Source organism: Zingiber officinale, chromosome 6A (assembly GCF_018446385.1).
Source record: "Zingiber officinale cultivar Zhangliang chromosome 6A, Zo_v1.1, whole genome shotgun sequence".
NCBI lineage: Eukaryota > Viridiplantae > Streptophyta > Magnoliopsida > Zingiberales > Zingiberaceae > Zingiber > Zingiber officinale.
Window position 1 is genome coordinate 37,708,993 of NC_055997.1, and position 72,089 is coordinate 37,781,081.

The 72,089-nt window shown below is 36.5% G+C and overlaps 3 protein-coding genes across 8 annotated transcripts; 1 reads left to right on the plus strand and 2 right to left on the minus strand.

Annotated features, from left to right (window-relative positions):
* Positions 1–23,959: 23,959 nt before the first annotated feature.
* Positions 23,960–33,352, plus strand: LOC121996291. Of its 6 annotated transcripts, none has more exons than XM_042550203.1 (9): positions 23,960–24,494; positions 26,427–26,609; positions 28,933–29,025; positions 29,239–29,421; positions 29,547–29,649; positions 29,741–29,926; positions 30,012–31,156; positions 31,482–31,900; positions 32,972–33,352. In XM_042550203.1, exons 1-9 carry the CDS (start codon positions 24,246–24,248, stop codon positions 33,027–33,029), a joined length of 2,619 nt encoding a protein of 872 aa, XP_042406137.1. In that variant the 5' UTR covers positions 23,960–24,245; the 3' UTR covers positions 33,030–33,352. The 6 variants fall into 6 exon arrangements, with proteins under 6 accessions (XP_042406137.1, XP_042406138.1, XP_042406139.1 ...); XM_042550204.1 differs by having other exon boundaries at positions 29,744–29,926; XM_042550205.1 differs by having other exon boundaries at positions 26,427–26,564.
* Positions 33,353–41,054: 7,702 nt separating this feature from the next.
* LOC121993889 lies at positions 41,055–41,944 on the minus strand. The gene is made up of 2 exons (XM_042548154.1): positions 41,484–41,944; positions 41,055–41,387 (listed from the first exon to the last, which is right to left on the minus strand). Exons 1-2 carry the CDS (start codon positions 41,628–41,630, stop codon positions 41,277–41,279), a joined length of 258 nt encoding a protein of 85 aa, XP_042404088.1. The 5' UTR covers positions 41,631–41,944; the 3' UTR covers positions 41,055–41,276.
* Positions 41,945–43,150: 1,206 nt separating this feature from the next.
* Positions 43,151–48,814, minus strand: LOC121996293. Its single transcript, XM_042550209.1, has 12 exons — positions 48,628–48,814; positions 47,367–48,237; positions 46,931–47,025; positions 46,737–46,856; positions 46,476–46,563; positions 45,882–45,973; positions 45,701–45,805; positions 44,664–44,773; positions 43,993–44,080; positions 43,881–43,916; positions 43,663–43,754; positions 43,151–43,555 (listed from the first exon to the last, which is right to left on the minus strand). The coding sequence occupies exons 2-11, from the start codon at positions 48,223–48,225 to the stop codon at positions 43,671–43,673; spliced, it is 1,677 nt and encodes a 558-aa protein (XP_042406143.1). The 5' UTR covers positions 48,226–48,237; positions 48,628–48,814; the 3' UTR covers positions 43,151–43,555; positions 43,663–43,670.
* Between the last annotated feature and the right edge of the window lie 23,275 nt (positions 48,815–72,089).

Sequence of the window (72,089 nt, forward strand, 5' to 3'; positions counted from 1 at the left end):
CGAAATCAACACTAGGGGCGAATAACATTAAAATTTAAAAATGAGTAAATAGTAATTAAAAGCAATTGAATTAATCAGAGTAAGTAAAGTGAGAATAAATTAAACTTAGATTAATTCAATCAAGTAAGACAAAAATACTAATAACACGCAATGAATTTAACTAATAGTTGATGCATGCAATTTGATCAATCAAACCAAAAGTATAGACACATAGTAGTTACAAAATATGATTCTTATTACCAATTTCTCATAGGTGGAGAAACCTTACAGAAATAGAATCTACAAAGTTTAAGCGCAATAAAACAAAAAAGACAACACTAAAACAAATGTAAATGTTACTCTAGGTGTGAGCAAGAGTGAATTGTTTGTAGATGGGGTGCTTTCAAGCTCTATCTCGAAACTCCTTATATAGCCCCCCCCCCCCCCCCCCCCCTTAAATTGCTTGGAGCATTTCTAGTTGGCTGGAGCCTTCCCAATCACATGTGTAGGTGCAGACATGGTTGCAACTTCTATTCGTAAGATAACATTAATGAAGCTCTCCGATCACCCGTACACCCTCCGGTCGCCTGGGCAAGGATCAAACTCCATCTTGATCGTCTTGCTCAAATTACCAATAATGTTGTCTCACGGCCACTTGAAAGCTGTTCTCATTGCCCGTACGCTTTGGTCACCTGGGCCTTCTACAGTCACTTAGACCCTCTGAAATACCTTCGTCAAGAGTTAACACCAACCAGTCGGCCCCGAACGTCACCCGATTGTCTGGAATCATTGAACATGATTCCCTGCAGTTGTGTTACACATAATGAGTATGATATAGGTGTAAAATTACACACACTTACTTGACTAGATTTGACTTGTCTAGTTTGGTTTTTATCAAGTAATCAATCTCCAGCTGATTGTCTGATTGCACACACTTAGACTTGTGGCAAGCAATCAGCCTCCAGCTGATTCTAGACACTTGGAATTAAATCATCTAGCACCTAGCTATAAATTTGTTTAACAAGCCTTAATCACTTGGATTTGATTCACCTAGCCTCTATCTAGGAATTTGTCTATCAAGCTTTAACCACTTCGATTTGATTCATCTATCCTCCAGCTAAGATTTTACTATCAGGCCTTAATTACTTAGACTTTATTCACCTAGCCTCCAGCTAGAAATTTGTGTGTGAAGCCTTAATCACTTAGACTTGATTTACCTAGCCTCCAATTAGGAATTTATTATTTGATTTCAGCCAAGACTTAGTTCATGGCTAATTCACAATCAGGACTTTAGATGCATAGATTCATTAGAACTTAGTCACTACTTAGTTTGTAAAATACCGAAAATAGGCGAATATTAATAAGAGAATTTTTCGGAATTTTTGGAAATTTTCCGGGAATTTTTCGGAGCTCGTACGGATGAGTTAACGGGGATATAAAATGGGGTCCGGGAAAGCCTGTTTAGGCGATCCTGTTTTAATGAGGAAAAGTTTTAATTTATGTTTCCTTTTCCCATTTTCTTTTCTTTTTCCCATTTTCTTTTCCTTCCGCGAGCCGACCCTTGCCCCAAAATCTTGCGGTTCCTTCTCCCATTCATACAAAACCTTCGGCCGAAGTCCATCTGTTCTCCAACGTCGCACACCGCATCCGCCCGACTCCCTCTACCTCTGCGTGCCTGTCGATCCACCGCCGTCAGCCGAGAGCCACATGGGAGTCGCCGTTCAGAACGCCGACGTGGCGTTGTCTTCCTTGTGCCCTAGCGCCGGCCCTTTTGTTCTCCTCTTCGGAGCACCGTCACGCGAGTTTCATTCCAGCGGTGCCCTAGCACCTGATCCGCCTCCATTCTTCATATTCGAGTTGTGAATTCGGCTACGAGGCCGAACGCCGGTGCCTAGGTGTTGCTTTCTCTCGACCCGAGCAGTGCTATCATCTTGGTGCCATAGTGCCGGTTCACCAGCCATCCAGTGGGAGTCCTTCCATCACACTACTGCCTCCGCACCACCTTCTTCATTGTGGTCATGCCTCCCTTGCTCTAATCTCTGCTCTGTATTCTATGTGCCAGAGATCTGAGCCAGTGAGTATCTTATGCTTGTTTACCTTTCTATCCGATTTGTAGAAGGGGCAGATGTATTCGGAAACACTGTGAACTTACTGAATTTCAACCAACAAATGCTGATTTTGGGTATTTGATTTGGGTAGACAGCAGTTCCATCTTATTCCTAATCTCTGTATTGTATTGATTACTGATTAGGCATTTGATCCATGCTAGATACTTGATTTGGGGGCATTCGTTGGGTGGTCAGCAGGTATGGATGTTTTTCTATGAAGCAGGAATCGTGAGCAGTGTTAGCAAGAAACTGTTATATTGAGGTAAGGTGTAAGGGGATTTGATACTATTGGTTAAGTATGAATTGGGTTTATGTTTATATGTTGCGATTAGGGTTTTCCCTAATTTGATTGGGGAGTTTATTTAGTTATTTACTGTATAAGTAATTAACTAAATACAGTATGTGATTTCAGGACTTTGTTTCGAGGCGAGCGTCTCGACACGGGATAGCTTATCACGATCGACAGATTTTAAGGCGGGTACCTCTTGACTTATCTTTTATGATATTGTCATTGGATATGCATAGTATTTTATAACTACATGCAATGAACATGTTTGCCGTTGGTATGTCACTGTTTGATATCCTTAGCATGTTAGGTTTGTCACCTGTGATGTATCCGTGCTTATATCTCGTGATTTGTTGCCATGATTATCTTGTTACCATGAGTATCTTTGCTTCTAGAGTGACATACCATGCTTACTGAGGTTAAGACTAGGATTTGGATTGTTGTTTCTGGCCTATATATCTAGATTATCTGATACTTAGGTTTTTGTGCCATATCAGATTTGTGTACCTCTATTTGTATATCATATATGATTCGGGTGTTTAGACCCTGATTCTTTGATCTGTGTATATTGTTGGTACATATGCTATGGAAGAGGGATATGATTTGGGTCTAGGTTGTTATACCTTAGAGGATTTGTATACCCTAGATCCGTGGATTTGGCTTACTGATACTGTGGTACCCATATTATGTATATATGGATTTTTCTATACTGATCAGGATATTCCATACTTATTATGTTCAGGACATAGGTTTTTGATATTCTATCTGACCTGTGTACTTTAGATTTTGGTATGTGACCATCACTTTTACAGTACCCATTTTGTATATATGGATATGGTTATGTTGATCAGTTTTTGCTATGCATAGTGACATGCATCATGATTGCATGTTGTGTGATTGTCGGCTCCACTATGGTTGAGCCCATCGCCAGTTACATGTACTGCACACACCCCCACTCATGGTTTAGTGGTATATCAGGCAGGTGTGTGGCGGTTCTGCTGTTTGGCTCCGTTGGTCTGAGGACTCAGCGTGGTAGCCGGCAGTCAGTTCCGCTCTGTTTGGCTCCGCTGGCATTTAGTGTAGCAGCGTAGTAGCCGGCAGACGGTGGACTCTGTTTGGCTCCGTTGGTCAGGTGACTCAGCGTGGTAGCCGGCAGAGATACCTCCCCGTCATCGTGTACCGGGAGTTGAGAGCATTGAGCTCCCCATTTATGATTTGGGGTCACAGGACAGGAGTACTCCGACAGCATCCCGTACACTCGGTCACTCATCAGGAGCAGTGACGACAGTGCACGGTTGTCACAACCCTACCCACTCGGTCTCACCATTTGTGTGAGATGATCGACTGGCGTCAGGGGTGACCAGGACGCATCATTAGCATCATATGCATTGATGCATTTATATTCTTATGATTGTGTTTGCTGCATTTAGTTGCTGCATTTTGGTTGGATGCATACTTTTGACCTGCATACAGGATTATTGACACTTTCGGTTTGACGACCCTTTTGTCTGGATAGGAGTTCCTGGTGAGTACCTTTCAGTTTTGCGTATTCCCTATATATGATTCGGAAGCTGTATTCCATGTTTGTTGCTGTTAGATATATCTTACTACTCATGTCCATTGGTATTCGCTGAGTTGTTGAACTCACCCCCGTTGATACTATTTTTTTCAGGTACCAGGTTGGTTTTGGTGTCGCTTGGAGTATCCTGTCTGCTGGTCCCCACGTCACATCAGAGGACTTATCGGTTTCACGTATGTTTTGTTTGTTTTATGTATCAGTTTGTTTAGCTCTGTACTCTGGTTTTATTTTTGGAGGGTTGATGTTGTTATGTGGTGTTTTGTATTTGTTATTGGTTGTGTAAGCCTAGCCGGCTAGCAGTTTTGTGTTTTGGTTTTGGTACAGCCAAGTAGGCTGAATTTGATATTAACTGCGTGGTGTTTGTTTTCTTTTATTGTTATTATTCCAGCCGCATGTGGCTGAGGTATATAGTGCTTGTAGGAAAGTTTCAGATTGTCCGCCGTACAGGGGAGATGCTGCCGAAATTTCTTCGGACAGAGACTCCTCTGGGGCGTGACATTTACAACCAGGACTTTAACTCCTATCAAGTATCTTGTACCTACAAACTTGACACAACTAGTTAGATCACAACTAATCTAACTTTAACCTTAATCATATATCAAAATCCTAGGTTACATGTTGCATATCCAACACCAATAATTTTTTCCTTTTTGATAATATGAAAACTATATTAAAGTTAGTAATCAATAATGAAAAATAATTTGGAATATTGAATGTATGAAAAAAAAGATAGAGTTAGTGTAATCATACATGTATAAAATAATTAAATAATTAACTCCCCTTAATTATTGGCCCCTCTTAATCAAAAAAAAGGATTAAATTGGAAGTTAATAACAAACACTTGATTTTTATTTTTTATTTCTCTCCCCCTTTTTCATATATCCAAATGGGTACAAAATAATAATAACATAGGATGACATATTAGATTAGACAAAAATAATTTCCAAGGAAAGTTAAGTCAAGAACAAGAAGTAAGATGCAAACCAATAATCAAATGATATTCATCTACTAGTCTAGAGCAAAATATAAGAATAGTGAAAGTCAAATAGCAAGGCAAAGTAGCCACCAAGTAATTAATGCAAATCAAAATAAATAGTAAAATAAAGTCAAGTCAAGCACAAGTCAACTCCCCCTTAAATCAAACTTAAATTAATCTATCATGCACAAGCCTAGTTTTCCTCTAAGTGTACTAAATTCTACTATGTTAGACTTGGATTCAACATATTTGAGTTCAATATCACCATTTAATATGTGTTCTCTAACAAAATAATGTCTGACTTCTATGTATTTGATTCTAGAATGATGTGTAGAGTTTTTAGTTAGATTATTTGAGTTGATATTATCAATTAAAACTTAAACCTTTTTATAATCAAGTTCATAATCTTTAGGTGTGTTCATTATCCATAACAATTGAGCGACACATCCACCCATAAGAACATATTCTTTAGTGGTAAATAAGGCTACACAATGTTATTTTCTACTACTTCAACTAATTAGAGATTGTCTAATTCCATAATCTTTAAGGTGTATTTGGTTCAAGTTATCATAAATAATCTTGGTTATATAATTACTAGATAATTACATAACTAAGATTATGGAGAATAAAATATTATCTAATATTGTTTGATTCAAATTTAGTAGTGTAACATCCTAATTTTATATTTTATTGATTTACCCTTGCCTCCTCTTCTTCTCCTTTTTCTATGTTATGGTGGGTTTGGGGAAGAAGGGAGGGACAACGTCATAGAGGGTGAGCTTGATCTGCTGCTATTAGGTGAGGTCGGTGATCCCGTCCTCGGCATAATCGAAGATGATGCCCTTCTGTCCTTATTACTGCCGATAAAGTAGGAAACCAAGGTGATATCTCCTACCATCCTCTCTTCACAATTGACTACCTCAAGCATGTAGTAGATGACATTCTCCATTTTCTGGTGAGAGCTGTTAAAGAGAAAGAATAGGAAGAGAGAAAGAAATAATATAAGAGCAATAATAAATTTTATTGGCCATTGATATTTGTCCTAAGGATAATACAATATATAATGCTTAAGAAGTACTTGGTCAATTGACCAATTAATAAATAATAAAATTATTCTGAGAATTATTAATACTAATTTGATTTGATTTGATCTGATCAATTCTGGTGATTCTCTTTATCTCTTTCCCCCCCCCCCTCGACAAACTTAACAGGAGATCTTTGACATTGAGGTTGATTGTTAAGTTGTTGAAATATTGTCTGAATAATGGCTTAGTAAAGATATCAGCAATTTGATTTTCATTTGAAATATAAGAGACAGATAACTGTTAAGTTATCACATGTTCACGAACAAAATGAAAATCAATTTTCACATATTTTCTATGAACATGAAAGATTGGATTTGCTGTGAGATATGTTGCTCTAATATTGTCACACCAAATTTTTAGTGCAATATTTAATGCAAGATAAAGTTCAAAGAGAAGTGATTAAGGCAAAATAATTTCAGATGTTGTATTTGCTATAGCTTTATATTCTGCCTCAGTGCTTGAACGAGATACTATAGGTTGATTTTTTTTAATTCCATGAGATAAGATTTCATCCAAGAAATATTACATATCCACAAGTAGAGCATCTATCTTTAGGAGAACTTACCAAATCTGCATCACTATATATATGTAAATCTCAAGACGATTGATAATATAAAAGAAGACCATGTAGAATAGTACCTTTGAGATAATGAAATATTCTTTTTACATGATCCCAATTTTTTCAGTTGGAGCATGCATAATTGACAAGCATGATTTACTGTAAAAGTAATATCAAGTTGTGTGATAGTGACATATTATAAGGCTCCAACAATATTTCGATAAATCTGTGGATCAAACCGGACGTGCTCCATCCATTTTGTAACGACCCGGCCCTTTTGGCCTCTTGGGCGGCCCTTGTGGCGGCCCAACTGGCGGCCCTTATGTCGTCGGCCCATTTGGCGACCTCTCATGTCGTCGACACTCACTAGGACTTTCCACCCCTGGCAGTGGATTTTTGCCTCCCCCAAGATTCGAACTCTAAACCTCCAGGCTTAAGTATTAGAGTTTATGAATCCTGGTAACCAAGTGAGATCATCTCACTTGGTTACCAGGATTCATAAACTCTAATACTTAAGCCTGGAGGTTTAGAGTTCAACTGGGAGGCAAAAATCCACGCCGTGGTGGAAAGTCCGAGTAACGACGGCCAAAGGATCGAAAAAGCGCCTTTTGTGCGACCGGCCCTTTTGGCCTCTTGGGCGGCCCTTGCGTTGTCGGCCCATTTGGCGACCTCTCGTGTCGTCGACAGGCGACCCTTGCGTTACTCACTAGGACTTTCCACCACTGGCGGTGGTTTTGCCTCCCCAGGATTCGAACTCTAAACCTCCGGGCTTAAGTATTAGGGTTTATGAATCCCGGTGACCAAATGAGATGATCTAGTGTGAAGACCAGGGCTGCCTAAGAGGCCGAAGGGCCGGGTCGAATCCTAGGGGAAGCGCGGTGAAAGTCCTAGTGAGTAATGACACGGACGACCCGACCCTTTGGCCTCTTGGGCGGCCCTTGTGGCGGCCCAACTGGCGGCCCTTATGTCGTCGGCCCATTTGGCGACCTCTCATGTCGTCGACCGACGACCTTTGGCCGTGTCGTTACTCACTAGGACTTTCCACCCCTGGCAGTGGATTTTTGCCTCCCCCAGGATTCGAACTCTAAACCTCCAGGCTTAAGTATTAGAGTTTATGAATCCTGGTAACCAAGTGAGATCCACTGCCAGGGGTGGAAAGTCCTAGTGAGTAACGGCACGGCCAAAGGGTCGTCGGTCGACGACATGAGAGGTCGCCAAATGGGCCGACAGCTATCCTCATGTGGAATAAACTCAATACTAAGAAAAAAATGAGCAATACCCAAATCTCGAGTAGGAAATTCTTAATTGAGAAGATTTAATAAAGTTATGATACCCTTGTGATCATTGTCGGTTATCAGAATGTCTCCATATAAATAAGAACAAATATCATAGATCCATCATTATATTTATGAAATAGAGATGAGTCAATCTTTGATCAAGAAAATCCTTGAACTTGTAACCAATTAGATAGTTGATGAAACCATACATGAGGAGTTTGTCGAAGACCATATAAGGATTTCTTAAGTTGGAAAACATGAGATGAAAATTGTAGATGAATGAACCCAAGTGATTGCTCCATAAATATAGTTTCCTTAAGATGATCATGGAGAAATACATTTGAAATGTCCAATTATCATACAGGCCAATTAGAACTAACAGTTATCGATAATAATAATTTGATAGTTGTCATTCAGGCTTAGGTGGTTGCTCCATAAATATAGTTTCCTTAAGATAACCATGGAGAAATGCATTTGAAATGTCCAATTGTCATACAGGCTAATTAGAACTAACAACTATCTATAATAATAGTTTGATAGTTGTAATTTTGATGACTGAGCTAAAAGTGTCATTGAAGTCAATACTTGGTTATTGACTAAATCTTTTAGATATAAGTCGAGCTTTGTGCCATTCAAGAGAACCATCAGCTCAATGCTTAAAACAGAATACCCATTTAGAGCCCACAACATTCATTGTGGGAGTGTGTAGAACTAGACTTCATGTTCCATTGTGAAGAAGTGCATCAAATTCTGTAGCCATTGCACTACGCTAATTTGGATCCTTGCTTGCTTGTTTATGTAAACCAAGTTGGTTCAATAGATTTTGAGGAGACCACTAGAGCTCGCGGAAGGGGATATAGAGTTATATTTGGTAGGCAATGTTCATAAATATCACTAACGGGAAGCATGCGACGAGGAACATTATCATCTGAATCACTTGTTGATGGCGATGAGGAAGTAGGCTGACATGGTGATGTAGATTATGGACTTTCATTATCCAAGGATCTAGAACTAGAGAGCATATTATCTTCGACTGGTGAGGCTTCCAAGATTGGAGCAGCAACATGAGGTGATTCTGATGGTATAGGGGAGTTATTAGAGAGCTCAGGAGCAGGACCTAGGATGTCATCCCTTCTGACAATATTAGGTGGCATTAAGAAGGTATCACTTGTATTTGGAGGAAAGATCGAAGAAGCTACTAAAAAAGAGAATAGAGACTCATCAAAAGTAACATATCATGAAATATAAATTCATCCCATTGGTATATGCAAGCAACGATAACCAATGACGAATTGCTATAACCAAGGAAAATACATTGTAGTGAATGAGAGTCAAGATTAATAAGAATAGTGAAAAGAGAAAGTGGAGAGAGAGAAACCAGATTAATAAAAAATGAAGGGAAAGTGGAGATAGAAAATGAAAAAATCATATTAATAAACGAAAACTTTGTCTTGAGAAAGGGAAAAGGATATAATAAGAGGAAATTGTTGGTGCAATCGACCTCTAGGGTTTCGATGTTTGACAATATGGCCAAAGGTTGACCCTAACAGGACTCGATATTTGGGAGAGAGAAGTCTTGTCAGGACTAAATGACTATCAAAAGTAAATTCTAACCAAAGGTTAGGCAAAGTGGAAGTCCCGGTGAGTGAAGTCAGACCCTAGTGAGTGAAGTTAGGTGGTGGAAGTCCCGGTGAGTGAAGTTGGGCCCTAGTGAGCAAAGTTAGGTGTTGGAAGTCCTGATGAGTAAAGTCGAGTCCTAGTGAGTGAAGCTAGGTGGAGAAAGTTCTGGTAAGTGAAGTCGGGCAATGGAAGTCCTAGTGAGTGAAGCTAGGCAACCCTAGGTTTACTGTAGTATTTTTATCTATTGTGCTAACTCAGTGTTGCTAGGATCGACGGGTTGACCGGGTAGCTGACACGAAGTCTAGACGGGTCTACAGGCTGACCAGATGTCTGGCAGATAAGTTAAGGTAAGTCACTGGAGAAGAGTGATTGTGAGGGCGTGTTCCCGTGTAGGGAACTTAGGCGTCGATCCAACTTAGATCCATTTCGAAAATCTAAGTTGAGATCATGACTAGATTCTGGTCTTAGGGAGACAGAATCTAATTACTACTCTATTTTACTATAATTGTGCTAACTTTTGTTTTGCAATGTAGTTTAGCTATTATTTTGCCTCGAACTAACTCTTTCTTGCAGGAGAAGGACTTTCTGGAGAAAGGTGGTCCGGGTGCCCGGAAGGGATCCGAGCGCCCGAAACTGGTCCGGGCGCCCGGAAGGCAAATTTTATCCCCGCAAGTCGTCGCAACGTGGAGCTTACTAGTTGGTTGGGTTACGTCACAGTCCAGGCGTCCGGAAGGGATCAGGGCACCCAGAGCCTCCTATATAAGGAGGGTGGGCCCTGAAGCAAAGAAAAACAATGGCATTTGTTCTACTGCGCTGTGCTCCTGTGACGTTGCGAAACTCCTCCAACAACGTGCTACCAAGAGTTTTTTCTTTCCTTTATTTTGTTGTCGGTATTTCCTTCTAAAGTTCATGTACTTATATTTGTAACTTTTTGTGAACTGCTAGTGAATTGCCCAACGAAAGCACTCAACGAGTGCGGACCTTGGAGTAGGAGTTGACGAAGGCTCTGAACCAAGTAAATTGGTTTGTGTTAGCATTGTTTCTCTTTTATTTTTCCGTTGCTTATTCTAACTCGCTATGAATAATTTTAAATTGATATTCACCCCCCCCCCCCCTCCTCTATCGACTTTCACAATCTAACAGAAATAAGAGATGGTTGGTGGTGGCGTAATGAAAAGAAGAATAAAGACTTTGATGCCATGTTAAAGAGAAAGAATAAGAAGAGAAAAAGAAATAATATGAGAGTAATAATAAATTTTATTATTCATTAATAGTTGTCCTAAGGACAGTACAATATATAATGCTTAAGAATTACTTGGTCAATTTATCAATTAGTAAATAATAAAATTATTCTGAAAATTATTCTAATAATTATAATAGAATTATTAGAATAATCTGAATATTAATTTGATTTGATTTGGTGATTCAATCTAGTCAATTCTGGTGATTCTCTTTATCTCCTTTAAGAGCAACCCCCGGCTACAAGCACCCCTAGCGCCTCCCTACAAACGGCCACCCAGGACCATCCTGCTTCCTTCCTCAAACTCTTCTCCCTCATCCGTTTCCTCTTTGTCATTACTTCTGGCCCTCCCTTCCCCTGCTTGACAGCTCTAACTCCTTCATCTTTGTTGCCACCCTCCTCACATCCTCCACATCCCCCTTTGTCAACTTCCTCATCAATGACCCCAAGCAACTCCTGTCCGCTCGCCTTCTCTACGCATGGATATGTTGTGCCGTGTCCCTGTCCAAGTGCATACACTGAGCAGGCTAGAGAAGGCAAACTCGTTGGGAGGTGGCCACCCATCGCATCGCATTTCGTCAAACAGAGTAAATGCCTTCTCGATCTCACACTCCAGGGAGAAACCAGAGATAATAGTTGTCCATGAGATGATATCTTTTGTCCTTGTTTCCGAGAACATTGTGTAGGTGGAGGCAAGGAGGTCGGCGCGAGCATATAAAATTACGAGGGAGTTGGAGACCTAACTGGGGACGGTGAAGCCCGTCGAATGACGTTTGTGTGCAACTGCTCCCCCGACTCGAGGTAGGCGGGCCAACGCATGTTGTTGGGGTTTATTGCCTCTAGGGAGTTTGATTGCATCTAGAAGGAAGCACAAACTGCTTCCTTATAGCAGCACACCTACACGTAGGCAGCGATGATGGTCGTGTATGCAATCCAAGAGGGTGATAGTGATAAATATAGAGCCAAGAACCCTACCCGATTTGAGTGTGTAAGCATGGAGGCAGCGTCCATGAGATTGGAGGTCAGGGTCGTAAGCACAAGCTTTGATGGCGATGTTGAGGACAAAGGGGTCTGGACCAAGGTAGGGATCGATAGAGTGGACGAGGGAGGAGAAGAGGCAAAGGGCCTCATGGGAGGCAGAGGAGGAGACGTAGTTGTAGGTGCAATCGACCTAGGTTTGATTGGGTATGATCATGGTTTTGATGTGTGTGTCAAAAGTTTAAGTTAGGTCTTATATATGTTTGATATGTATATTTTGAGTTATGCAGGACTTGGTAAAACATACATAAGGAGTTTGGTGCGGTCAAGCTTGGGAAGCTCATTCTAGGGCTCGAGTCCTTAAGACAGTGAAGGATGATGTGGAAGCTATTCGACGGACCGCTGGACGAGGAGCAATGGAGTGGAGCTGAGAGAGGATTTCAAGGAAACACGAAGGATGGCATGGAGAGGAGTCGTAAGCTTAAGTGCATCTGAGGGACGAAGGCCAAGGAAGAGGGCTTTAAAGGGGTGATTCCAAAGAGGATGGGTGTGAATGTGTAATTGGGACCAGACGATTGATAGAAATTGTAGTTGACTGGTCTAGTCGATTGAGCAGTCGACTATGAGCGAATAGAAGCATTCTGTGTTAGAGTGTATACTGAAAGCCTAAGCTTTTGTAAACATTTATTTTGAATAAAGAATCACATTTGGTCAAATCGTCTACATTTGTTGTAGTTGTTCAATTAATTTATATTGTAGATAACATAGTATGTGGTGTCACATACAGAAGATGATGTTATCAGTACCTTATAAATTATAAACGGGAGCTCACGACCAAAATGGAAAGGAACAAACCATTGGAAGGTCGTAGTGTAATTAGGAATTAGTTTATCTTAACTATATAATTACACTAGTACACTTAGAGTGTATTGAGTAGGACCATTCGAGGTCGTTTCTTTTATACTGACTTTATAAAGGAACAAAGACCTCAGTTATTATGGAAGTGTGTGCTCTTAATCCTAATATAATAACAAGCACATATATTTGATATTTATTTCTTTAATTTATCAATGGGTGAGATTTAGTTCGATAAATCAATAAGCCCGATAAGTTGGGAAATGATATCACTTATAGTGTGTGTTGTTGATTATAGAAGGAAACTGTATCCTAGTAATCTAGGTTGATAATGTCCCTAAGATGAGCTCATAAAGATTGTCATGTTAAACCCTGCAGGTGGACTTAGTCCGACATGACGATAAGGTTGAGTGGTACTATTCTTGGATGAAGATATTAATTAAATGAGTTGTTAGTAACTCACTTAATTAGTGGACATTTGACATCTTAAACATAGGGAGACTAACACACTCATAATAAGAAGGGGCCCAAAAATGTAATTTGGGATTGGTGCGGTAGTTCAATAATAGTTCTCTAGTGGAATGAATTATTATTGATAAAATTAAGTTGTGTGTTCGGGGCGAACACGGGATGCTTAATTTTATCGGGAGACCAAAACCAATTCCTCCTCTCGGTCCCTATCGTAGCCTCTTATTTATAGAGTACTATACCCACCTATACCCACCTTCATACCCATGAGAAGGGGGCCGGCCAAGCTAGCTTGTGGATCAAGCTAGGGCCGGCCAAGCCTTGATTCATGGGTGGCCGGCCCTAGCTTGAACCCAAGTTTAGGTGGTCGGCCCCCATTAAATTTAAAAGAATTTTAATTTTAAATTATTCTTATGTGGAAGATATAATTTATTGGAGAGAATTAAAATTAAAATATCTCTTCTACAAAAGATTAAGAAAAGAGATTAGGTCTCTTTCCTTATTTGTAGATAGGAAAGATGTTTTATTTTTTTCTCTTTAAAAATTATTTACATGTTGAAAAATTAAAATTATAGAAATTTCTTTTTATCAACCATGAAGGGATTATAAAGGGAAATTTTATTTTTTAAAATTTCCAAAGATAAATAAGGAATTTTTAATTGTTGATTAAAAATTATCTTGTTTGCTCTCCATGAGGTGGTCGGCCATGATGAATTAATTAGGAAATTTTATTTAATTTTTCTTAATTAATTGTTGTCAAGGAAAGTTAAGGAAATTTTATTGTAATTAAATTTCCTTATTTACCAAAGCTAAGGAATATAAAAGAGGGGTTGGGGTGCCTTCATGTAACACAACCTCTATTATTCTTCTCCCTCTTTTCTTCCTTGGTGTGGTCGGCCCCTTAAAGCTTTCTCTTCTCCTTGTTGTGGCCGAACCTCTTCTTCCTTTTGGAGATCTAGTTGTGGCCGGATACAAGCTTGGAGAAGAAGGAGAGAAAGCTTATATCCCTTGGAGCATTGGTGGTGTTTTCTCTTCATCCTTGGAGGTGCACTTGAGTTGGCCGAATCTTACAAGGAGGAGAAGAAGGTGTTTTGGAGGTTTCTCATCTCGGAAGATCGTTGCTCACACAACGTTCGAGGTTAGAAGAGGAATACGGTAGAAGATCAAGAGGTCTTTCTAAAAGGTATAACTAGTATTTTTCCTTTCCGCATCATACTAGTTATTTTTGGAAATAAATACCAAATACAAGAGGCATACGATTCTAGTATTTCGAATTTATTTTCGATATTGTGTTCTTTGTTTTTTTTCTTTTCTTTGTGATTTGATTGTTCTTTTTGGTTAACCTAAAGTTATTTTAGGAAATTAAATATTAGTTTCCCTTAAAAGGTTTTGTCAAGTCGGTGGTGGTTGCTCCCATATCCAAGAAGGTCATGTGCCTCGCCATGTCAGTACTAGAAGCCAATTTTGGAAATTAATGTTTAATGGAATTAATAACCTAGGTGATTTGGATCGAACGTGTTAAGTTCCGCAGGAGATCCAAGTCAAAACCTAAAAAAACAAATAGATTAAACTTTGGATCAAACGTGTTAAGTTCCGCAGACGATCCAAGTTTAATTTAAAAGAACACATGGTAGCTAGAAAAAGGTTCAGACCTTTGTACAAAATTTTTGTACAGTGGAACCATTAGGTTTTCCGAGTAGCAATCAACATTCTGTTCACTTAGCTAGCAGTGATCAGTCGACTGGTAAGTGGCCATTGGTGACCGTTGGCATTTTGTGAAGTAGTCGTTGGCCATATCCAACAGTAGCACCAATTGACTGGTGTGCAGGAAATGAGTTGTCATTTGATCAACTCTTTCTACTCTATTTAAGGATGCATTGAGTGATGGAGGAGGTTACTGAAAGTCATTCCCTCAAGAGCTTCCAAGGAAATTCTCTTCCTCCTAATCTAAGTTCTCGTCTTGTAAAGAGGAAGACACTTTGTGAGATGTTTGCTCTACCGAGAAGGAGAAAGCATTAGCTGGAAATTGTTAGGGACTAATCCACCGACGAATTGAGGAATCGTCTACCTCAATGACAAGTCGTAGAGTAGGAGAAAGCAATCTCCAAACCACATTACATAATCTTGTTAGCGTTTTGCTTTCTTTCTTACATAGTTTTTATTGATATCATTCCGCTACGCACTGACATTGTAGGAAGGCAAATGATTTGGGGTGACCAAGCTATTCAACCCCCCTTCTAACCGGCCATTGATCTTCAACAAGTGGTATCAGAGCAAGGATGCCCTTCAACAAACTAATCGCCGAGAAGAGCACTTTCAACAATATGGTCGGCTCACACATCTAACCACCCAAATTCAAAGGAGACTTCTCTTGGTGGAAGAAGATAATGGAGGTATTCTTTGATACCGAGTTTGATATTATGGTAATAATAGAAAATGGTTTCGAGATACCTAGGAATGAAAACAACATGATAATCAACAAAGCAAGATGGAGCAAGAAGCAAAAGGAAGAGCATTTAGCAAACTCAAAAGTCTTGCATCATCTACTAAATGTTCTTTCCCAACAAGAAGTAATAAGGATTGGAAACTACACGAGTGTCAAGTGGGGAAAGCAAGTAGAGCTTCATGAAAACACATTAGAATCAAATTACCAAGAAGGGACCTCCTCCGAACACAACTCAATAACATCAAACTCAAAAAAGGAGAAAAGGTATCTTTACTTCATGCTAGAATTAAAGAAATTTTAAATGGACTAACAATTGTAGGTGAGAAACTTTCCAACTGAGATGTCATGATGAAAGCCATCAACACTTTCCCAAGAACCACAACATGGATCTCCATTGTAGATTCATTCTACATTTCAAAGGATCTAGAGAATAACACTCTACTATGGATCTTTATGAGACTCGAATTGAAGGGTTAGATGAAGAAGTTCATAGATCAAGAGGAGTGACCCTTATGGCAAACAAGGGAAAGGGTAAGAAGAAGAAGTCTTCATCCCCACCATCCTCTAACTTTGAAGAATCAAGCGCCTTAATGGATAGAGATCAAGAGGCATACATGGTAAGGAAGATGAGAAAAGCATTTAAGAATTTTAATTCTAACAAATCACATGCTAGGAGAAGTTCAAGGGGCAAGAGTAGAAGAAAGAAGGTCAAATGCTACAATTGCCAAGGAAAAGGACACATAAGGGATGAATGCCCTCTCTTGAAGAAAAAGGAAGAAAAGAAGATGAAGAAAAGAAAAAGACAAAGGAAAAAAAAAGGGAAGAAGGCTCACAATCTAAAGGCAACATAGGATGATCCATCGTTATCGGAAGAAGAACGTCATGTATCTCATTTTTCTCTAATGGGAATTGATGGCATAGCCTCCACTTCATCTGAAAGAGAAGAGGAAAGGAGCTCAAGTGAAGAAGAAGGGAGCTCAAGTGAAGGGGGAGGTCAAATTTCATATTCGGACTTCTCGCTAAGTAAGGTATACAATTTACCCACTCATACTTTAGTCAAAATTATTTCAAGTACAAATGAAGATTTGTTAAGGCTAAAAAGAAAAACAAATCCTTGAAAAATGAGATTAGTATTTTAGAGGAAAAATTAGAATCCATGTCTTCCAAGTTAAATGATTCCTCTAGTATGCATGCTTCTTCTAGTTTAAATGATTCGTGTTTAAAAGAAGAAAATAAGGAATTAAGAGAAAAGGTAGAATGCCTTAGTAAAGCCTTTGAAAATTTTGAAATAGGTTCCAAAACCCTAAACATAATCATTGGGAGCCAAAGGGTAAGTTTCAACAAAAAGGGGTTAGCGTATAAAGAATCCAACAATAAAAAATCTTATCATTGTCTAATTGCTAGGGGCAACCCAAGACAAAGACGATAGATAGAAAATGAATTCTCAAGGAGTATTTGGTTAGCCTAATTAGGAAGAACTTCTATTGGGTACCAAAGTCAATCCTCAAAGGTTAGACGATTTTTAGGTTAGTCAACCATTGAAGTCATACTTAAATCTTTGAAAAATTGTTGACTTAAGATCTTAAGGGGAAACACTTAGCCTTGATAGAAATTTATGATAAGAATGGCTAAGTAGAGATTACCTTCATTTTATCTCACAATGACATGCATTATGTCTCTAAAGATAAATGTGAGATGCTAGGATAATACTCATAATTTATTTATGCTTATGACATATTGTTGAATTATGAAATGTATCAAAATAGTAATCATAAACCAACTATGGGGAAAGTAAATATTTAATTAATGGACATCTTGCCCATAGATCATAGTTGGATATTTTAAATGTTTTGAAAATAATTCTATATTTTATTTATAGTGGTATAGTTATTTTAAAATCTATGTATTCAAAACAAATTTTAAAATTGATATAAACTTGAGTGATTTTCAAAGTTTTTGAATTTTTGTCAAAACTTCAAAAATATAATGAATTTTTATGAAAATATATTTCTATTGGGTAGAGGATATTATAAGAAATATATTTTAAAATTTTATGATTTTTTTGAAAATTTCTATACATTTATGAAGTTGGTTTTAGAAAGCTGAAATTCAAATTGGATTTGTGTCAGTCGACTGCATCAGATATCAGTCGACTGGTAGCTGTTTTCTAGCACCTTCAGGAGTTGATTGGGTTAACTTATTTTGTGGTGTCAAAGAGTAAGAAATGTTAAGGTTTAAGTTAGAAACTTTTTTTAAATTCTCCATACTTAAGTAAGAACTTGAAAATTAATGTGATAAAGTATATGTTAAGGGGAAGCTTGGATTTATGCTTCAGGTTTATCTTCTGCTTTTAAATTTTCAAGTTGTTATTTATGTCTAACTTAAATATATTGCCACACATCAAAGAGGGGAAGATTGTAGGTGCAATCGACCTAATTTTTACCAAGTACGATCATGATTTTGATGTGTGTGTCAAGGAGTTTAAGTTAGGTCTTATAGATGTTTGATATGTGTGTTTTGAGTTATGCGGGACTTGGTAAAATACACATGAGGAGCTTGGTGTGACCAAACTTGGGAAGCTCATCCTAGGGATCGAGTCCTTGAGACGGTGAAGGATGATGTGGAAGGCATCCGAGGGACCATCGGACGAGGAGCAATGGAGTGGAGCCGAAGGAAGTGGACTTCAAGGCAATGTGAAGAATGGGATGGAGAGGAGTCGTGAGCTCAAGTGCATCTGAGGGACGAAGGCCAAGGAAAAGGGCTTCAAAGGGACGCCTCCAGAGAAGATGAGTGTGAGTGTGTAATCGGGACCAGTCGACTGATGAAAGTCTAGTCAACTAAGCAGTCAACTAGTCTAGTCGACTGAGCAGTCGACTGGGAGCAAACAGGAACATTATGTTCACTCATCCAGTAGTGACCAGTCGACTGATACTTTTGCTAGTCAAGTAGTAAGTGGTCATTGGTGATTGTTGGTATTCTACGAAGTAGTTGTTGGCCACATCTAATGGTAGCACCAGTCGACTAATGGAAGTGTCAGTCGATTGGTGCATAGAAAATGAGTTGTCTTGTGATCAACTCTTTCTACTCTATTTAAGGATGTGTTGAGGGATGTAGGAGGCTACTGATGTTGGTGCAATCGACCTATGTTTTGATGTGTGTGTCAAAGAGTTTAAGTTAGGCTGTCATATGTATTTGATATGTGGTTGAGTCATGCAGGACTTGGTGGAACACATGAGAGCAAGTGTGAGAAGCTAATCCAAGGGCTCGGATCGTTGAGTCGGTGAAGGATGGTGTGGAAGACATCCGAGGGACCGCACGGACGAGGAGCAATGGAGTGGAGCCGAAGGAAGTGGACTTCAAGGCAGCGTGAAGGATGGCACGGAGAGGAGCCGCGGGCTCAGGTGCATCTGAGGGACGAAGGCCGACGAAGAGGACTTCAAAGGCGACTCCGGAAAGGATGAGAGTGTGAGAATGTATTGAGACCAGTCGACTGGTCATGAGACCAGTCGACTGATCCAAACTCACAGAATGCACAGAAGCATTCTGTGCTTGTCGACTAAGGGGACCAGTCGACTGGTCCTGAGACCCTAACGGCTAGCACCAGTCGACTGATGCTTGGACCAGTCGACTGGTGTCAGGGTTTGAGTTGATTTGTGATCAACTCTCTCCTCTTATTTAAGGGGAGCTTTGGGGCATTGAGGAGGTTACTGATGCTTGTAGTTTAACTCCTATTCTGTGCCCAAAGCTTCCAAGTCAATTCTCTTCCTCCTAATTCTAACTCCATCTTGTAAAGAGGAAGAGTGCCTTTGTGAGAGGTTTACTCCACCGAGAAGGAGAAGCTCTAGCCGGAGATTGTCGGGGACTGATCCACCGAAGGATCAAGGGATCGTCCACCTCAAGGACACGCCGTGGAGTAGGAGCATCATCTCCGAACCACGTTACATCGAGTTTGTTAGCGTTTGCATTCTTGTTTGTTTCATTCCCTTGGTTTTAGTATATTCCGCTGTGAACTAACCCTTGTGTAGAGAAGAAATCGATTGGGGGTGGCCTAGCTATCCAACCCCCCTTCAAGCCGGCCACCGATCCTCCATCAATTGGTATCAGAGCAAGGAAGCTCTTCAACGGACTAATCGCCAAGAAGAACAACATCATCAAATGGCCGGCTCAAACATTCATCCACCCAAATTCGAAGGAGACTTCTCTTGGTGGAAGAGGAGAATGGAGGTATTCTTTAATACCGATTTTGACACTATGCTAATCATGAGGAGTGGTTTTGAAGAGCCCAAGGATGAACACAATGAGACAATCGACATAACAAGATGGACCAAAAGGCAAAAAGAAGAGCATCTAGCAAATGCCAAGGCAATCCATCATCTACATAATGTTCTTCCCCAACAAGAAATAACAAGGGTTGGAAGCTACTCAAGCGCCAAGGAATTATGGGAAAAGCTAGTGGAGCTTCACGAAGGGACATCGGAAGCAAAATTGGCAAGAAGAGACCTCCTTCGAACTCAACTCAACAATATCAAACTTGAGAAAGGAGAAAAGGTATCAACTTTACATTCTAGAATTAAAGAAATTATTAATGGACTAACAAGTGTAGGTGAGACACTCTCAAATCGAGACATGATGACAAAAGCCCTAAATGCTTTCCCAAGAACCACAACTTAGAGCTCCATTGTAGATTCATACTACGTATCAAAGGACCTAGAGAAATCCTCTCTAGATGAACTCTTCTCAACAATGGAGCTTCACGAAACAAGAGTTGAAGGATTAGATGGAGAAGCTCATAAATCAAGAGGAGTAGCCCTTGTGGCAAATAAGGGAAAGGGAAAGAAGAAGAAATCTTCATCACCACCATCTTCCGACTCCGAAGAATCAAGTGCCTCAATGGATAGCAATCAAGAGGCATATATGGTAAGGAAAATGAGAAAGGCATTTAAATCCTTTTCTTCTAACAAATCTCGTGCTAGGAAAAGTTCAAGAAGCAAAAGTAGGACAAGGAAGATCATTTGCTACAATTGCCAAGGAGAGGGACACATAAGAGATGATTGTCCTCTCTTGAAGAAGAAGGAAGGGAAGAAGAAGGAGGAGAAGAAGACAAAAGAAAAAGGGAAGAAGGCTCATAACCTAAAAGCAACATGGGATGATCTATCATCATCATCGGAGGAAGAGGAGCACCATGTAGTCAATTTTGCTCTAATGGGAATTGATGATGTAGCCTCCACCTCATCCGAGCAAGAAGAAGGAAGGAGCTCAAGTGAAGATGAAGAGGGGAGCTCAAGTGAAGGGGGAGGTCAAACTTCGGATTCGGACTTCTCGGTAAGTGAGGTACATAATCTTCCTCCCCATATCTTAGTTAAAATTATTTCAAGCACAAATGATGACTTGTTCAAGGCAAAAAGGAAAAACAAGTCTTTGAAACATGACATTTGCATGCTTAAAGAAAAATTAGAATCCATGCCTATTAGGGATGATGATTTGCATGCTTCCTCTACAAGTTCAAATGATTCATGTTTAGAAGAGGAAAATAGGAATTTAAGGGAAAAGGTAGAATACCTTACCAATACCCTTAGAAAATTTGAAATTGGCTCTAAAACCCTAAATATGATCATTGGGAGCCAAAGGGCAAGTTTTAAGAAAAATGGGATAGGATACAACGAACCAAATAATGAAAAGACCTACCATTGTTTACTTGCTAGGGGGCAATCAAAAACCAAGACCATAGATAGAAAATGGATCCCCAAGGAATACTTGGTTAACCCAATTAGAAAGAATTTCTATTGGGTGCCAAAATCAATCCTCAAGGGTTAGAGGATTTTGGTTTTAGTCAACCAATGAAATCATAACTCAAATTTTTGAAAAATGGTTGACTTGAGACCTTAAGGGGGAGGACTTAGCCTTGATAGAGATTCATGATCAAGAGGGCTAAGTAAAGGTTACCTTTATCTCACAATGATTTGCATTATTTTCTAACCATAAATGTGAGATATTAGGATGATACAAATAATTCACATATGCTTATGGCATTTTTGATGAGTTATGGTTTGTATCAAATTTTTAGTGATCATAAGCCAACTATGGGGAAAGCAAATGTTTAATTAATGGACATCTTGCCCATAGATCATAGTTGGATATTCTAAATGTTTTGAAAACATTTCTATGTTTTATTTGCTGTGATATAGCTATGTTAAATCATGTGATTGCAAAACTGAGCCTTAATTTGATACAAACTTGCATGTTTTTGAGATTTTTTGAGATTGGGTCAAAATTTTAAAAATACTTTGACTTTTCATGAAATCATATTTTTCCTAGTTAAAGAACATTATAAGAAATATGTGCTCAAAATTTCATGATTTTTTGAATTTTCTGGAATTTTTTGTGCATTTCTGAAGTTGACCTCAGAAGGCTGAAATTTGGGTTCAGCATGTACCAGTCGACTGGGATAGGTACCAGTCGACTGGTACCAGCCTTTCAGCAATCTGAGGGTTTCTGAAATCAATTTTTTGGTCCAAATTTGGTTGGAACTGATACCATAAGTGTGTGTACGAGTTTAGTACAACATTTTTGATGGTGTCAAAGGGGGAGAAAGGGGTAGGTTTAAGTTAGAGACCTACTTAGTTTTATTTGTGTGAAAATCTTTGAAAATTAAGGTTGAGAGCATGTGTTAAGGGGGAGCTTGGGTGATTATCCTTCATGTTTACACATGGCTTGTAATTTTCAAAATTTCTATTTGTGCCTAACTTAAACATATTGCCACACATCAAAAAGGGGGAGATTGTTGGTGCAATCGCCCTAGGTTTTGATGTGTGTGTCAAAGAGTTTAAGTTAGGCTGTCATATGTATTTGATATGTGGTTGAGTCATGGAGGACTTGGTGGAACACATGAGAGCAAGTGTGAGAAGCTAATCCAAGGGCTCGGATCGTTGAGTCGGTGAAGGATGGTGTGGAAGACATCCGAGGGACCGCACGGACGAGGAGCAATGGAGTGGAGCCGAAGGAAGTGGACTTCAAGGCAGCGTGAAGGATGGCACGGAGAGGAGCCGCGGGCTCAGGTGCATCTGAGGGACGAAGGCCGACGAAGAGGACTTCAAAGGCGACTCCGGAAAGGATGAGAGTGTGAGAATGTATTGAGACCAGTCGACTGGTCATGAGACCAGTCGACTGATCCAAACTCACAAAATGCACAGAAGCATTCTGTGCTTGTCGACTAAGGGGACCAGTCGACTGGTCCTGAGACCAGTCGACTGGTACATGTCCGTTGGCTGTGAAAAGAGCCGTTGGCTGTGCCTAACGGCTAGCACCAGTCGACTGGTGTCAGGGTTTGAGTTGATTTGTGATCAACTCTCTCCTCTTATTTAAGGGGAGCTTTGGGGCATTGAGGAGGTTACTGATGCTTGTAGTTTAACTCCTATTCTGTGCCCAAAGCTTCCAAGTCAATTCTCTTCCTCCTAATTCTAACTCCATCTTGTAAAGAGGAAGAGTGCCTTTGTGAGAGGTTTACTCCACCGAGAAGGAGAAGCTCTAGCCGGAGATTGCCGGGGACTGATCCACCGAAGGATCAAGGGATCGTCCACCTCAAGGACACGCCGTGGAGTAGGAGCATCATCTCCGAACCACGTTACATCGAGTTTGTTAGCGTTTGCATTCTTGTTTGTTTCATTCCCTTGGTTTTAGTATATTCCGCTGTGAACTAACCCTTATGTAGAGAAGAAATCGATTTGGGGGTGGCCTAGCTATCCAACCCCCCTTCAAGCCGGCCACCGATCCTCCATCAACTGATTCTTGCTAGAATTCTCCTAAGTTATTCCCTTAAGCTTCCAAGCCAATTCTCTTCCTCCTAATCTAAGTTCTCATCTTGTAAAGAGGAAGAGAGTTTTGTGAGAGGTTTGCTCCACCGTGAAGGAGAAAGCATTAGTTGGAGATTGCCGGGGACTAATCCACCAATGAATTGAGAGATTGTCCACACCTCAAGGACAAGCCGTGGAGTAAGAGCAAGTAATCTTCGAACCAAGTTACATAGTCTTGTTAGTGTTTTGTTTTTTTTTCTTAGTTTTTATTGTTAACATTTGCTACGCACTAACATCGTAGGAAGGCAAACGATTTGGAGTGGCCAAACTACTCAACCCCTTTCTAGCCGACTACCGATCTTCAACAGTAGTTGGAGATAAGGACGCTCGAGCAAACCTAGGAATGATCCGCTCCTCCACCTATGTCATATGCTTCTCCACTTGTGTCGCGTCCCATGGGGGCATCGTTGGAATTTTTTTTATATTAATCCCTAATCACACAAAACCTAAGAATTTTGAGGTAATCAGGATTTATGCCCCCATTTATTAATGTGACGGCATGTTCCATTACTTGAGAATTACTCATTATTTTATTCAAATGGAATTAAATAATATAATCTTAGGTCCATACCAAAGGTTATGAAGTATAGCCCTAAACCAAACCCACCCAAGTGTATTCATCGTCATAATTTGGTGGATTGCCGTTTTATCGTTGATACATAAAAGAAAGGGATTTCCACCTTAGAACCGATCCCATTAGAAACCTCGATTCGAACCGCTTCCCCAATCCTGCACTCGTTCGGATTTCTCTAGGAAAAATCCTGCCTTTCCCCTTTCCTTGCGACCGTCCACTGCCCTCTCGGTTTCCGATCGCCTCCCCCATCGAGTTGGCGGCGATTCCGTCGATTTCTCGATCCGCCGTGATATTTGGCCATCGTTGGTTCGCCGGTGGCCGGAAAGTTTTGAACTTGGGGGCTCCGTTGTCGGTGTTTTCCCGGGATGGGCGACCTGGAATCCTGGCCGCCGCTGGCCGACGCCGACGCCTCGGGAGGTCATGAATCGCTTTATTCCCATCCCCAGCTGCCGAATCCGCATCCTTCTGTGATCAAGGCCGAGAATTGGAAGCGGGCAGAGGAGGCTACTCGAGAGGTTTTGTGGTACATCCGGCCGACGGTCGTCTCCGAAGAAAGGCGGAAGGCCGTTGTTGATTATGTGCAGGAGCTGCTCAGGACGCGCATGGGGAGTAGGGTGAGTCATTTCTGCTTGGTTACTTGTACGATCTGTTTAGATATTGCCTATTTTATTCTTTTGATTCGTGGCAAAATATTTCTTTTTCAATTTTAGTTCGTAAATTGCTTTCAATCACTTTTCGTCATGCATTGGATGCTCACATTGTTGTGGTTCTTTTCATGTGCGCGTGTTTTCATTGTTTTTTTTTTTTTGGTTCTTATATAATGTTGCAGCCTGCATTGATCTTTCCACCAGTCACGTTTTCATCATTTATACTTTCTAGGTAGTTACTGAGCTTAAACCTTGTTATACTGGCTGGCTCCAAGATGCCGTATAGCTTTCTTATAAGAAAACTTTGCATAATTTCGGAAATAGTTGCTCCAAATCTTTTCTGAAATCTAAGCGTGCAGGACAAATTTCAGAAAAATCAAGATCAAGTTAAACCTTTGTATATTTTTTGTACTTACTATTACAGTTTTATAAATTTCCTTGGAGGTGAAATAAAATTGTTGCTATTGGGTATCGAAAATTGGAGGCAATAAATTTAGGTTCATTATATATTGCTCGCTCAAGTTGGAGTTAACCAAAAATAGTTGCTCTTTCTGTCATGTAATTAGTTGAAGTTAGGCTATTAAGTTTTGAAGTATACTCTCATTCTCATTTGCAAGTACATATAAGTAATAGTGATGATTCTTCTTTTATTTGGAGCCGTACTTAACTTTTTGAAGTACTGGTTTGGTGAGAGTCTATAATGGACAGCAATTTTTAGATGTTTACCATATTCCTATTGTGTCTGAATTTGAAACCAGCATCTGCTAGTTTCTTGAAAACATTTGGTGGCTTTGTTCAATGTGTAATTTCTGATTTTAACATATTGCATCAGTGTATTTGATTCTCCTTTTAATTTTATATGCTCCAATATATCTTACCAATTTCAACACAAAAGTAACTCGAACTTCCAGTATGTCTTAAGAGTTTCTAACATGTTCAAAGTTCCACCCCTATGTGACAGCTAAGGGAAGATATTGTGGCGCTGACATTGTATTCTCAGACATTATCACTGTTGCATTTGTGGCAGCTCCACAATTCTCGGTTCTTCAACCCAGACCTTTGTTGGGATCAATGAATCATATTGGTCACTATCCATTGTTGCAATTAATTGCCCTAAAGTTGGGTCTTGATGGCTACATCCTTAGTTATCCATATGGGATTGGCTGCATAATTTGCTACTGTCCTGTGCCATTGGTCATTTAGAGAATTTCTCTGTCACATCCTTGTTTTCTGGAATGTTCTTTTTGGGCATTCTCTTATCATGTTTATGTCAGATTTGGCTATTTTGTCATTGGCATAAATGAGACTTACTTGGTATGCACAATCTTTTCATTGTGTCATACAGAATCCTTGGGTTTAATTGTTATGATGAATGGAGTCTGGGCTTGTCCTTTTGGTTTCATGATTACTGTGGTGTTCATGTTAAATTAAAAGCTGAAGGAAACTGTATTATTGGATATTGCGGTTATCTACTTAGATATTTATATTTATCTACTTAGAACTTTTGTCTATTCACAGGTTTTGGAATTGAAAATTTCCTTTTGTTATATACACTTATGCACATATAGACACACAGAGAGCACCAAGCATGGAAGTTAAACGAGTTTGGTTAATGCTATGTCATCGACTCAGATATAACGTTAATCTGGTTGGACTTTTTTATGGATCCAATTGTGTTTCTGGGAAAGTTGCACAGGTAATGCTAGATGGTACTTAGATTAGATAATGGTATCCTTCTTGTTTTTGCTTTTGATGTGTGATATTTAGTGTAATCTTTTAGAAACACATTTTGTGAGTGTAATTAACATTTTTAGGAGAGGAGTATAATTGACTTTCCAGAAGTAGATTTTTGTTATAATCTGACTGAACCTATCTCGTGTTTATTTTTTATTTCATCAGGTGTTTCCATTTGGTTCAGTTCCTCTGAAGACGTATCTTCCTGATGGAGATATTGACCTGACTGCTCTAGGTGCCCCTAATAACGAAGACATGTTGGCAAGTGAACTTTGTTCTGTTCTTGGAGAAGAACATAATAAGGTTGCTGGGTTTGAAGTGAATGATGTTCAACTTATTCGTGCTGAGGTTCCTCATATTGAATTTTGGTTTATTGTCTAGTATGTAACTTGATACATCTATTCAAGTTGTCATTTCAAAATGTGATATATTTTCCATGCTTTATATTTGCATATCGTTTACCGCTTTTACATATTTTGAGATGAGAAAAAGTCGACATGAAATCATAAAAAGAATAAACTTGAAATTGAAGAAAAACTTATGAACTAGAACAATTACTAAACAATTGTAATGCAGAATCCACGAGGAAAGAATCAAAAGGATATATAGGATTATAAATCTGAAGTTCTTGTATGATCACCATGTGTCTCATTGGCTAGACATAAATTTATAAAATTCTGGTATTATTTGTCATGCTTTATGTATTAGGGTGTAAAAAACAACATATAAAAATAATATAGCAAAGATGAGAATGTGAAAATGGATATAAGGGGTTACTAGATGGCAGTGTTCAAAATGGCGGTGGAGGCGGCCGCTTAGGCGGTGCCTAGGTGGGAGGTGGGCATCAACCTCATTGCCTTTACACAGTGTTTTTGGTGGTAGGCTGGTAGCTCACCTCCTTCCGCCACCACCGTGCCTGGAACCGCTATTGTATCTCCACTGCGACACATCTGGATGCGTCGCCTGGGTTTGGCAATGAGTTCACTCATCACACAAGCCCAAAAGCCTCTCATGAGCTCGACGGGCCCGAATGCGTCGCTTGGGCCCGAGGACACGTCCTGACACGGGTAAGTTGTAAGTTAGGGTTTAATTAAATAATTTTAGGTTAATAATCACCTCCTATCTATGATTGGAATAATTTAAATAGACTTAATTAAAGTCTAATAAAATTTTATATCTATATATATATATATATATATATATATATATATATATATTAAAAAAACTATTGTTTTTAAATTTTTAATTAATATAGTTTATTAAAAGTAAATATTATATAGAATAATGATTATTATTAATATTATGTATAAAAAATAGTAAAAATTCAATCGCCTAGGCACCGCCTAGGCGGCGAAGCAGTAGGCGGTCACTAACTGCTTTGCCACTGCCTATCGCCATTTGTAACATTGCTAGATGGATAACATAGAAAATATTAATGTGAGAGAGCAATTATGTGCAATGCTAAAACAAGAAAAGAGAATTTGAGATGGAATGGACATGTTCAAAGGATATGAATAGACTCTATAATTAATTTGAGTTGAATTGATTAGAGTTGAAAGCATATGTGGTAGAAGATCTCAAAAAACTCTAGTCTGTAGAGATCTTCATATTACTAATGATTTAACCTTACATAAAAGTTCAATGAAAAGAAAAGATCCAAATAGCTTACCCATTAGCCCAAGTTAATGATGATGATGGACTTTACTTGATAGAGTGTGTGTGTGGACCAGGCCTAACATGACCCATTCCTTCATGTGCCGTGCTGGGAATTGCCTAAATCGGGTCTGGTTATGGGTGGGCTCTGTCTGCGATTTACACCTCTATCTAGGTCAGTTATGCCATTGCTTCTAGAAATTTCTTCCAATCATGCTTCTCAATACTAGGTGCCTTTTTTCCACTGGTGTTGGAATTTAATGAATAGCAAAGTGGAATTATTCAACCCTTTATCGTGGTAGAAAGTTCAGTAGATGACATGTTTGGAAGAAATATCATCTCTCATTTTGAAGTCCTCAATGTTTCTCTATGTGATTTGCGAGAAATTAGTTTCCATCTTAGGTGGCATTCAGGTAAGTGGTTAAGAGATTTCATTTTACAACTAAATCAATTTATTGATGCCTTTCTAGACTACTTTGAAAAGGTTTTCCCCTCAAAACTATGGCGGAGAATTAGAAAGAACTCAGAATTATTACAAAATACTTCTGCACTTGACATAATATAATTTACATTATTTCAAAAAATTCTAAACTCTTTTCCTGAAGACTTTAAGAGTTTTTGGTGAATATTTAAATATACATATTTAATACTTTGTTAAGAAGTAAATTGTATTGAAATTGGAAATGACTGTTATTGTTGAGATTTTAGTTATGAATGGCTTGCAAGAAACACTTGGCTTTAGATAAATTTTTTTTTGCCAGCTATATATATCTTTTTGCAGAAACTACATTTTTTACTTAACATCTATAAAACTGAATGGAGAAAAAGTACTGCTATAGTTACAAAGTGCCTGTTGTTTTGTTAATGTAGCATACATTTATAAACTTGTAATTTTCTTAAATCTCATTTCCCTAATGTGGCATTGAAGTATGATGGTGATTGACAACTTCATATCTCTGTGGACTTTCATATCTAGGATGGTCATACGGAGTCTTATGTCTGAATTTTATCTGTGCAGGTTAAAGTTGTGAAATGCATCATGCAGAATATTGTTGTAGATATCTCATTCAATCAAATTGGTGGGCTTTGTACACTTTGCTTTCTCGAGAAGGTACATTTGAAAAGCTTGTTGGTGCAACTTCAAATATGATTTGATCCTTTATATTTTTCCTTTTTGTTGGTGCAACTTCAAATATGATTTGATCCTTCATATTTTTCCCTTCCAAGGCGCGCTAGAATTCTTGTATATATTACATATTCATTCACTTGAAGAAATAATACATTATTCTCACCATGCAATTTAAAACTCAGCACTGTCTTGTAGATAAATGAAAAAATTGGAAAGGATCATCTATTCAAACGTAGTATAATATTGATCAAGGCTTGGTGTTACTATGAAAGTCGCATTCTTGGTGCCCATCATGGTTTGATATCTACTTATGCATTGGAGATTTTAGTACTTCATGTTTTCCATCTGTTCCATGAGCAAATGGATGGTCCTCTAGCGGTGAGTTTCCAAAAAAAGATTTTTTTTTAATCCTAAATATCATTTTGTTCCTTTGACTTTGTCTTGCAGTTGATTTCATAGCATTGTTCCTCTTTTAGCTTTTATGAGGGGCTGTCATTTGGCAGGTTCTCTATAGGTTTTTGGAATACTATAGTAAATTTGATTGGAGCAAAAACTGTATCACTCTACAAAGCGCCATTTCTATTTCTTCATTGCCAAAACTAGTAGGTAAAAGGAACTTCAACGTACTATTGTTGGTCAATTATTTGAATGAAACACTTTTAACTATTAGTGACCTTTTTGGCTTGTTCTTGCACAGTAGAACCATCGGAAACAAAAGGAAACTATTCGCCACTTACCGAGGAATTTATTGAAAAATGTGTAGAAATGTTTTCAGTTCCATCAAGGATGTACGAAAACAGCTGTCAAGCATTCACACAGAAGTACCTGAATATTGTCGATCCATTGAAACCAAGCAATAATCTTGGGCGCAGTGTTAGCAAAAGTTAGCAGTATTCAGTTTCATGGCAAGAATTCTAAATCAACTTGAAAATCTTTTACTAAGTTTCTTCTTTTGTCCTTGTTGATAGGTAATTTTCACCGCATACGCAGTGCTTTCACTTTTGGTGCTCGAAAACTTGGTCGGATTCTTCAATCATCTTCTGAAAACATTGTAGATGAAGTTAATTTGTTCTTTAGAAATACTTTATGTAGACATGGAAATGGGGAAAGGCCAGATGTGCAAGATGCCATTTCTAGTTCCCCAAAGAGTGGATCTGCAGATCATGTGGGAGTCAAATATAGATCATCAAACTTAAATGCTGAATATTTGAACAAGGATTCTCATTTTTCAGGTTTAACAAACCATGATTCTAGCAGAGCATTGATTGATGTGATAAATAACATAAATTGTTTTGACTTGGGTGAGGATCACATATCAAAGAAGCTAGATGACAAGCATTCTGCCAATCCAACTATTAATGTTAACAATTCTAGAAGTGGCTCCGTGGTGTTTGAGGAAGACATTATAAGTAAACATTCCACTGACGATGCTATAGATCTTCCTTCCACAAGAGCATTTGATTCAAGATCATTAGATGAAAGTTTTAAGCCATCGACATCTGGAAAAGTTTTTCATGCACCCCACTTGTTTTTCTGTTCAAATAACAATCAGGATGATAACATACTGGGCAATTCAAGTACAAGAGATAATGTTATGGTGGGCATGCCTTCAAATAAATCTACATCCCCTTGTAATGAAATGGGATATGAGGTTAAGTCAACTAATAGTGCATCCTGGCCTAGAAAATCCACCTTGGCTGCACCTTCTAGTTTTGTTCATGAATCACCATCATCAAGCTGGAATTGCAGAGATTCGTCCCTAGGGGGCTGCACAAATGATGGTAAGTTAGATGATGCAAGTTCCAGTTCTGATAACTTATCAAATCTCTCTGGTGATTTTCAGCTTTATTGTAGCAATCTACTTCATGCTCAGGAGTTCCAAGAGTGTTTTGTCAACTCTTGTTTAGTACCTGTCTATCATGCATCATCTTCTCCATATCAAAACAAGCATTCCTGGAATATGCAAAGCATGTATGCTCATGGTGCAAATGGCCTTGTCCACATGCCATCACTTCCCCCAAGTTATTATGTGATCCCACCCCTAATTTGTAATGATTATGGGGTCAAAGATATCACAAAAACAAGGGGAACTGGTACCTATCTTCCAAACACGGTGAGTTTGTACTTTACTTCTATATTTTTTTTTTGTGCTTTTTGAGAATATCATTTGGATACTTTGTTTTGTGTTGAGGTTGCACAGAGTAAATCTACATAATAATTTTTACTTATTCTAATTTTCCCATGTTTTTGGTGTTGTAATATAATTTGAACTCATTCTAAAGTTTACTGCTTGTGATGCCTATACATAGTGTTTATCATTCTGTCTACCTAAATTATTAGATTTATTTAGATCAGTAACTTCTGTAGATTTGATTAATCTGCACCTACCATTCTGAATTCAATTGCTTAAAGTTTGCTTGAAAACTTTGATTCTGTAGAATTCTCGTTCATACAGAGAGAGACAGTTCTCAGGAAGAGGCTGGAATCAAATGCAAGCAAATCATCTTCATAGATACCATAGAAATGGTCATGGGAACTCACCATATTATGAGGGTTCATCTGACGAAAGGAATCATGTTCCACCTCCACCACCTCTACCTGCTAGTTTTTTTAGAAATGGTCATGGTGATGCAATTCCATTGGATCAACCCGAGTCTCCTGGCTCTGCTTTTATGGTGGTTTCCCCTGATCCTGAGGGCAAACTTGAATTTGATAATTTTGGTCCTGTTACAATGGGAGTTTCATCTTCAGAACGGAGTAGCAATCGTGAGTCAGCCAATGCTGTTGATAGGGGCTCCAGATCTTCTATACCTGCATCGACAGTCGAAAGGCCACATAGAAGTTTGAACAATGAAAGGTAATTAACATATCTCGGAATTTTGATTGTCAAATGCAGCAGGATCTGTTGATGATATTGGTTTGGGTAATGTTCTTGATATAGGAATTTCTTTTCGTTCTTTGCTAGCTTTAGCTGCTTTAGTTTTCAATACATAATTTTTCGCCTTTTCATTTCAAGGTTTATTTAACTTGGTTTTTGGAACAACTGAATTTATTTGGCTCATCTTATCTTTCACCTTTAAATATTCGCCAATTAGATTCCACTAGTTACTATGAAATCTCATATTGATACAGGACCCTACATGTGGATCATTTTTAGATGCATCATCTTATAATTATGAGTAATAACACCTCAAGGAATGCTTCTTTGCCATTTGTGTTTCCATTTGACTTCTGCAGATTATGCATTCAGGAAGTTTAAAGAATCTATCCTAACACCAAGAAATATTTTTGGATCAGTGGACTTAAGTTTATCATGGGCCTTTAGAGTGATAGCATCTCCAATTTAGCCATACAATAGCCATGATGCTGTTGAATTCAGGACTGTATGATGCCATCCAGCACCGAAATTTATTTACAATTTTATGTAGTGTTTGATTTTAGAATTTAGAACCATAGTCCATTAGAGTTATCGCTGGTCAAGGATGGCACAACAGTTGGAATTAAGGTAAATGTAGTCAACAAACTCCCTCTTCTTTTGTTAAAAGAAGACTTGGAACGCTCCTTTCCCCCCACAATATGGTCCTTTCTTTTACGGAGTTGACAAATTCCTGCAAAGGATGCATAAGTTATCATCTTTGGATGGCATGGATCAACATGAGAACCCAAAAGGTTAGTTTCAAAAAGGTTTTTGTCACACGAGTGGTTATGAACTAAACAACTTCAGATGTAAGAATGTAAGAATGGAGGAAGAATGACATAGATCTTAGGATCTTTTTGGAAATCTGAACAGGCACAACACAATTGCAGAAACTGTGTCAACTTTTTTTTACATGCCATTGCTGTAGAAAAATTTTTATGATCACAGCTGTCAAATACAGTAACACAATAACAATGACCATAAAAAACTGGAAATGGATGAAATGTGCAGGTTAACTCAACCCTACCAGCTGAAGGATGATGGTGACTTCCCTCCACTGGCAGGATGAAAGGCAAGGGGAATGAATCCTTGAGCATTTGGAGCAGTTGCTTGAGCAATAGCATTGCAAATGCTGGTGTAAATCCTTGTTGCTAGGGGTGGTGAATTAGTATACTGTGTACATTCTAATGGCCTTTTCTTGAGAGGTTTATGACACCATATTGTTATGGTGGATTTTAATACGGTCAGAATATTTTTTAATCCCATTTTCCATTAGTTTGTTGATGCAGTCTAGCTGAAGAAGAATAAAGAAATGGAGCTGTAGAAAATTATTGTTCCAAGTTTTAATAGTTATATCTATCTATATATGTGATGTACTTTTTTCCTTTTATATTCCTGGGTTATTAGAGTGCGTGGTTTAGGGATATGAACTTGTTATTTTGATCTCACTGATGATGCTTTAAACTGAAGTTAATTGTTTTGATAAATTTGTTAGGAACATTCATGTTTAACACAGTTTTAGTTAATATGTTTTTAGTCAGAAAAATGTTTTAAAAGTTGTTTTTTTGCCATCAATCTAAAGTTTTATATATTTTTTCAAAATAGCTTTATAAATTTTTAACGGTAAAAATTAAAAGGGTGTCCCAAATTAATAGAAACGTCCATATCATATGGACGCTCTTTATAAAAAAAAAAAAAATCAATCAAATGGGTGTTTCTTTCATAATTTTATTTTAAAAAATATCCTTGGATTGAGAGATTTAGGATTTACAAGGTGTAAAAGTTATTGAATAATTGTTATAATATGTAAAAGTTACTAATAACATATTTAGGGCTCTTAGGGCTGGCTCAATTGATAAGTACATTTAGGGATGTAAATAAGTCAAGCCGCTCGTGAGCTATTCGAAGATCGATTCGATAAAAGTTCGTTTGAGCTCGTTTAATTAGGCTCGTTAAAATAAACAAACTAAGCTCAAGCTTCATAATATACGGCTCGTTAGCTCGTGAACATGTTCGTTAAGCTCATAAATCAATTTTTAAATAAACAAAATAATAGTTTTTATATTGAATTTATAGATTTTACACTCTACTTATGAAAAACATAGACAAATATATTAAATTTATTTATTAGAATAAAATTATAAATTTTAACAAGAATATTATAATTTTTTTAAATATATAATTTAGTTTTTAATGAATATTTAAATTTATAATTTATATTTATTAAGCTCGTTTAGGCTCGATAAAAGCTCGAATAAGTTTGTGAGCCATAAATATATTCGTTAAATAAAGCTCGAGCTCGGCTCGGTTATAAACGAGCTAAACTTAAACATCCAAGAGTTCGACTCGGCTCGGCTCGATTACACCCCTAAGTGCATTGGATAATGATTGTAATGATGGGGGGTTGAAACTCGGTAAAGGATTTCATCACCTCTCCGGATCCTGCTGATGCAAGGAAAGGAATCTCTTGGTGTGACGTTTAAATAGAGGTTTATAGAAAAAGTGTAGGAAGAGGGGGGATTTGTCAACGAAGAGGAGTCGCCTCTAGATTTAAACGAAAATAAATTTTTATTCAAATTAAAATCAAACTCAACATATTTTTACAAGAGTTTTAACCCTTATTTAAATGAGTCCAAATTCTCTAATTCGTAATCTCTTGTCCCTTTCACAATTTGCACGTCGGATCGCGGTCTGAATCCTGCCAAAATTAGTTGCGATCTCTCCTGGGTTCACCTTCCCACCTAGGTTATAGTTTTGGGTCGAGTCAGACGACTAGAAACTTCCAGCGGTGGGCGGACTATATGATGTCGAGCATAGGTGGGAAGGTGAACCCAGTGGTGGCCTCCAGCCGCCTGACTCGACCCAAAACTATAATCTAGGTGGGAAGGTGAACATAGGGAAGATTGCAGTCAATTTTGGTTGGATTTCGACCGCAATCCGACGTGCAAATTATGGAAGGGAATAGGAAAGAACTAGGATTACGGACCAAAGGATCTGCACTCTGTTTAAATAACCTAAAAATAAGAAAAAGTCGTAACAGACACAAGAAAAAGCAAAAAAAAATAATTCTTCCAAAAAAAAGGAGATAAATCTAATCTAAATTTTTAAAAAGAAAGCTAATTCTAAAAATTTAAAATAAATAATAAAAAAAAGTTAATAGACTAAAACTAGAGTTCATCAAAAGACATAACATAACATGCTCATATCAATGGGTATGAGATGGTCGAGTCAACTACTAGAAAGACGATTTTGTCTCGTCCAGACTTTCAATAGAGCACAACCGAGTCAGAAGGTCACGGGCTGATCATCTTACTTGTCGGTAGTCTCGATTATTTTTCTTCAAGATCCAAAAGGGAGGTTGGTAGCCTCTTTATCTTCTCGTCATAGCTTGAAGTGGAATATAACCATATCGAAGAAATAAATTAGTCATGCTATTGTTCCTACATCAAATGTCCCGGGTTGAAAAGAACTCATCTTCGAATTTATAATTGTATCAGGTGAAAGCCTAAGAGGAAGATCATCTTGCACCAAATCGACAAAATCTATTAGTAGCTGGATTTCATCTTCTTTTGCTGCCATTATTTTGAGCCCATTCTTATTTTTTATTTCTCCAGATATCTCCTTTTGCTCATCCAGTGCTATTGGAAAGTTGGAAACTGGTTCTGTAGCCAAATGCCCTAAAGATGGCTTTTCATAGATGGCTAAGGTAGAATCTTTGTTCGATAGCTCGTCTTCTGCTTTGCTTTCTTGACCATTTTAGAAGGTACCCTTAGTAAAAGGTTTTCTATGTCCATCAAAACCTGCAAACGGAACAGAACCAATAGCCAAATTTTCCTTTTTACATTTGTCTTGTCCAATATCTGATGCACCATTTGTGTTCTCCTGAACTCATGTGCTTTCACTTGCATTATGATTATCCTCAATATTCCTTAAACTTGCATTTGTTTGTCCCAGATTGGAATGCAAAGTGTGCCTTGAGTTTTGAATCCATGGGTGCAGTAGAAATGTTTTAACATCAGGTTACTGCATTGAATCCTGAAAATAGTTGTGGAACAGTAATGTCAAACCCTCAGGTGTAGGAGGATTCACATCCTGAACAATCCAAAAAAGTGCAACTAAGACTCCAGATGTCTAATGCAGCAGAAACACCAGATTTTTCAATAACTTCAGGGGCCATCTAGTATGGTGTTCCAACTACTGAATGGGTATTGAGATCCACCTCAACTTCTTGGACTTTGTTTTTATCCTTCACACGGATCTTCTCAACTTCAGTACTGGTTTCATGGGTTTCATCTGTGTAAGCGATCTCAGTTCCTTATTCAATCATTGTGAATTCAGGCTCAACTTGCACCTTCGCATTGCCCTCGCCAATGAGAATCATGGCTTGGATGGCAGCACCGTGCGCCATGGACTCGTCCGGATTGATGCTCTTGCAGAGCTCCTTTCCATGAAAAAATCCTACAACACGCAAACACCAACCTCACCAACAACTTCATCATCTCATCATCATCATAAATTGGATCATCAAATATTTTGATCTTATCATCGTCACCGTTGTCATACTCTGTTGTCGAGATCCGCATCCGCAAGGTTATCTCCGCCGCCACAGGAGGAATGGGAAACATAGAGGCGCTGCAGAACCTACGTTCTATCAAAGTTGTAGGTGATGAGGCGGTTGATCCCAAATCTCTCGACACCAAACTTGTGCGTCGACATCTCTCCTTGATTGAAAATTAAGGTTTTTTCAAAAGGAGAATAAAAGAACTTACGATGCTGGGATAACTCTGTGACTTGCCTCTGTAGATTTTTGATGAGCTCATAGGGTACGCTTCGATTCTGGTGCGAGACTTACTCAACCAGAACCTGTCTACGACCACGATGATCATCCATGGATCTAATGCTCTGATACCAATTGACACTGGAAGGAATCTCTTGGTGCGACGTTTAAATAGAGATTTGCAGAGAAAGCATAGGAAGAGGAGGAATTCACTAACTAAGAGGAGTTGCCTCTAGGTTTAGATGAAAATAAATTTTTATTCAAATTAAAACCAAGTATAACATATTTTTATAAGAGTATTAACCCTTGTTTAAATAACCTAAGAAATAAGAAAACGTCACAATAGACAAAAGAAAAAGTAATAGAAAACTCATCCTAAAAGAAAGACATAAAATCTAAACTAATTTTTAGAGAAGAAAACTAATCCTAAAAATCTAAAATAAATTTTAAAAAAATTAAAAGCCCAAATTTAGAATTCATCAAAAGACATAGCATAACACGCTCATGCCAGGGGCACGGGATGATCGTGTCGGTCACTAAAAAGACGATTTTGCCTCATCCATACTCTGAATAGAGCACAACCAAATTAGAAGACCACGGACTGGTCATCTTCCTTATTGGTAGTCTCGATTGTCCTTCTTCAATATCCAAAAGAGAGGCTAGTAGCCTCATTTTCTTCTCAAGTCATAATTTGAAGGGAAACATAACTGCATCTGCGGAAATAAATTGATCCTACTACTTGATGCTCTTGCATGTTCATGCACTTGCCAATTTGAGTTCTTGCTAAACTCTCTCTCAATATCTTGGGGTGGTCATAAGGGGGGCTAACGTAGCAATATCACATTTTTTACTAATAACATATTTAGGGTGAATTTAGGATTTAAGATTCTGGGTTGTAATAATTGCATAATAACCTGTATAACTATTTTAAAATAATTTTGATGAAGTTTAAATAATTTTGACTAAGTTATTAAATAATATTTTGATATAATAATGTTTATAGATCATAAACCCTAACTCTAAATCATAATCCCTAATTTCACACTAAATACGTTGTAACAGCTCTGCAATAATTTTTACACATTGTAGAAACGATTAGGTAGCTTCTACACGGTATAAATATTATATCCTAAATTTATCCTAAACATACTATAATAACTAATGAGTAGCTTTTACACATATAAACTATCCAGTAGTTGTTACATGTTATAAAAGTTACTCATAGCTTTTACAACTGTACTGGATCAAAGAATATTTTCGGAATAAAATTATGGGAGGCACATCTATTTAATTTTTTTGAAAAAAAACACTTGTTTTGTGATTTGTAAAATTTAGATTGCTCTTTAATTTTTTTGCCTAATTTTTAATTATATTTGTAATAATTTATAAATCACTTAATTTCTAATGGCATCTCCCAATAAAAAAATAAAATATTGAGCACTTTTTATTTTTAAATTTAAAAATATATTTTAAAAAACATAGTATTTTTATTTAAAATAAAAATATTTATTTTATTTTATAAAGGAAATTGAATTATCTAATTCATGCTTGATCCTCATTGTCCAAAGCATAGTTGGTAGGATTGTGATCCTATCCAAGATTGATTTGGGATCATGATTGATAAGGATTAGATCAATAGGATTGGATTCGTCAGGATTGGATCAGTAAGATTGGATCTTTAGGATTTGAGGTAAAAAAAAAAAAAAAAAAAACCACAAGGTGGCCTAGTTAAATGCCAACAAAACAGTTCCAACAAAAAATAATATGTGAATCGTTGTAATGTAGAATCATACTGTTTTTACCAATCTATATGATCCCATATTCTGCTCCAATTTCACCACAAAAGCCGATTCCAAATTATCCCGGATTGATTGGTACTTTCAGATATTACAATTTTACGATTCTAAACACAATTTTGCAAACTATGGTCCAAAGGCACTTCAAGGCAATAATGGAGATTGGATAGAGCTTTAAAGACTTAACAATGAAGGTGCTCATCTCGCGCCATGGTTGTCCTTGTTCATTGATACATCGTCAAGCTTACCGCGAGGGGAATGCCAAACTCCATCGCCATATGCTGCCTCCTCCCATTAGCATGAAATTAGTTGCAGATCATAAGAACAAGAAAATAGAGGATGGAGGAGGCAACAATATATAAGGAAGATATTGCATTATATGCTAGTCATCTTTGAAATTGGTTTGCCCGTAAATTCTTCTTCTCACTCTATTACTGGTCTTTATTTGCGAAAAGTATGTCCCCATTCCTTTTGTTCATCGAAAAGGTTCCTCAAACAGTGGCAGATCTAAGGGGAACGGGGGTGTGCTTGAGCACCCTCTTTCCTTTTTATATGGATCCGCCACTGTCCTCAGATATTCCCATCAATATGGCTACCGTGATATCCACTAGCATGTCGACTCCTTTGAGTTGGAGCTGATTGTTTGCTCCAAGGAATGTCTGATGAGGCTGATGGTAGGCTCACTATCATTATCGTGCAAGTGGACGATCAAACTGAACTCAGAGAAGACAAGCATGACGGTACGCTTCCATAATGGGGCATTCACACATTCGAACAAAAGCTAGATCCTCGATCATGTAGCTGTCGCCGATCATTCTCTACAATTTTCGCATACAGAATTGTTGCAGACACGAAGGGGCTCTTAGATTGCCTCTAGTATACCTCCTCGAAATAGGGATGGTTTATTCATTGCTAACTAAAGTATGTTCTACCAAGAACAATGTACTACCAAGGAAATGTGATAAAGATGAGGCATCATCGAATCAACAAAAGGTTAAGCACCGAGTTGCTCTCTAAGATGATTTCACTCTTTTGGACTCATGCCGACGGGGACTGTCACCCTTCGGAGTCCAACCTTACTTGAAAGGTTCATCTAAATCAAGTTAATGCCTGAACATCCAAGTCAACCAAATTAGTTCACTAGTCCAATGGCGAATCAGTCATCTAAAACTTATGCAGTTTACTATCCTTTTGCCATCTTTGTTAATTAAGGCATCCTCGATCGAATATTATCATAAAAATAGTGGGCAAGCACTCAACCATTTGAGAAAGGAGAATGCTTATTTTATCCAAAGTGGTTGGTACTAATCAATCATTCATAACCAAAAGAATCATTTAGTCAGAATTGGAGAAAGGAGATTGCTCATCTTATTTAAAGTGGTTGGTGGGAATCATTCATTATAAGCATTTCATAAGCAAAAGTAAACAACAACTTCAATCTCCAGCCTATTTATATACAAAGGACAGATCATTTATCCTTTATTGTTCTTCGAGTTTAAGGACAATTATCCAAGCAGAAGCTAAGCAAGAGAAGGATATTATTAAGTAAACAAGGCACCATCAATCTTTCTGGGGTATACACCCTAAACATTTACTTCCTTGTTTCTAAAGTTATTTTTTAAATAATACATTTTATTCATATATTATGCAGCTTTTTTGATGTTCAACATACACCATTTAACTTCTTTTTTTTTAATGCACATCAACTTGAATTAAGAGACAAGCATATTTTGAACTATAGACCTAAGTAAGGAAAGTAGAGGCACAATATACCATATTTTCAACCATTGCACTAAGTAGTTCTAGTTCCAACTTATATGGAGTCAGCTTCATGAATCATATATCTTCCTTGAATTTTTCACTAATATTGAGATCCTCTATCCCTTGCATTCTTTTCAAAATTGAATTACTTCAATAACATTGCGTATCCTCTATCCCTTACATTCTTTTCAAAATTGAATTACTTCAACTTGTTTGTCACAATTTCAACCATCTCTAGAGAAACACAGCCAACCAATGTGTATAGGGCAGGGCCTTAAGTTGTAGTTCCAGGATGTAACATTGGTAGGCATTAGGGACAAGACTGAAAGACATCTCTTCTATAAACAAACATTCATACTGGATTATTAATCAATGTCAACTCCACCACACAAGGGTTTGAATCAGTATTGAAAATGTCGCAACATGAGCTGGAAAAAGATGGCAAACTTGCTTTAGGAAGTGAAGCACAAGCAAGAAGTTCATTGAAATTACAAAATGAGTTAATACTTTATGAATAGTCCATCTGAATCACAACCATATAAGAATACCTTCCCAATGGATTCTAGTGGATGATCATGATCAAATCAGAAACCAAAAATGACGACACTAAGATCATCTCAAACAAAACATACAGGATTACAAGATTTCAAAAACTTGAAATCATATGATGTGTTAGAAAGTATTTTTTTTTATCTATATTTTCCATCACCAAGCTAGCAACAAACAGCTTTTGGTAGTAGCAGGGAGCTCAAGAACACGATTTAGTTGACACAGCAAGCAAATATAATGAATTAAGATTATAAAAAGTTATGAAATGTGTATACAACAAAATATACATCATCAGTTAAAATTTTTGTTGGATCCAAACAATACTGTGATAAATCAACAACTTATTTGTTTTGGTTTTCTTCTTGTTTTTTGGTTCTCAGCAAAGAAAGATGAAAGAAAAGAGGCAGGCCACAATAATTTCTCCTCACGTTCATCAACAAGCCTTCTTCTCCTTGGTAGCAGCAGGCGCCATGATCCTCCACAAGTACCTCCCGCTCGCCATATCGACGCATGTCCAGAAGCCCGAATAAATCTTCGAACAAACCTGAATTTCACCCCCAAAGTTCATCATTCATACCACACAAGAACGAGAAAAATCAGATCTTTCATAAGAAAAAAAAAAGGAGAAAAGAAAATTTACCTTGTTGGAAAGAGAAAGCTGCTCTTTTGGGAAATCCTCTTCCAGGGGCTCTTCGATTAGGTCAGACTGAGTCTTGAGGTTCCTCAGAAGAAAGAAACCAGCCAAAGTGGCGGAGAGAAAGATCAGCAGCACTCTGAGCGGACACATCGCTGCTCCTCCTCCTTCAGATCTCTGACACCCAAGGAAAAAACAAGGAGCGATTTTGGGGGCGGATTTGGCTCTCCTCCGCTCGGTTGACTAGATGCGAATGGAGAACACCACGAATCGCGCGTTGATTCTACTTGGAGCTGGTGCCTGGTGTTGAATCCATCGATTATAGATGGATCGAGGGAGTGGCTGGTGGAATTGGGTGGGAAGAAAGGCGATCGGGTCTCTCTGCGGACGCAGTCTTTGGAGAAACTCGCGCCGTCGATTGGGGACGGACCGGTCTTTGATCGATGAGGAGGAAAAAAGAAGATGTTACCTATTCGTATGTTTAGGTAAGCTTCTAGAATTTCATTAAAAAAAAACAAAAAAGGTAAGGTTCTGGAAGAGTTGTTCCATGAATGATGATGATATATCTAATCACCGCACTAAAAGAAAATGACAAGACTTATCAAATGTATTCAATGTACCTATTTGAAATAACCGGATTTTAGTTTGAGTTGGTGTTAGCTCGCAATTATTAATAATATATTATAAAAATATTTTCATTAATTTTTTTATAATATTTCTAATATTTAAATAAATTATTCACTTTATTAAATTTAAATATTTATTTTTTACTATATACTTCGTTAGCTATCTTAAAATTTTAATTATCTTTATTTTTTTATTATTTTATTCTCTCTTCTATTTTTTTATTAATTTTCATTTTTCCTATGAAATATCTACTTTTCATTACACAATTCATTCTCTTTATTTTTTTCTTTCTCCCATTAAATGATATTTTAATATTTAGGGAATGAATTTTATTTTTTAAATTTTAAAAAATTATTATTTATGAAATCTAAATTTAAAGATGGAATAAAGTAGCTAATGTAAAGATTTTTTTAATATAAAATGTAAAATTTAAATTAGATTTTGTGTTCATAAAAAATAATATGGATGCTCTAATAATTACTTATTAATTTTTATATATTTGACAAAAGGTCCTATGCATACTAACTTTTACCTACATAGTGATCATTTTATTTACAATGGGTGCCATTTTTATTTTATAATTTAAAATATTATTTTAATTAAACTATCACTTTCAAATAAAATAAAAATGAGATAATGACATTAGTATAGAAAACTAACAACCAATTACTACACGTTGTAACCACTAACTTCTATATATTATAATAACTAACTATAGCTAGCTGCTATAATCTAAATATTAAAATTTAATCTAAAAATATTTTAGAAAAGAATATATTCATTTGACAATTTATCAAATAATAGACGTTCTTTCATTTTTGTCCTATAAAATAGCATCATTTTAAAAGAATATATATATATATATATACAAAATATTGTAATATGATAAAATTAAATTATGGACTATTTAAATGAAGTTTAAATGAAGAGCGACCATATAAATAAAAAAGAATGCCTATTTAATTTTTATAATAAATAAAAAATGAGCAATATTTAATATTTGGCAACATTTATATCAGGCTATTCTAAAAGACTAGCGAGCAATATTTTGCAAATATACCAAACTTTAACAAATAGATTTGGTTTGACATAAAATAAGGTTCAAAGTTCTAACAACCGTATGGTAAACCAACTGAAATGATTTCACTACAAAATAGCGTGCTTACTCTGCTATTGAAACTAGAATCATCGTATCAAGGTAGCACGCGCACATAATTTGAACTTCAAAACTAGCGGCAAATCGATGCCATATTGAGCCCAGGCGACACTATGGGAGTTTGGTGGTTGAAGTAGCAGCCATTCTGCTCGACTGCTTCAACTAGCCAGGACAAACATTCAGGTACAAGCAAATTGATGATTGTTTGTATTAAATGGAATGCACAAGATCACATCTTTAAACGTTCTCTTTGATGTGGAGAATTATGTTTCTTGACTGTTGCTTTGGGTTGCAGCTGTGTTGATCAGTCAGCACATCAGGTTAGAGAAGAATTGCAAGGTGATGATAGATGATTTTTTTTTTTAATCGAAATAGGAAGTTTGAAGGTTAGAGGAACCCTACTAGTGGCCCTATGGTTTCAGAAATCGAGCAAGCTTTGTGATCACAGTCCTCAAGCTACGGATGCCAGCACCCGACTTGGAGCTAACCATCATCTGCATTTAGTTTCGCATCATCAGATAGGCATCTTTACAAAGAAAACTCATTGTGTTTTGAGTAGTTCATGAAGACTACAATAAATCTGACATCCGACACATCATTTTCAGAGCATGAAAGCTTACCACTGGGTTTATGATCGATTTGTTCAACTTGAGATTCTGACATGATGAACAAAATGAAGTATTACCATAATTTTCTGTATCCAACCAAACTTGGAAAATTAGGAAAACTCACCTCTTGAATTTGCATAGCGCGGCGTGCAACATCAATGGGGAATACTAAATCTGTCTTTGTCAATAGTATTTGATAAGGCGTCTGAGATCTGATGAACAATTCATGCAAAAAAAATTCAATCCAATTTCAATGGAAATGCCACAAAGAACAAGACTCAAAACTAGAATAATACCCAAAAGTTCATTTGGAGCCATGGAAGAAACAATATAAATATTAAGAGAAAATTGTGCAATTCAGATTCAACATAACATAGGCTAAAATTTGATGATGAGATGGGATAAAAGGAGAATATGCTTGAAATGTTAAAAAAAAATCCCAATATATGGGACTTCAAGTTATCTTGATTGTTTAAATGTTAGCTTCGTGTAAACATGCTAAAGCATATATTTTCTTGCACGAGAAAGCTTGCACAATGGCACAATCCTGATCCATTCATGCCAAGGCCCAATCTGATCTGAGAAATCTATTATTACAGTTAAACAATTCACACCAGAGTAATTGCTTGGTCAATGTTTTCAAGAAATTAAATCCTGTGATGCTCCAGATAAATCCTTGTCCTGAACAAAATTACTGATCAATAGTAGCAGTTCATCCATCAAGAAGAATATTAAGAATATAATTTCCCACAATTTGCAAACTGCATCAAAGAATTTATGTAGAGAACATCACACCTTTCCATCAAATCAATGAGCTCATGATCCCTTGGTTTCATACCCCATTTAGTGTCAACGAGGACGCATACTTGTTGTAGGCCAACTCTAGTTGAAACATACTCCTTCACCTGAAATTCAAATCTCTGCTTCAGATTGATGGCACGAGTTATAGGAACGACAAGACAAGTAAAGATGTAGTTCAACAGAAACAGCAAACATATAATATAGGTTGTTTAAATTAGCACTAAATTGTCAAGTTTTAGTTGCAATAAATCAGCATAAGAACAACACAATAGGCTGTTTGAGCAACAATAGACCATTAATCATAGTCAGAGTACAAGTGCAGTCAAGTGTGCAACATGGGTCCCAAAAAGGAATCTTTTTTTACAACATGCATGTGAATTGTCCATAATTCATTATTACATACTTTAAGATGATGGAATTTGATTGGACAATCTTATTTTCTCAATCAAAAGAACTCTTCAGTCCAATCTATGTGTCACATTTTGAGATCGGATTAGAATTCCTTATTCAACTTTCCAGCCATTTAACAAGTAGGACACTAGCCCATGATGAGAAGTGAGAACATCTCAAGACGTTTGTCCTCAACAATGCTGAACTAAAAATGCATCTGAAGGCTCCAGATAGTAGAGATCTTCCAGGTCCAAGAATCATTATTTATTTTAGCATAAATAATTCAAGCTAATTAAGAAAATAGACCTCTAATTTTCAGCTCATGGGCTATCACAAGAAAATTAACAATGCTTGCAGAAAATTGTCAGGACATATGTTATTGAAGGTCATTATGCTCCTGAGCTTTGATAAGTTGATGTACTTTGCAAAAAAATCTCAATGAAAGATTTCTATCATCTAGAATAGAATTTGGCTGATTCATTTGAAAAAAAAAAAAGAACAGTGATCAAAAAGTATACTAAATAAAGGTGTTTGTTAAAGAGATATGTAATAATTGTACAAAGATGATCCTACTATACAAAGGAATTTATCAAAAACATTATATAGGTACAAAGTTAAGAAGTATACAAATGCAAACTCACAAGTTCCTCCCATGCATCTTTTACTTCTTCTTTTGCATATGCAAAGCCATATCCCGGCAAATCAACTAAACATAGCTTTGAGCCAAGCTTGAAAAAGTTAATAGTCTGTGAAAGAATAAATTAGAACCTTTTTGTTCATTTACCATACACACGGCATGCTGGCTAATTAAACATAAAATACCTGAGTAAGGCCTGGCTTATCTGATGTCCATGCTACTCCCCATTGTCTAGTAAGAGCATTCAAGAGTGAGGACTTCCCGACATTTGATCTACCTAAATGACCATATTATCTTGTCAAGCAGTCAATTCACTATCTCTTCCAAATCTAAAAGTGAAAGTTCTAGAAAGACACAGATAACTAAATAAACAAGCTTTAATCTAAACCATGGATACATCAGCCAACAACAGTAAATAGTAGCACGCTCAAGATGCAGGATTGAATATTTCGTAATTGACCAGAATAACTTGTCAAACAGACAATTCATTAATCCAAAGGTAAATATTCTAGAAAAATGCAGATGAGTAACCAAACCAAATTAGTTATCCTGTGTAACTTCTAAAATAATGCAGGACAATCTCAAAAAAATTTGAACAATAAAGTTGAATAAAGAGTTGTCTAGATTATTAATAGCTGTCCAACATTTTTGGCATAAATATAACTACTATTTGGCAATAGGGTATATATGTCAAATAGAGGTATACAGATTCTTATAAGATAAAAAATTGCTTGTGTAACACAAGCAAGCTAGCTCGTCAAAAACAAACTGTAGAATACCTGCAAAAGCTATCTCTGGAATCATGGGAGGTGGAAATGAGGACGAAACTTTTGCTGAAGCAAAAAACTCCAGCTTATTCCTATATACCTGAATGAAGGAAAACACCATTAATAGGTCAAAAATTTTGTCAAGATAAATGAAGAGAAAAAAATTATTCTTGGTGCCAACTAATAGTAATTCTAATTAATACTTTGAGATTGAAAAAAAAAAAAAAACAAACAAACAAACTTATAATTGTCTTTCCCAAAGAAAAGTCATACATTTTCCTCAATCCTTTCTCTTTCAGTGCTTGTTGAGAAGGGAACATTATCCAAAGGTGCAGAGAGCTTAGCATTATAACCAGCATTTTTTAATTCGATCATTCGCCTGCGTCCCAATAGCTAATAGCAAGGACAAAGCATTAAGTACAATAAAAAACCATGAAAGAAATGAGCTCAATGATTTATCAATTTACATTATCTTCAACAAATGAAAGGATCGATGAGCTTGGCTGTATTGCACGAAACTGAGCGTTCATTGAGATTTCAGTCTTTTCCTCATTAACCTTCTCTGCATGCCATGTATGCAAAATACAGAGGGAAAAAATTAAAAACCAAAACAAGAGCTTAATAATTTGAGCCACTGATGATCATTGGCATTCATCTTTTCATCCTGTGTGCAATATTTCACAGAACTAGTCATAAGGCAATACTCATACTGTACCATTGGACAAGTTCATGGCATCCAATCTAACTAATAAAGATCTTCCTAATGTGAATGCTGACTCTATAGAGTCCAGTAAAAGGAAGATGTTAGAAGTAAAATAGTAAAATGAAACAAAAGTTGAATCCTATCACAGGGAACCTATGATGGAGAATTTGGAAAGGAGTGTGAAAGCCAGAGATACTGACCGCTGTTAGTAACACCATCATCCAATCGCTTGTTTGAAGTGTCATATGGATCAATTCTAATGCCTCTCTTTTTCTTTCTCACTGGAAGATTTGTTCCAGCAGTGGCATTAGCCAAAGCCTTCCTGTTGACGCGGATCTTCTTTCCAGATTTATCAAGCACTCTTGTTTGAAACCTTTCATGTTTGGTTTCTGTAAGTTGACTTGATTTATTTTTGTTCTTTGTGTCATCTTCTACTATTCCATCTCCAGTACCAACATCACCTCCCTCGGAAGATGCATCTCTGGATTGCTTTGTCATCTTTGGTCCAAATTTATCAGAAAATTTTTCAAAGCTGTCTTGCTTGGACCTAACCTTAGCATGATAGTCATTAGTCCGGACTCCTGTATCATCTTCTTTACCAAGCACAGCACCATTGTTCAAAGTCCTGCCTTTGCGCATAATACGTCTCGGATTAGATGCTTCATGCACATCAGAATCACCATCATACATACCTTTTCGTTTATCACTATAACTTTTTCTTCTAGATATTCTTGCTTCACTAAACTGCTCCTTATTCCAAGTAGTAGCATCATTCTTTGCCCTCCCACGGGGCTGAAATTCAGAACTTCCCCTAAAATTATTGAATTTTGCATTTCCTTCCCTAATCAGCTTCTTCCTGTTGTTATCACTCACTAATCTGATTTTGAATTCCCTGTTCCTTGTCCCTCTATATGGTACACCATCAGACTCAAAACGTTCATCTTCAGAAATTTGTATCTCCCTTACGTTCTTTCTCTTCCTACCATATGCTTTCCCTTGTTCAGTTGAAGCCTTAAGTTTGCTCCTGACACTTGTCTTCAAATGAAAACCAGCAGGCATAATCTCAAAAGACTGAAACAAGATGACAACCCCTTTTCAACAAGTACTAGATATTCAAATAAATGTAAAACACTTACATACTTAGACATATATCAACATATCACTAAATATTTTCGAGCATGTTTTGGAGAACATATAAAAAATCACATGAATGAAACACATTGGTGGAAAAAAAATAAGGTAAAAGAATGGGCTATTCGAACTGATCAAATAATCCAAGTTATTAAAAAAGGGGCAGAAATAACTAAATGGAAACCCTAGGATTCCGAATTGCCAAAGAGAGGTTTCAAATTCATTGATGTCAGTTCCATGGTTCGTCAGAACCGACGTGGAACGCCTGGGGCGTTCCGGCACGGGAAAATTTCCGGTAGATAATAACGTGCGAGACTTTGAATATTTTACCAGATTTGTCACGCGACAGCTCACGGCAACGTCTTCTGCGACGACAGCTCACGGCGGCGTCGGTGGCGGCGCGTGTGGAAGAGGTGAAAAGCAGCGGCAGAGGAAGTGGTTTGGACTTTGGTGGCGACGGCAGAGACGGCCCGAGGGAAGGGAACTAGGGAAGGCGGCGTAGGAATAAAATTTAGGGAGTTAATTGAAACGTTAGGTTAATTAGTCAATAATTTTTCAATTTTAATATGACTTAATTAAATTTTAACAGAATTATCTTCTAAAAATATTATATAAAATCTATTTAAAATTTTAAAAATTCATAAATAAATTTTATATATTTAAATTTATTTATTTTACGTATCATTAACTAATTATTATTATTATTATTAATCAAATTATTAATATATAATCATTAATTTAATTACTTAATTCATTCTAACAAAAAATTTAAATGATAATTTTTATTCTTTTATATGAATTTGTGACGCAATCATTTGATTAATTTTTTTTTTTAAATTTTATTTATTTTTTTACGTTTTTTTATTTTTAAATTTTTTATGTTTTTTACATTTTTTTTATTTTATAAGTTTTTTTATTTTTTTACGTTTTTTTTACGTTTTTATGTTTTTTTAAAAAAATTTCTATTTTTTATTTTTTATGTTTTTTAACATTTTTTATTATTTTTTACTTTTAAATTTTTTTTATTTTTTTACGGTTTTTTATTTTTTTTATGTTTTTAAAATGTTTTTCTATTTTTTTAGTTTTTTACAATTTTTTATTTTTTTAATGATTTTTTATTTTTTTATATTTTTTAAAAATTTTAATTTTATTTTTTATATTTTTCTATTTTTTCTTTATGCTTTTCTTTTTTTTTGTCACATTTTTCTCTTATCCGATAATATTTTGGGTAAAATAAATTCGTTAACTCCGGAATCAGAAACCTGATTCCTAGTTACATACCCCTTTTGCTGACGTATCAGACATGGAACATTACTCGGAAATCATCAATTACCTAAATCAAACAGGATTTTTGTTGAGAACCTTGGATGGATAATCAAAGTTATCCAGAATAACCCCCAACTAAACACACCCTAAGAGTCATTGAAACAAAGAACCATGTTGTAACAATATAAGAAATCTACTCGTCAATGAGGACTCCAGTCATAGCATCACAAAAAAGCGGGTTCGTTTGATGTTGTTTGTCCCCAGGGCATAGCACAGCTGAGGGTGCATGATTTTGTGGTCGAGAGATCCAGGGTTCAATCCTCGTGGTGTCATTGTTTGGGGTTAGTATCGCGGCTATGCACTTTCAGCTGTGTATCTGTATTTATCTGACCGACTCTAGGAGTGATTGATGTGACGGTTCCACAAAAAGACTAGTTCGTGTCCTCTAGAGATAGTACGATAAATGAAGCATGGGATATTATCATATGAAGTCTTGGGATAAAAATCGGTACATTCGAGTATGTCTTTCTCATATTTTAAGCGTTTGTATTAATGACCAGTAATTATTGATGATTTATTTTTTTCCATATTAATTTAGAAGTAAATTAAAGAAAGCATTGTGATAAACAAATCATCTTTTCTCCCACAACAAAGACGGTTCGCCGCTAGCATTTTAGATCAGTAAAGCTCGAGGGAAAAGTGGAACTTTTAGGTCACGTGGGGCGGAATGCGGATGTTATATCATAACATAAAAAATACGATAAAAGTACACTTTGCCATAAAAAATTTGAACTAGGAATCATAAAATATGTTATATTTTTTCAAAATTGAAACTTTTGAAGATAATATTTTTTAAAAAATAATAGGAACGTTATTTTAAAATAAAACATATTTCGATTTAAAATATTTTTAAAATTAAAATGATATTAGTACGAATGAAGTAATTAAGAACTATGTGGTATGAAATTATAATTTTATGTAAATATTAGTGGCGAAATCATACAAATGTATGGATAATGATGAAATGGTTAAATTCTCCGGGTGTTTAATTAGGCATCTAAAGGCTTGAATCCTAACTTTTCACACTATAAGAATTTTTATTCAATAAAATTAGAATTTTAAAGACATGATGCCCTCTTGATTTATCACCTATATGAAACTATAATTGTCAGTCCAGTCCAATCAATTTTAGAATTAGTCGATTTAAAAATATACAAACCTAGTGAAATAAAAAAATAAAATATAATTTAAAAATTAAAAATAAAATAAAATTTCAGCTTGGCTTTTCCAAGATTTAAGAAATAATGACCGTGTTTATATGAATATAAAGCCAACTAAAGAATTTTAAACTTCCGCAAATGATTTATTTATTTTCATTCTCATCATTTTATATTAAAAAAACTTTAAAAATGTCAAATTAAATTCAATTAAAATTGTTACACACAACATTATTATATAAATATATACAATTTTGATACACTGCACATTTTTATATGGACGACTGTAGACAACAACCAACTTGGTGAGTTGATACGAACAAAATCTAGTATTTTCTTCTTCTCTTCAAAACACGTAGACATATTTTAGCCCTCTCTCTACCCTTCCCTTCGTTCACGTCATTGGTTTTCAAAACCAAAGCCCTAAATCCTCTTCCCCTCTCATCCCGCTCCTCTCTTCCTCCACGTCAGACCCTAGACCCAAGTCATCTTCTTAAGTGATCAACTCGCGTGGAGTAAGTTAGGGTTTTCGTCCAACCTATACTGCTTATCTCCCTCCTCTTCATTTTCTACTCGTGGTTTTTAATGGCACATTCCACGGGAGTTGCAAAGGTACGTTGAGTGTTTTTCTTTTACCCATTGTTGTTTCTAAGAACCCGTTGTTTAAAAACCACTGAGAGATACAATTTAGTGGTTGATTTCGAAGGAACATGATGGTACTATTTTTCAAAAATATGCACATAGGTGGTATTTTCCAAAATTAGTACCAACATATTGTTGTTTTGCAAAAAATCGAGTTCATATATGCTGGTTTATTCAAATGGTCACATTGTAGCTGAATTTTGCAAACCAGCTACAATGTGGTAATGTTTTTTCAATATCAGCTACAATGTGTGTTGGTTTGTAAAAATCAGCTACAACATTGTGTTGGTTAGTCAAAACCAACACAATATATGATGGTTTTCCTTAATCATAGAAACATTATTTTTACATATGTACATTTATTTATTTATGTTAATAATTGATTTTTGCTATGGGACTCTAGTCATCAGTTGATGTTGGTCATAAATTCTAATGAACCAATGTTTTAGGTCACTTTAATGATTTTTTTTAGTCATCCAACAATGAAAGGACAAGATCGTGGTTATATTTGTTAACATGATCAACACAAAACGACCATTGAACAGTTTCCTTTTACTTTTTTTTTTTTTTTTGGACATACAAGATATTCAATAAATTCGTGGTTTACTTGTGAATATATTTCAAAGTTAGGATTCAGCAATTCAAACCTTTATATTTTCAAGTACATTTTATAGTTTTGAATGTTAGAAGTGCATAATAGAAAACTAATCAATTTAAATTTTCAGGTGTCCTAGTACCTTTCACTAGAAGAGATGTATCTCTATTGTTTGGTATTTCAGATAGAGGTGCTTCTGTTCCTATGAACTCAACTAATGTATCGGGTGACCTCTTTCATGCACACTTCTCCTATAAAAAAGAACATACTAGATCAAGAATTGAGGAGTTGCTTAAACTCTATTCTTATAAAGTTGAAGCAGATGTTGATGTTTTAGTATTTCATAAATTATACATTTTGCATATATTTGTTTATGTTTTATTTTCATCTAGTGCATATAAGGTTCCATTAGGTCTTGCAGATATTGTAGGTGATTTTGAAAATCTAGATAGATTTAATTGGATTGAAGCAATTCATCAATTTATTGCTCCCCAATTACCTACCACGAGGATATTTTTGCATCAAATTTGACATCTCATACGACTACTTCAATTCCATACCTCAACGGATTTGCTGATCTTTTAGCTGTAAGTTTTTTTTAAATGGACATTATTATGTATGTAAGATTGCATCTAATGTTGTTGGCATAGTTTTTGGAGCATGCCCCAATCCAAAAACCATATAATACTGAAGGCGCACGAATAAATAATGTTGATACAATCGACCTAGGATTAATTGGGACGATCATTGTTTTTGATGTGTGTATCAAAGAGTTTAAGTTAGGTTTTATATTGATTCTAATATATACTTAAGTTGTGCAGGACTTGGTAAATTACACAAGCTTGGAAAGTCTCATCTTATTGCTCAGGTCCTTGAAGATTAGTGAAGGATGGTGCATCGAAGGGACCACGGACAAGGAGCAACGGAGTGAAGGGAAGTGAACCTCGAGGCAAACATGAAGGATGGCACGAAGAAGAGCTGCAGACTTGAGTGCATCTAAGAGACAAAGGCTGAGGAGGAAGACTTCAAGAGCAACTCCGGAAAGGATGAGTGAGAGCGTGTACATTGACACTAGTCGACTGATACAGTCGATTGGGAGCGAACAGAATGGTTCTATTCGCTCAGCTCGCAAGCACCAGTCGACTGCATATTTTATCAGTCGACTGGTATAATGCCGTTGAGATGATGATGCACAAAAGCTCCACAGATTTGAACAGCACAGTAACCGTTGTGTGCTACCAGTCGACTGCATGTTTCAGCAGTCAACTGGTATAAGCTTGGAGAGACAAACTTAACTGATTCAAAATTACTATTTAAGCTCTCCAAGTGACCTCCAAGACTTAATACTCTCATTCTCTTCTTCCTAAGCTCATTTTTAATCTTGTGAGAGGAAGAGATAATCTTGTAAAGGTTTCTCCATCTTCGTTCTTGCATCGAAAAGGAGAAGATCATAGTGAAGCTTGATTGGGTGTGTGCGTGCCTTGGATTAGTCACCTCAAGGAGGTAGAGACCAAGTAAATCGAGGAGTTAGCCTTGTCTTCTTATTGTTTTTTAATTTTACTTCTTTTTGTGTTTCCGCTAACAAATTATAGGTAACAAATTGGAAGAAATGTTATTCACCCCCCCCCCCTCTAGCCTAACGCAAATATCCTATCAATTGGTATCAGAGTTTGGTTCACATCGGAAGAACTCATCGTCAACCGAAGCATCAAGATGGCATTTTAAGAGGGATATAGCACCGCTCGACCACCCTTCTTTGATGGCAACGATTTCGCATATTGGAAAGGTAGGATGGAATATTATTTGATAAATGATATTAAAAATTGGTTTAGTGTTGTAGATGGATTTGAGAAAACAAAAGATGGATCGAGAACACCTCTTCCAACCAAAGATTGGACAAAAGAGATCGTAAAGAAGGCCCAAGCAAATGCAAATGCCACAACAACATTACAATGTGGACTCTCAAAGAAACAATTAAGCAAAGTAGAACCATTCAACTCCGCCAAAGAAAACTCATTGAATTAAATGAGGGATCAAGCAGATCTAGGAGGGCCAAGAGAGATCTTTTGTTGGGGCAACTTCAAACCTTCACCATGAAAACCAATAAGATCATGAGTCAAATGTATGGAAGATTCAAGGAGATAGTGAATGGACTCTATGTAATAGATGAGAAAATGGACAATAGGGATCTAGTAAGGTATGTTCTTTAATCTTTTCCTAGAACCACCTTATAAGCATCAATGGTTGATGCATATAAGATTTTTAGAGATCTTTCTTTAGTTAAGCTTGATGAATTATTTTGTGAATTTGAACTTCATGAACAAGCTAATATACTTTCAAAAGAGAAAGGTATAGCTCTTATTGTAGAAAAGAAGGAGAAGAAAAAGAAGAAGGAAAAGAAGGTGGAATCCTCTTCATCCGAATCCGAGCAAGAATCATCGGATAGTGATGATGAAATGTCGGCAATTGAAGTGACTCATTATGTCAAGAAGATGATGGGAAGATCAAGGAAATTCACAAGGAAAGATGTGAAGTAAATGCTCCAACCCTCAAACGGTAAAAGTAGTCAAAGTTCAAGTTTTAACACTAATGTCATTTGTTATGGATGTAATAAGAAAGGACACATCAAGCCAAATTGCTCGGAATTAAAGAAGAAAGAAGAAAATGAGAAGAAGAGGGAGAAAAAGAAGAAGGAAGTCATGGTGGCCCAAGTTACATGGGATACACCAAGCATAGACTCATCGGATGAAGATGAACTATGTCATGTCACCCGACATATGACATTTATAGCTTTTGAAGATGACAAAGATGAATCAAGTCAAGTGGAAGTGTCAAGCGAAGAAGATTCATCAAGTGAGGAGGAATCAAGTGATGATGAGGTAAAAGAATCTCCCAAAGTAGAATTTCTTTATAAAACTATTGCTCATCTCAAAAATGCTTTTGTCAAATCACAATCTAAGGCGAAAACCTTGAAGGAAAAGCTTAAGTCTATTAAAAATGATGCATGTTCATCTAGTGGGTCAAGCATCCTTAAGGAAGAAAATGAAATTTTGAAGAATGATTTGATTGAGTTAAGAGCATGTTTAGAGAAGTTCACAAATGGATCAAAATATTTAGATATGATCATTAGAGACCAAAGAGCCATTTACAACAAGGCCGGAATAGGATATAGACATAAGGAAAAGGAAATTGCATATATGTCTCTAATCAATAGTACTAGAAATGATACACTTAGGAACAAAGTTAAGAAGAATCTTAAAGGAAAGGTAAAACAAGCTTGGTTGCCTAAGAAATGTTGAATGACATTTCTGAATCAAGTGCATAAGTACCAAAGAGTTGTGTGTTTTATGTTTCCTAGGTAGAGGAGAAGAAGGATGCAAGTATGTGGATTGTGGATAGCGGTTACTCAAGACATATGACCGGTGATGTGAGCAAGTTCTCCACAATAAATTATATAAAGAAAGGAACGGTATCATTTGGGAATAGTGGGAAGCTCAAGATTATAGGTAAAGGCACAATTGAGGTATCACCCACAATCATCATTCATAAAGTCTTATTGGTTAAAAATATAGGGTTTAATTTACTTAGTGTTAGCCAATTATGTGATGCCGGATATAATGTAGAGTTCCATCCCGATAAGTGTTTAGTTAAGCACAAAAATCTTGAAAATGTTGTGTTAAAAGGATTTAGAAAAGCAAATCTTTATTATGTTGATCTTTCATATGTTTCTAACCCCTCTATTAAGTATTTAATATCAAAATAAGAGAAAGGATGGCTATGACATAGAAAACTTGGACATATCAATATGAGGAACATAACCAAGGTAGCTAAGATGGAGCTAGTAAAGGGACTACCAAAGATCAAGTACATCAAGGACAAATTGTGTGATGAATGCCAAGAGGGTAAGTAATCAAGGTCATCACACAAAGGTAAAACCTTAACTAGCACTTTGTTACCATTAGAATTATTGCATTTGGATCTTTTTGGTTGTCATATAACACATTCCTTAGTAGGTAACAAATATTGTTTGGTGATAGTAGATGATTACTGTAGATATACTTGGGTTTATTTCTTGAAACATAAGAGGAAAAATTTAGAAACAATTATAGAATTTACCAAGAGAGTAGAAAATGAAAAGTACCTCAAAATTGATAGAATTAGGAGTGATCATGGTGAAGAGTTCGAGAATTTGAACTTTGCTAAGTTTTGTCTAGAAAATGGCTATAAGCATGAATTCTCTTGTCCAAGAACACCTCAACAAAATGGTGTAGTGGAGAGGAAGAATCGAGCTTTACAAGAGATAGCTAGAACCATGCTCAATGCATATTCCTTATCGAGCTATTTGTGGGCCGAAGCGGTTAATACCGTTGTTACATTCAAAATCATGTCTTGATTCATAAGTTTTTAGGGAAAACACCTTTTGAACTATGGAATGACACAATTCCTACAATTCACTATTTTAAAGTCTTTGGCTGTAAGGTCTATATTCTTAATACTAAAGATGACTTAGGTAAATTTGAGGTCAAGTCCAATGAGGGAATTCTAGTTGGATACTCATCTACTAGTAGAGGATATAGAGTATACAACAAAAGGATTCAAACGGTTGAGGAATCATCCAATGTTGACTTTGATGAGTCCACTAGTACTTACTCTAGGAAATCATCTATTGATAAGGATATAATTGAACAAAATCAAGCCATTACTCAATAAATACAAAATCTACACTTAGGGGGTATGGATGAAGGGGGAGGAAGAGATGGTTCGGATGATGAAAGAAATAATGTAGACAATGATCCTCCTAAAAATGATGATTCCATAACCTTGAGGACTGTAAGGCATCATCAAGATCATCCTATTGATCAAATAGTTGGAGATGTGGCCCAAGGGGTAAGGACTAGATCCTACTTTAGAGATCATACTAGTCAAATCGCTCTAATATCACAATTTGAACCGAAATCAATTGATGAAGTTTTAGTTGATACGGATTGGATTCTAGCAATGCAAGAAGAGTTGAACCAATTTGAGAGAAGTGACGTATGAAAATTAGTTCCAAGACTCAATGATAGTGCAATTGTTACAACAAAATGAGTTTTTAGAAACAAATTGGATGATCAAGGAAAAGTCACTAGAAATAAAGCTAGATTAGTGGCTAGGGGCTTTAATCAAGTTGAAGGACTTGACTATGATGAAACCTATACTCCGGTTGCTCGATTAGAGTCCATACCGATCTTATTAGGATATGTCGCTTATATGAATTTTAAACTTTATCAAATGGATGTGAAATCGACATTCCTAAATGGGTTTATTAAGGAGGAAGTGTATGTGGAACAACCACCCGGATTTGAAGCCATTGATTACCCAAATCATGTTTATAAACTTAAGAAAGTCTTATATGGGTTAAAACAAGCTCCCCGAGCTAGGTATGAAAGACTCTCATCCTTCTTAATCTCCAAAGACTTTAGAAGAGGAACAATTGACCCAACCCTATTTTTAAAGTCTAAGGATGGAGACATTTTTGTTGCACAAGTTTATGTTGATGACATCATTTTTGGTTCAACAAATAATGCACTTCTTCAAGATTTTATTAAACATATGGAAAGTGAGTTTGAGATGAGTCTAGTTGGAGAGCTAAGTTTCTTCTTAGGATTGCAAGTCAAACAAACCAACGAAGGAACTCATGTCTATCAAACGAAATTTGCTAAGGAACTTATCAAGAAATTTGGTTTGGAAAATGCTAAGGTAGTATCTACTCCTATGTGAACTAATACCAAAATAGATAGTGATCAAGAAGGAAAATTAGTAGACCCAACGAAATATAGAAGTATGATTGGTAGCTTGTTATACCTAACCGCTAGTAGACCGGATATACTCTTTGCGGTAGGTATGTGTGCAAGATACCAATCACGTGCCAAGGAATCTCATTTAGTGGCGGTAAAGAGAATTTTGAGATACGTCAAGAGTACCCTTAATGTAGGTCTTTGGTACCCTCGAACTCAAAATTTTGATTTAATTGGGTATACTGATTCCGATTATGCAGGTTGCAAATTAGATAGAAAGAGTACTAGCGGTGGATGTCAATTTCTTGGACCTTCCCTTGTAAGTTGGAGTAGTAGAAAAGAACCTTGTGTGGCCTTGTCCACAACCGAAGCCGAGTATGTGGCAATGGGTGGTTGTGTCGCTCAATTGCTTTGGATGATGCATACCTTAGAGGATTATGAGCTACACTATTCAAAGGTCAAGGTATTATGTGATAACGTAAGCACTATCAATTTGACCAAAAATCCAGTGCATCACTCTAGGACAAAGCACATTGATGTCAAACATCACTTCATTAGAGATCATGTGACAAAAGGAGATATTGAACTACTTTATGTTTAACCAAAATCTAACCTTGTCGATATTTTCACTAAGCCTTTACCCGAAGTAGAGTTCACTTCCATTCAGAGAGAACTTGGTTTATGCCTTGTAGAATAGTAGACTTCACATTGCATGATTCCATGAATTTAAAAGTAAGGGTGCTACTTGACTATATCTCACAAAGGACCTAGGATGCCTTACTTGTCTTTAGGAATTAAGTGAGTAACTAGGAAGATGCATTTGGTTCATCATGTCAGTTATGATGCATTATATTGAGCCAAAATGACATCTAGAGATATTAATCCTTTAGTGGACCAATCATTGAAAAGCTTGTGTACAATCAATGTGCTCATTGCTCCTAGAATGTGATTGGAAATTTCAAATTCTAAAATATTACATGTCATTATGCATTGTGGTCGCAAAGACATTCACATTTGAACTCAATGCATAATTCTCATGTAAATAACTGGTAGAGATGTATTCGGGCTTGGCCAGGTCCAATCTATTAAGGCGTTACCTAAACTAGCGTGTTAAAATCAAGGTTGCATCTTTATAATCTTGATGGTCATAGGGTTGGTATCTATCTTAAGATCCGAGTTGGATACACTTTCACACTTATTTTTCCCAAATCGATATCAACATAACAAACCTCTCCATCAAATTTGAGCATTTTTGGGGGTCTAGAGAATATTTGGCGCATTTCTGAAACTCGGATTCTGCAAAATTAAACTGTATGTCAGTCAACTGATACAAACATCAGTCGACTATTGCAGTTGACTGATAGCACTATTCCGCGATGCAGAACCATTCTGTATGATTTTTATTTGGAGTGCAGTCGATTGCATGTTTCATTAGTCGACTGCATGTTTTAGCAGTCGACTGGTGCCCTCATTCTATATAAAGCACACCCGATTGGGCGGCGGCAGAAACCTTAGTTTTTCGTCGCCGCCCTCTGTTTTTCGCTGACTGATCCTGTTGCTTGCCTCCTCCGACTCCTCCTTGCTCTCAAAATCCTTCTAAACCCTTGGATCTACGCTTCCCTTCCTCCAGCCACCTCACTTTCTCTCTGAAACGTGGTCAAGGGGCAGATCCAGGTCTAGATTTGGGGATTTCGTCGTTCCATCTCCAACCAGTCGATCAGCGGCATATGGAGCGTCGGTAATGTTTCCTTTTTCGCTTGACTCTTCAAATTTGGGTTTGATCCATGTCTAAATTCATTTTCATGTTCTGTTTGCTTCTTGTTTAGCTCAAACTGGACACTTGTTTTCCACTTGCATGATTTAGGGTTAGGCAAAAGCGTCGAGTTGATGAGGGCACCTCTCGGCAGCCTCCACCACCACCTTCCGGTGGTCGGTTTCCGTCTGAGGCTAGCCGACACCGCTTTGAGAATACCGACTTTCAGATGACGAGCTGTCGGTATCTCAATCGGTCATATTTTACTAGAATTACCCCTGAGATCATTGAGATTGGTGTGTATTATGGGTTAGACAAACTATTTTATTGCATGACTACTGTCAATTTAGATATGTGTTGGGAGTTTTATAATAATCTGTGTCCATGTAATCCCGATAGTCATGCATATGTCTCTATGGTAGGCAGGAGATCCATAAACTTCACCCCTGATATCATATGATCCTTCTTAGGTTGTAGATGGTCTACTAGCACATTTACGTGTTTCCCCCGGGTTGAGGAGCCACTAGATGCGTCCCTTTCCCATGTCTCCATTGATATGATTCATCAGCATTATTTTCATGCTCTCAGGGCTCCACTCAAATGTATCTTTGATGTCACACGCATGTCAGCCCCCAGCTATGTTTTCTATAAGGCTGTCATTGCCTGTCTCCTGCCCATAAGGACCAAAGGGCAAGCTAAGATTTGCATTCCTCATTTAGTTATGATGTATGCCCTCGAGCAGTGTTTTGATATCGATATTGCTCTTCAGGTCTATGAGTCTATCATTCATTTCTCTCGACCAGTACAGGGGAAGTTATACATGCCCTTCTGTCATGTCTTGACATCATTTCTCATTACTAAAGGGATAGACGTCACTAGGGGTGTCTTGCATCAGTTGTCTAAGGGCTTTAACCAGTTAAGGTCTTGCTAGCTTTCTTTAGCTCAGATTGAGCAGCGTGACGGTGTTATGGTGTGGCGTCGCCGCCCTGGCCAGGATGATTTTGATTCAGATGATGATGCGGAGGAGGTCCCTGCCCCTGCTCCAGAGTCGGCGCATGCCTCCCTACGGGAGCGAGTCTTTCATTTGGAGGAGTGTGTTCGCGAGGAGTTTCGGACTATTCGTTAGCAGCAGACCGAGATGTTTGATATGATGTGGTGCTGGGATCTTGCCTATCAGGGTCCTCCTCCTCCTCCTTCCCATGATGATGCTTCGCGTAGGGACTATGTTTTGTTGCTTGGTGTCAGGTGGACTTTTGGCTCTGATTTGTTTACTCTTTCTCACCTTGAACACTGTTGATGATGTTGTAGGATGTTATTATCTCCTTTGACTATGTCTTTTGAGACCTCTTGTATTTCTATCTATGCATGCTAGTTCTGTTTATGATTTTTTTTTGGTACGGTTTTGCCTATGCTTATGTTTCACTGTTAATAACTATTCATGTGCGCCCGTGCTTCTGTTTACTCTTATACGGGGTCTTTATATGCTTGATTCTTTAGGGAGTATCCTGTGCCTTTCGGCCCTGTCTTTCTGAACTTGTTGCTTCCTCCATCCTTTTTGATGTTTGTCAAAGGGGGAGGATAAGACAAGTTTAAGTTAGAATGTTTTTGATAGAGCATATGCTAAGGGGGAGTTTTGGATGTCATGACTTATGTTTCATGATAGAGCATATGTTAAGGGGGAGTGTGGATGTAAAGCTTTATGTTTCATGATTATACCATGCTTACAATTTTCAAAGTTATGAAATTTTATTCTTCATGATTTTATGTTTCATGATAACAAATACTAAAGTTCCGGATGTTGTGTTTCATGCTTACATTATGTTTGCAATTTCAAAGTTACTATTATGTCTAACTTAAACATATTGTTATACATCAAAAAAGGTGGAGATTGTTGATACAATCGACCTAGGATTAATTGGGACGATCATTGTTTTTGATGTGTGTGTCAAAGAGTTTAAGTTAGGTTTTATATTGATTCTAATATATACTTAAGTTGTGCAGGACTTGGTAAATTATACAAGCTTGGAAAATCATCTTATGGCTCAGGTACTTGAAGATTGGTGAAGGATGGTGCATCCGAGGGACCACGGACAAGGAGCAACGGAGTGAAGGGAAGTGAACCTCGAGGCAAACGTGAAGGATGCCACGAAGAAGAGCTGCAGACTTGAGTGCATCTGAGGGACAAAGGCTGAGGAGGAAGACTTCAAGAGCAACTCCGAAAAGGATGAGTGAGAGCGTGTACATTGACACCAGTCGACTGATACAATCGACTGGGAGCGAATAGAATGGTTCTGTTCGTTCAGCTCGCAAGTGCCAGTCGATTGCATATTTTATCAGTCGACTGGTATAATGTCGTTGAGATGATGACGCACAAAATCTCCACAGATTTGAACGACACAGTAGCCGTTGTGTGCTACCAGTCGACTACATGTTTCAGCAGTCGACTACATGTTTCAGCAGTTGACTGGTATCGAAATTTTCAGTAACCTGTATATAAGGTTAGAAGCTTGGAGAGACAAACTTAACTGATTTAAAATTATTGTTTAAGCTCTCCAAGTGACCTCCAAGACTTAATACTCTCATTCTCTTCTTCCTAAGCTCATTTTTAATCTTGTGAGAGGAAGAGATAATCTTGTAAAAATTTCTCCACCTTCGTTCTTGCATCGAAAAGGAGAAGATCATAGTGAAGTTTGATTGAGTGTGTGCGTGCCTTGGATTAGTCACCTCAAGGAGGTGGAGACCAAGTAAATCAAGGAGTTAGCCTTGTCTTCTTATTGTTTTTCAATTTTGCTTCTTTTTGTGCTTCCGCTAACGAATTGTAGGTAACAAATTGGAAGAAAAGCTATTCACCCCCTCTAGCCTAACGCAAAGATCCTATCAAATAAGTGGAGATATACTCCTTCCTATATTAGTAAGTTGAGAGCTTTGTTAGAGCAAGTATCAACTAATTTCATATTGCAATTGTTAAATAATTATTTCTAATTTGATAAGTTATTAGTGAACTAGTCCCTACCCCCCCTATGAAAAAACATTTGTAGAAAATCTTCCTCAGCTCGATATTACTCCACATCCATTAAAGGCATCACCGACACATGATATAGAAGGCAGTTGCCCAACTGACAGTGAATATCCTAAATGTATTATTCATTATAACTGAATCAAGAAGCTAGCAATGGAGAACGATCAACTAAATGAAAGGGTGAAAGAATTACTTAGAATAGAAAATCATGACATCTTGGCTGAATTAAGTGACCCTATAGTGGATCCTCATCCTGAACTTGTTGCTTCTAGAATAAGGACTAGGAGAGGTCGTGATTGAAGTCGCTATGATTACAGAGATATTCCTATTAATAGTTCTACGTAGTTAAAGTTGTTATCTCTGAAGAAGAGAAGCAAGATAAAAATCAACAAGTCTTCAGAGAACATCACAATATCTATAGTTGGTCTTGACGGGGGAAAATAAAAAATTGATATGGCTGATAGAGAAGAAGAGGGAGAGTGTATATCAATTCTAGAAGAAAATTCTGAAGAATATGTCAAGAAGGACGTTGAAAGAATTGACATATTTAACAAAATGATAATGCAAGTCATTGCAGTAAGTTTGTATGTACATATCAATTAGTTTTAGTTCTTTGATTTCAATCACTAACTATAATTTTTTTTTTGTTTGTGGTAGTCTTTGAAAAAACAATTTAAAACTCTTAGGAAGGAAAAATAAAATGAAGATGTTTTCTATTTATTAAATGCATTGAAAAACTAAAGTATGCTAGTTTTAATCCCTCATTATATAATTATTTTAATTTTGTGACAAGTATAAAAATTCACAAGTTATAATATTTATTAACATAATTAAAAGTAATTGATTTTCTTTTCAGGCCTATTACAGAACATGGTTGGGATGAAGCACCTTTTTGCTTAACTACAACTTCCTTATGAAGGCGCTGGAATTCCGTTCTATTTAAATTTCCATGTACACAAATTGTACAAGTACAAAACTTTTCCTAACAACCTGCATTTTCGATCAGACATGTGTTTAATCAATCAAGCAAGTTCTTGAATGATCAAAGCACACCTTGATCGAAGTACAAGATCGCTGACCTCTTGTGTTGGTATTCCAAAAACGATACAAAGAAAACTAACTAATTACGTAGCAGAATTAAAGAACTAGTTATACCTTTTCTTTGTAGCTAAAGACTTCTTGATCTTCTGCTGTATTCCTTTCCTCTTCTTCGGCGTCGTGTGGGCGACGATCTACCAAGACAATACCACCCTCCTTCTCTTCTCGGTTTACAAATTGTCGGCTATAAAAGGAGGCTCTAGGATGGGGCACCTTCTAATCTTCTTCTTCTTCTTCTTCTTCAAGTTTTTCCTCTTCTCCAAGCCACCGGCCACCAAGTGATCTAGAAAGGAGGGGCGCCGACCCTAGCAAGGAGGGGCACCGACCCTCAAGGATGAGGGGAGGGGCGCCGTCCCTAGCTTGGGAAGAATGGTGTTGGCCCTTTGTGGAGGTGAAGGTGGCGTCGGCCACCAAGGAGGAAGAGGGGAGGTGAGGGGCGCCGGCTACAAGGAGAAGGATGTGTGCGGTCAACCCTAGGAGGAGAGAAGAGAATTGTGTAATTAGAAAATTAGGTTTTAGGGGCCACCACCTACTCCTTTTTATAGGCTTGCCATCGGTTACAAGGAAAGAAAAAATAACAGAATTTTGTTTAGAAAAATCTAAACCAAAACCAAGTTAAACTAAACTAAGTTATGGATGGGTGGATGCGAGGCTTTATATAGAGGCTACAATAGGGACCTAAAGGATGAATTGGTTCAGGCCTCCTGATGGGCTTGAGCTTCCTGTATTCGGCCCGAACACCCAACCCAAGTCCATCAATAATAACTCATATAACTAAAGGGTTATTAGTATCAGAGCTAGGACACCTTAGAAGGACTAACCGTCGACTGAAGCAAACAAGAAATGGTTGGAGCTAGCATCTACCCACCAACATTCAAGGGGGAGTTTACGTTTTGGAAGCAACGAATAGAGGTATTTTTTTAAAACATATTTTAATATTTTATTAATAATAAAATATGGTTATGAAGCACTGAAGAACACGAACGGAGAAGAAATTGAAAAACACCACTGGACCAAAAAACAGCGCGGTGATTTTACATCAAATGGTAGGGTTGAATTTCATCTTTTAAGCATACTACCGGTTGAAGATCTCGACAAAATCGACGACTATCAAAGTGCAAAAGAACTTTGGGAAATGTTCTTAAAGCTCCATGAAGAACCAAAAGAAGCCGAATCCAACTCCTCAATGGACACCAAGTCATCATCAGAAGAATTTGAAACCGAGGAAATCGCCGAAACAACTCTAATAGCCAAGTACCTACCAGAAGATGAAGCAAGCTCATCCTTAATGAATAATGAAAGCATCGATGAAGAGGGAGTATTCTCAGAGGAAATGATCACTATAGGGGGAGCATCAGAAATCGATATGGTAAGTCAGATAAGTAAACTTCCTCTAGAGCAATTATATAAATTTATGCAAATGCTAAGTAAATTATTGTATAAGAAGAGAATAAAGTATATCAAATCAAAGAAAGAATTTGCATGTCTAAAAGAAGAATTTGAGAAATTAATAGATGAAAATTCAAAATTAAAAGATAAAATAGAAATATTAGAAAAGGATAATTCATGCATAAATATTTCTCTTGCTCTAGAAAGAAATTTCAAATATAATCGAAAACTGAATTGGTATTATAAATTTCACAAGGGATAAATTACAAAATTGTCTAGAAAACATGTTCCTAAAAAATTCTTGATAAATCCATTAGGTAGAAAACTATATTAGGTTCTAAAATCATGATTAAATTAAATATCTTTACATGATTTATGTCAGAAATTAATTAGAACTTAATTTTTTTTATTAAAGAAAACTTTTTCGAACTTTTTTTTGATGAATTTTCTATAAACTCTTGAAAAGTCAATTATTGAAATTTTATACTTCTGCAGAGTCACTTGCTATTATATATTCTATAAATTCTCAAAAAAATCTCAAATTGTTTTTTAATAACCATGCATAAGCATTTTTTTTTTAAATCTGACTTTATGTAGAACAGAAGTTATTTTTAATATATATATATATACTGCTCTATTATTATAAAAATTTTCAGGTTTTTTTTTCAAGTCTAAAAATCCATATTTTCAACTACTTAAACTTCTTGATTTTTTTTCCTTTTTTTTTAAACCCTTAGACTTTTTAGACATTCCAAGTAATATATTTAACATAACTCACTTTTAATATGATCAAAAGGGGGAGTAGTAAAAATTAAGTTTAGGAGGAGTGTAGTACAAAATTTTAAAATTTTAGTTTTTACACTTAATTTTTATACTTACAAAAATTTTTGTACATGAATTTTTTTTTTATAAACTGTTATTTGTTTACCCTAACTTAACTTGGGTTTGATCACAACAAAAAGGGGAGATTGTTGGTAACCCAAGGTGATTTTGTTGTGATCAACCAAATCATGTTAGGTCTGTTGACTTTTAACCATATGTCTAAGTGTGCAGGAACTTAGGAGCACAAAAAGTCGAGCAAAAGACGCAACTAGCAAGAAGGACGGCATGAGAGAGAGCCAACGGGCTTGGTACGTGTGAGGGATGAGGCACTGCGGAAGAGTATGCGGGCAGATGAGAAGGGAGAGTGCAATGTTTCTAAGGGATGAGAAGCCAGAGTGGAAGGTTGCTCGAAGAGACGAGCAAAAGACGCAACCAACGAGAAGGACGGCACGGGAGAGAGCCGACAAGCTCGGTGCATTTGAGAGACAAGGCAATGTGGAAAAGTACACCAGCGGACAAGAAGGAAGCACACGACGATTCTGATGAACAAGAAGCCAGGAGCAGAAAGTTGCTCGAGAAGGCCGGAAGTTGGGTTCGGGTGAACCCTATTCCAGATGGCCAAGATCACCCAAGCAAGCGAAGCCGGAGCAGAAGACCCGAATCAAGGCGAGCAGAACCGGAGCGGAAGACTGGGACCGATGTTTATCTGAAACACGTCAAAAATGATCTGTTACGACAGGGATAAAGTTTTATCCCTCTCCAGGTGCTTGAAACCCTTCCAGACGTCCCGACCAGGGTTATAAATACAACCCTAGTCTCAAAATCTAGATGAGGATCGACTTGAGAAGCACTTATAATTGATTCTACTTGATTCTAGGTTTGTTATTGTGAGTTATTGACGTTGTAAAAGGCTTCTCCGTCTGAAGGAGACTTTGATAGAGAGCTTCAACTACCTTGGATTGACAACTTTCCAATTATAACCAAGTAAATCGTTTGCGCCTCTTATTTCTTTTAATCTCTTATTTATTATATTCAAGTGTTAATTTAATTTAGCTTGTAAAGTTCGAGAAAGGTTATTTTAATTTTATATGGCTATTCACTCCCTATAATCGGCTACCCAAGGGATCCAACAGAAGGCAAAATAATAACGAATGTTTTAACTTATAACTAATGGAGGCATCATAATTTTATACTCATTTAATTTATATATTTTCTTCTTAAGATATATATACTCTTTTAATTTATATATTTTATACTGTATTTTATTCTTTTTTATTTTTCTTTATTTAATTTTTATTCTTAATATAAATATATAAAATTTTGATATATTGCGTGTCCGCACAGTGCGCGACTGTGCGCGTGTAGAGGATATCACTCGTTTTATTTTTTTTAAATTTTTTAATTAAAAAAATAAATAAAATATTTTTTGTAAATTTTATTTCTAGGGTTCAGGCTTTGGGTTATAGTTTTTAAGTTATTTTTTTTTTAGATTTTATCTATAGAGTTCAGGCTTTCCAATTATGTTATAGTGTTTGGTTTTAAAAAAAATAAAATAAAATAAATTTAAGTATTTATTGAGTATTTTAATATGTTGAGGGGATATATTAATGTATTAGAAATTTATATAAAGAAATGTTTATTTTTTTAATAAATAAAATATTTTTTTAAAATTTTATTTCTAGGGTTCAGGATTTGGGTTATAGTTTTTAAGTTATTTTTTTTTAGATTTTATCTATGGGGTTCAGTTTTCTCAATTAGATTATAGTGTTTGATTTAAAAAAGTTTAAAATAAAATAAATTTAAGTATTTATTGAGTATTGTAATATGTTAGGAGATATATTAATGTATTAGAAATTTATATAAGGAAATATTTATTTTTAAATTAATTTTTTAAATTTAAAATATAAAAAAAATAAAAAAAACGATTGATTTCCTGCACGCGCAATTCCTATGGACTCATATGGATGTCACTTTTTTTATTTTTTAAATACCTTTTTTATTCTTCCTTCTCATCGAAAAGCTCAACACGCCACCGCCAGACTGCTGTCGCCCTGCCCACCGCTGAGCTGAGAGGAAGTCTTGGCGGCCAGGGGATCTAGTCGCGCCGGATTCCGGCCACGATTACGTCGGAATCCGGCCCCGATCTCGTCGGAATTCGGCGCGAACGCGTTCAGTCGTGACGCGACCGGAATCAGGCGCGATCATGGCCGGATTCCGGCGCGACTAGATCCCCTCGCCACCGAGACTTCCTCTCAGCTCGGCGGTGGGCAGGCGGCAACAGTTGGAATCCATGTCGCGATCCCCGACGGATTCACCCCGAGTTATAGTGTGGGTGGGTCCAGGCGGCCGGAGGTCGCCGGCGGTGGGCAGCTCGGCGACGGACAGGCGGCTACAGCCAGAATCCATGCCGTGATCACCGATGGGTTCACCCCCGGGCTATAGAGTGGGTGGGTCTAGGCGGCCGGAGGCCGCTGACGGTGAGCAAATGGCCAGCGACCGGGCCGGTGGCGGGTGCGCGAGGAGGCACGGTGAGCTGCTTCGGTTCGGCGAGAATGAAGGAAAAACAGAGAAGAGAAAAAGATTTTATGAAAAAAAATGACATAGCGGGCGGTCCGTACCATTTCGTAGATAAAAAATCGTAGACTAACATTTCTCATATATATATATATATATATATATATATATATATATATATATATATATATATATATATATATATAAAAAGAACAAAAATTTATTCTTTGTATTTTTATTTTTAATTTTATATTCTTTTATTTTATATATTTTATGCTCTATTTTTCTCTATTTTAGTTTTCTTTATTTAATTTCTATACTCTTTTATATATTTGTATTTTTCATCTAAGGTCTAAAAAAGGACATTAACATTAACATACTTTAGTTTTGGGCTTCATCAAAGTACGTGAGCTTCATCAAAGTTCATTTGTAAAGAGGGAAGTTTTTTAATCAAGTAGTAAGAATTTTAAATGTATATAAATTATATTTTAAATTTATCTCGGATAGATAAATAAGAAAGAAAAAATATGTATCCTCAAAATTAATCGAGAAAAACTTAAACATATGGAATATTAAAAAAAATTAATTGTTTTTTAAAAGAAAGCTTTTACTGAAACGGTAGGCAACAGGACCTGGGGAAGGCCAGTGAATGCCACTCGTGCCCAAGATTGAGCTAGGTTTTTAATGTAGATAATAATAATAATATAATTAATAAAATATAAAAGATATAAAATCTTTTAATCGTTAGTACCATAAAATAATTATTTTACGCAAATTTTTTAAGAGTCTTTCTATTTTGAAACTTGGTACAATAATTTCATTATCAATGGTTAAAAATATATTTTTTTTTTTCAAAAATTTTATTATTATATTTAGTTGACACCATTTAGTCATCTTTTCAAATTAACTAATTTTAAGAGTGATTGATCTGACCTCACGAAAATTTTTCATCGACGATTAAGATAAATTAAGAAGTGCTTATGGAAACCTATCTTAACTGTTAGCGTTCATAGGTCTTTTTCTCACTAGAGGAAAAATCCCTTATAATATATATTTTTCTCTATATAGACAGTAAAACTATCATTTGTTCAATCATCATCCTTTCAATTGTGCTACTTATCTTACACAATTCTAATGATAGAAAACATTTTTTCTACCATCACAGTTAGTATAATTAATATCAATGTCAAAAGTTTATAAATCAATGAATGCATCAAGACCTTTCAAAGATCTTTAAAATTATTCAACCCTTGAATTGTTTGAATGCATATCAAATATATAACTTTCAAGTTAAATATATAAGTTTTAAATATAAGTTTTAAGTTAATCATTTTAAGATCAAATCTTAAGAAAATATATAAGATAAAACTCAACTAGTTGCATTGTTTTATGTCAAAAGTAAAAAATAAATTTTATAAATACAAACAAGCTACATAGAGGAGACTTCATGCCTGTCTATAAGAAATAATCATTTAAAGAAAATATATAAGATAAAATTCAACAGTGTTTATGTCAAAAGCAAAAAATAAATTTTATGAATACAAACCAGCTCCACAGAGGAGACTTCATGCCTGGCTATAAGAAATAATCATTTAACTGTTAAAGTTGCACGTCATGGAATAAATTAATATGATAGTAATACAAATTTATTATTTCTGGTAGATTTCAATAGGGACAACCACCTGATACTTAACATGCGAATATATCACTCATTTTTATTGATATGCAGATTTATGAAAAATAATATGACTCATAATTACGGAATATCTAGATAGAAACCAAATATGAAATTGAAATAATAAGTATAATATAGAGGCACCTATTTAAATTTTAAAATAATCCATTTAATTATTTATTTATGCTTGAAAAATATTTAAGAAGATTAAACAATCGATGTCCCCACCTTAAGTCTAATTTTTATTTTGCACACTACAAAAAAACTACAATTTAGGGACGAAATTTTGGGACGAATAAAATTCGTTGCATATTTGGGACAGATTTTGCAACGAAAAAATAATTCATCGCAAATTAGCAACGAATATAGAAACGAAAAAAGGTCGTTGCAAATTAGTAACAAATATATTTTCGTCGCAAAACTCGTTGCCAATCAGCGTCGAAAAATAACTTTCGTTGGAAAAATTAAAAAATTTGCGTCAAAAAAAATGTTCATCGCAGAATTTGACATAAACATATAAATTTTTGCGACAAATATCTGATTTCATCGCAAATTGGAAACAAATATATATTCGTCGCAATTATCGTCGCAAATTTGGCACGAAATTCCGAGGTCGTCGCAAATTTCTATTTTTTTAAGTGAGACTTTAAAAATTTGGAAGATGACCCTAGAGATTTCAGAATGACACGAAACAAGTTTTTATGGGTTCGTATCGTTCTCCTCATCTTACTAGTGGGCCCAAACAAAATTTTCAATCAATATTCTGACGTTTATAAATTTTCTAACCCGAACGAGTAATAAATATTAAAATCCTAATTCAAAAATTTATAAACGTCGGAATATTAGTTAAAAATTTTATTTGGGCCCACTAGTAAGATGGTGAGAATGATACGAACCCATAGAAACTTGTTTCGTGTCATTCCGAGCATTGTAGGGTCATCTATCAATTTTTTAAAGTATCAAATAAAAAAACAAAGAAAAAGAAATTTTGGGACGAAATTTGGAATTCGTCCCTAATTTGGGACGAACCTGGAAGTTCGTCGCAAATTTGGGACGAATTCCCAGTTCGTCGCATATTTTAAAATTTTCAAATATCAAAATAAATGCGTCCAAAATACGGGAGATGAACATACAGAGCTCCGAATCACATGAAACAAGTTCCTATGGGTTTATATCGATCTCATGATCGCAACGATGCCCTCAAATATTTTTTAAAAAATTTTAATCGTAATAATAAGTGGAAGGAGTTCATGAAACTTAAGAGTTAGTGAAAAAGAGTTAGTGTTTGAAAATGGTGAAATGATGTTGGAATTAAAAAATTACTCACCTAAAAATATTGCGTGAAAAAAATATTTGAGGTCACCATTGCGATCAGGAGATTGATACGAAACCATAGGAACTTGTTTCATGTGATTCGGAGCTCTGTAGATCCATCTCCCGTATTTTGGATGTATTTTTTTATTTGTGAAAAATTACAATTTTGCGACGAACTCGGGAATTCGTCCCTAAATAGGGACGAATTCCCGAGTTCGTCGCAAATTTCTATTTTTTTAAGTGACACTTTAAAAATTTGCAAGATGACCCTAGAGATCTCGGATTGACACGAAACAAGTTTCTATGAGTTCGTATGGTTCTCCTCATCTTACTAGTGGGCTCAAACCAAATTTTTAACTAATATTCTGACGTTTATAAATTTTCTAACCCGAACAAGTAATTAATATTAAAATCTTGGTTCAAAAATTTATATACGTCAGAATACTAGTTAAAAATTTTGTTTGGGCCCACTAGTAAGATGATGAGAATGATACAAACCCATAGAAACTAGTTTCGTGTCATTCCGAGCTCTCTAGGGCCATCTATCAAATTTTAAAGTATCAATTAAAAAAAAAATAAAAAAGAAATTTTGGGACGAAATTTGGAATTCGTCCCTAATTTGGGACGAATTCCCGAGTTCGTCGCAAATTTCTATTTTTTTAAGTAAGACTTTAAAATTTTGGAAGATGACCTAGAAATTTTGGAATGACA

Coding starts and splice junctions, on each gene's coding strand:
- LOC121996291 (XM_042550203.1), top strand. CDS start 24,246: ATGGGCGACCTGGAATCCTGGCCGCCGCTGGCCGACGCCGACGCCTCG. Junction 26,610..28,932: donor TTCAACTTATTCGTGCTGAG/GTTCCTCATATT, acceptor TTATCTGTGCAG/GTTAAAGTTGTGAAATGCAT. Junction 31,157..31,481: donor GTACCTATCTTCCAAACACG/GTGAGTTTGTAC, acceptor TTGATTCTGTAG/AATTCTCGTTCATACAGAGA.
- LOC121996293 (XM_042550209.1), bottom strand. CDS start 48,225: ATGCCTGCTGGTTTTCATTTGAAGACAAGTGTCAGGAGCAAACTTAAG. Junction 45,806..45,881: donor ATAAGCCAGGCCTTACTCAG/GTATTTTATGTT, acceptor ATTCTTTCACAG/ACTATTAACTTTTTCAAGCT. Junction 44,081..44,663: donor CTCATTGATTTGATGGAAAG/GTGTGATGTTCT, acceptor ATTGTTCATCAG/ATCTCAGACGCCTTATCAAA.
- LOC121993889 (XM_042548154.1), bottom strand. CDS start 41,630: ATGTGTCCGCTCAGAGTGCTGCTGATCTTTCTCTCCGCCACTTTGGCT. Junction 41,388..41,483: donor AGCTTTCTCTTTCCAACAAG/GTAAATTTTCTT, acceptor GGTGAAATTCAG/GTTTGTTCGAAGATTTATTC.